Raw genomic sequence first — 72,089 nt, forward strand, 5'->3', positions numbered from 1 at the left:
AGATATCTTCTTACAGTTCAGCTACATCTTTTTAAAAAATATATAATTTTATTGTTTTGTTGAGAATATACACAGCAAAACGTACACCAATTCAACAATTTGTACATGTACCATTTAGTGACATTAATGATATTTTTCAAGCTGTGTAACCATTCTCACCCTCCTTTTCAGAGTTGTTCTCCCCCCATTTACATAAATTCACTGCCCCCTAAGGCTCCTATCTAATCTTTTGGGTTGTTGTTGTCACTTTGATCCCATACAGATAGCTCTTAAAAGAACATAATGCTCAAGGCAGACTTTTTTACTAGTTAAGCTAAACAATTTTTTGATCCTTAAGAAGGCTTCGGGGGATATTTTTTTGTTTAAGATTTAAAGATTATCTCAGGGCAATAGTTTCAGGGGTTCATCCAACCTTCATGGCTCCAGGAAGTCTGTAGTCCATGAAAATTTGAAATTCTGCCCTGCATTTTCCCTGTTTTGATCAGGATTAATGGCCCAGACTCCAATTTCGTATCTTTGAACTACTTAGAAGCAATTTCTCAACATTTCAAACATGATACCTGAAACCATAGTGCTCATCCTTCACAGATAATTTTCTTCTACAGCTTCTCTGTCTGTCAGCAGCACCACATTTATTCTAGTCACCTAGACACAAAACTTCTGACCTGTCCTTTATTGAGTCTTTTTCTTTGCTCCGTCATTAAGTCCGCTGGACACTTCCTTTGAAATCTCTCTTGGCTCCATCCTTTCAGCTGTCATCCAGATGTTAACACTGCATGTAAATTACTATAAACACTTTTTTGCTGACCTCCCGGAGTGCAGTTGTGTGTGTGTGAGAGAGAGAGAGAGAGGGCGCGAGAGAGTTGTCTAGCTAATCTGTATAATAATAGCCTAACATATACTGAGCACATGCGCCATGTTAGGGACCTGTTCCATACATTTCCAATTAGCAATAATCATGCCTTGGTTATGACACTGTCACTGCACAAGGGTTGTTCTACGCATTTTACATGTATTAACTCATTTAACTCTCAACCAAAGGAGAATGTACTGTTGATATTTCTGTTTTTACTGATGAAGAAACTGAGGCACTGAGAAATTAAGTAACTTGCCCAAACTCACAAAGCTAGCAAATGAAAACACTGGGATTCACACCAAGCAGTCGTGCTGCAGACTCTGTCTCTTCTTCTGCTTCTTGGTTAATCCACCATGCTATACAGCTGGATGACCCTCAGTCTACCTGTGACCTCAAGGATAAACTCATCAGTCATGTTTTCCTGGCTCTCTGTAATCCAGCCACACCCTATACACTCAACTCTATTTTATCACTGCAGTATATATATATATAGAGAGAGAGAGAGAGGGAGAGAGGGAGTCTAGTCTGTCACTGGAAACCCTGGTGGTGTAGTGGTTAAGAGCTATGGCTAGCCAAAAAGTTGGCATTTTGAATCCACCAGGTGCTCCTTGGAAACCGTATGGGGCAGTTCTATTCTGTCCTGTAGGGTTGCTATCTATGAGTCACAATCGCCCCGATGGCGACTGGTTTTTTTTTTGGTTTAGTCTGTCACTTGTTTTATTTTCTCAGTTCTTAAAATTCCGCATCTTTTTTACCAAGCTAAAATGTACTTGCTTTCTCCTGGAATTTGTATCTTGGCAAGGAGTCTTCACTTTGGCTTGGCCCCAGAAATCATATATCTAAGGGCTGCCACTGCAGAACCTGTCCCCTTCCCTGGCTTCCCCTCCTCTAAGTATAGGACATTCAACTTGAGAGAAACAACATGCCCCAAAATATGGATGTGAGCCCTGCTTTGATGAGCTAGTCCTCTTGTTGTTGAGTTGGCTTTGACTCATGGCAACTCCACACACAACAGAATGAAATGTTGCCCAGTCCTGCATCATGTTCACAATGACTGGTATGCTCCAGTCCATTGTTGTGGCCAGTGTGTATTTTGAATGCCTTCCAACCTAGGGGATTTATCTTCCCGTACTATAGTGGACAATATTCTGTTGTGATCCATATCATAGGCTTTTCATTGGCTAATATTTTGAAGTAGATTGTCAGGCCCTTATTTCTTGTCTGTCTTAGTCTCCGCTGAAGCCTGTCCACCATAGGTGATCCTGTTGGTATTTGAAATACCAGCGGGATGGCTTCCAGCATCATAGGAACACATAAGCCACCACGGTTCAAGAAACTGACAGACGGGGGTAGATTTAGTCTCAAAACAAAACAAAACAAAACAAAAAAGTCACCATCTAGTCAACTCCAACTCGTGGTGACCTCATGTGTGCGAGAGTAAAGCTGTGTTCCTCAGGATTTTCAGTGGTTGATCTTTCAGAAGTAGATTGCCAGACCTTTCTTCTGAGGCATCTCTGGGAGGACTCAAACCTTCAATTTTTCAGTTAGCATCCAAAAGTGTAAACTGTTTACACCATCCATACCCTTTAATCTGAACAGCAAATATTAAGAATCAGTCATTGGTAATAATCATTAAAACAGAAGATTGAGCAAAAATGTATGTGTGGTCAAAGGGCCCCCTTTGGAAACTGAGGTACACTTTATTTAAATAATTTACTAAGTTTTTACAGGTTATAGGTAGGAGAACAGAATAGCAACCTGTTTTTCTGACTCCCAAACCACTGTGCCCATGTATATTTCTAGGGATGCCCGGAAGTGCAGTGAGAGACAGACTGGGTGATTCCCTCTGGCTCCCCTCATTCTAATTTAATCCCTTTTTCCACTGGGCTTCTGTGGAAGCTTTCATTTGAATAACGAGATACTCAGCTAAAACAATTTCGAAACCCAGTGGGCTATACCAAGGGTTGGCAAACTACAATCTGTGGGCCAAATTGGGCCCACCACCTGGTTTCAGTTGCTAGCTGAGAATGGTTGTTACATTTTTAGATGGTTGAAAAAAAAATCAAAAGAAGAATATTGATTGTTTTTTAACATGATATGAAATTCAAATTTCAGTGTCTATAAATAAAGCTTTATGGAACATGCTACGCTCATTTGTTTATGTATTTCCTATGGCTGCTTTTAATGGCAGAGTTGAGTAATTGGGACAGCAACCGTATGGCCCAAAAACCTTAAAATATTTCTATCTGGCCCTTTTCAGAAGAAGTTTGCCACTCCTGTGTTATACCAAGTTGCAGAAACGTGTCTTACTGATTGCTTGGTTCTCTGAACTTCTATACTATTTATAATTTATATCACAGACTTTATCTATCTTGTGTATGTTTGTGACCCTTTTAGAGGTTTTTTTGTTTGTTCGTTTTGTGTATTTTAATTTTGCCTTTTCTACAAGACTATAAAGCCCCTTGAGGGTAGGAATGGATTTCATACATCTTTCCCATTTGCAGAAATAGTTCTTAACACATACCAATGGAAAGGGCAGGTATATGGTTTGAGTGCATAACATATACTCCTGGAGATTAGTTGCATCAACTGTGTTATATTAGTTTCCTGCAGAGTCATGGGTAACAAGAGATAATCTTTTAGGGTTCTCCCTTTTTACCCGGATTATGATTATAAGAAAGAGGTAAGTACAAATGCATAGTGCAATAGTCTTATTGTCTGATTCAGCAATATTAGTTTTACATTTATACCTGACTTTGTATGTTATTATTACCGGCTCTAACCTGATCCTGATTGAAAGTTTCTCTTTCTCTTGCCTCCACTTTAGAATGCAAGGGCTTTAAATCTCTTTGGACAAATCATATAACATCACACAGTACACATTGGAAAACTTGACCAAAAAAAAAAAAAAGAGTGTATAGTCTAAGAGCATTTTCAATACTTTCTAATACTGTTAGAACATTCTTCTCTAACTGTGATGGTTAAGATTGTGTGTCAACTTGGCTGGGCCATGATTCTCAGTGTTTATATGTCACCACTCCCATGATGGGATCTGTGAGTAGCCAATCAGTTGAAAGGGAGTTTCCTTAGGCCTACATCCGAATATAAGTGAACTTTCTGACTTTTGCCTGCTTTGGATCCTGCAGCTGTTTTCTGTCATCTGACTTCTGATTCTTGGGACTTGAGCTAGTAGCTTACCTGTCGATCTTGGGATTCAATGATCTTCACAGCCTGTGAGCAAGAGCCCTGCTCTTCGATCTGCCCATTTTGGGTTCACCAGCCCCTGCAGCTACATGAGTCAGGAGAAATCTCTGTCCTGATCATGGACTTGGGGTGTTCCAGCCTCTACAATCAGTTGAGCCATTTGCGTGATATGACTCTCTCTCTATGTATATATTTATATGCTTTGCTGGTTTTGCTTCTCTAGAGAACCCAGGCTAAGATACTAACCTAGGATGGGAATTGGAAGTAGAGAATGTCAGAAGAAAAATATCCAAGCAACCATCCTGTCATTGCCAACAGTTGTCAAAATCTCATTCTTATGGAACAATGATTTGAGGCTGTTCATAATCACCCACTGAATGCATTTAGGATCAACAATGTATTTTTCAAAAGGCCTGCTGTGTGGTATGATAAAATATCTTAAACTAGAAAGACCCCACCTAATATCATAATTAATAGTCCTAGAGTTAGAAAGTTAAGGAACCTGTGTGGCACATGTGGTCTGCGATTGGCTGCTAACCTAAAGGTTGGTGGTTTGAACCCACTCAACGGGCTCAATAGAAGAAAGGTCTGGCGAACTGCTTCCGTAGATTGCAGCAAAAAAAAAAAAAAAGCCCTATGGAGCAGTTCTACTCTGGTACATATGAGTCACTGTGAGCCTGGGGTTGACTTGATGGCAGCTAACAACAACAATGGTAGAATTGGAAAAACCACTGAAACACCCCCATTAAAGACAATCAGTCACACATACTAGGTGTTATGTGGTTCAACATTCAAACCACCCTTATGAGCTTCTTTGTGGTGATGGAAGAATTCTGTATTCCAACTGTGTGGCAGTTACACAAATCTAAGTGTCTTCTGTAGGGAGCAAACGTCGTATCTGACTTTGTCATGGAAAATTTGGAAATTATATAATTTTGTGAAGAATAATTACTGAAGAGTTTAAGGTGGGGAGAAATAGAGTTATTTTTTAAACTAAAAAGTGAAAAAATTGGCCTAACCTAAAGAACATATGGAAGAACACATTTCTGAGCTGCGTAGTGCTTAAAAAAAATCTTTTTCCAATTTCATCTTTTTTTTTCAACCACTGTTATGCCAATTCCAGTTCCAGATATGTAAATTTCCCCACTGAGGTATCAGAAAGTGAGGTTGTTCAACCAAAATCAAACCAAAGATTTCCGGTTGTTGCCAAGTTTTGATTTCCCCTGGTTCTGGATCTCTCTTCCAAGCCACTCCCAGCTGCTAATTGCTTGAGATGGTGGCAGTGAAGGTGGACCTGGAAGTAGATGTGTGTGTGTATGTGAGTGTGTGTATGTGAGTGTGTGTGCATGTATGTAAGTGTGTGTGTATGTGTGTAGAGAGTGTGATTTGTTTTGAAGAAAACATGAAAAGAACTAAAAAATTTTGAGAGCATCAAAATAGTATGGGATCATTTACCTAGAGGACCCTTGTTATGGATTGAATTGTGTTCCCTAAAGGATATGCTGAAGCCCTAATTCCTATCCCTATGAACCTGACCTTGTCTGGAAATAGGGTTGTTAGTTAACCTGAGGTCATGCTGAAGCAGGGTGGGTCCTAATCAAATCTGAGGTCCTTATAAAAGAAGAGACACAGACACAGAGGGAAAATGGCCATGTGACAACAGAGCTATGCTGTAGCTGCAAGCTGAGGGACACCTGGGATTATCAGAAGTGGAGAAAGACAAGAGGAATTTTCTTTGAGAGACTGAATTCAGAGAGAGGATGGCCCTGCTGACTTCCGGAATTCAGATTAGTAGTCTCCAGAACTGTGAGTCAATTCTGTTCTTATGAGCCACTTTGTTACAGCAGCCCTAGGAAATTAATACTACGCTAAACCTAATTTAAGGAGGGTGTGTGCTGAAATGGAAAAAAGCAGGGTCTTTGGAGATAGCAGGCCAGGCCTGCCACGTGCCAGCTGTTTGACCATGAGGAAATTAGGTACCTTCTCTGGTTACCTAATGTGCACAAGGATAACTTTTTCTACCACAAGCATGTGATTTTTTTTTTTTTTAGTTCTTTTTATTTTGAAACAAGTTTAGACTCACAAGAACTTGCAAAAAATAGTACAAAAATATTGAAAATAGTCCAACAATACTGCAAAAAGAGTTATAAAAAAAAGTGCATGTCTTGGGTGAATAGTTCCACAGAATTTTATCACATGCACAGATTTGTGTAACCACCATTTAATTGGCATGCAGAACTGTCTATTACCACAAAAAAATTCTTGAGGGTGGTTTGAATGTTAAATAACTGTAACACCTAGTATACTCAATGGACTTTTTTTAAGGCGGGTACTTTTGGGGTTTTTTTCAACTCTAAGCCTTTCGAGTTAGGTGAAATCTTTCTAGTTAGAAGACATTTTATCATAACACCTAGAAGGTCTTTTAAAAAATCAGATCTTTTTGGAAATGACAAAAGGATTTTTAAAAAAATTACTGAGCCTACTCTCTGTAATGAGAGTAATATTCAATAGACTGTACTAGGATAAGTGCTAAAGGTTAATGATGGGCTCTGACTAACTGAGAAATTAGTGCTAGTCCAGCTACATCTTCCTCTGTGTGTCCTCCGTGTGTTCTGAGTGGTCAGATCTGGGAGGGCGGGCACCCTTCTTCACTTCAAGGCTAGTACTTTCTACGATAGATAGTTCTTAGCTTTGTTAACCCAAGCTAGGCTACATGCATTGGAAGTTCTGCCTCTCATGCTTTTGTTTGTTCGTTCACAGATATTTTGGTGGTGGTGTCAGCTTTCGTGGAGCTGCCTCTGGCTCAGGGTGACCCCTTGTATGACCGAACAAAATGCTGCCTGGTTCAGTGCCATCTCGTGATTAGTGTTATGCTCGAGTCCATTTTTGGGGCCGCTGTGTATTTTGAATGCCTTCCAACCTAAGGACTCGTCTTCCAGAAATATATCAGGCAATATTCTGTTGTGATTCATAGGGTTTTCATTGGCTCATCGGCAGAAGTAGATCCAGGCTTTTCTCCCTGCTCTTAATCTGGAAGCTCCACTGAAACGTGTCCCCTTGAGTGGACTTGCTGGTATTGGAATTCCCAGTGGTGTAACTTCCCGCATCACAGCAACATGCAAGCCACCACTGTACGAGAAACTGACAGACCCAGGTATTTACTGGGTGCCTGGTAGGTGACGAGAACGGAGCCAGGTGCTACTGATACAGATCCAGAGGGGTAGCCCTTCCCTCCTGGAGGCTGAAGTCTAGTGGGAGTGAGAGACAGGCAGATAAGCAATTAAAATACAGAAAGGTAAATGTTAGGGAAGCACAGAGTGGTCAGGAGACCACACAATGGGTCTCTAACCTGAAACTGCAGGGCTCTACCCTGTCCCATAGGGTTGTTATGAGTCAGAATCGACTTGATGGCAGTGGGTTTGGTTTTGGTCTGCACTTTAGGAGTCCTGGTGTTGCAGTGGTTAAGCACTCGGCTGCTAACTGAAAGGCTGGCAGTTCGAACCCACAAGTCACTCTGTGGGAGAAAGATGTGGCAGCCTGCTTCAGTAAAGATTATAGTCATTATACTCTGTCCTACAGGGTTGCTATGAGGCAGAAGTGACTTGACGGCAAAGTCTGCACTTCATGAGGCAGGATTGGTTCACTGATGGAATTCTTACCTTCTATGCAGGAGACCCAGGTTCAATGCCAGCCTGTACCTCATGTGAAACCACCACCTGTCTGTCAGTGGAGGCTTGTCTGTTGCTCTGATGCTAAACAGGTTTCAGCAGAGCTTCCAGAGTAAGATGAACTAGGAAGAAAGGCCTGGCAATCTGCTTCCAAAAACCAGTGAAAACCTTATGGATCACAAGGGTCCGATCCTGAGCCAATCACGCGGTTGGCACAGGGTTTGTGCATTAAGGTCTCTAGGAGTTGGGGATGACTCGACAGCAGCTAACAACAAGAACATGGTCTGTACTGTCTCTGCAGGCTGCTCTCCAAGTCCCTTGTGCTGTGCACTGAGATGAAGCAGAGCCTTGATTTGATAGAATCGTGACCACCTCTGGTACAACACCATTCACCGCCCGTGGTAGGCAGAGGGCAAAACAAGGCTCTGCTCCTTAATTCCACCATTACTGATCTGCGTGGCTCTGCTAGGGCACAGTAGGGGCTCCCGTTCTAGATTCTTCGGTTCTGTGTTATGTAACTTTCACCCTTGCTTTCCTTCGTCTTTGGTTTGAATTCTTTTTACTTAAAGGAAGCTTTCAAAGTTGACATTATATTTATAATAACTGTATTTATTTCTGCTTTTTTTTTAAAAAAAGAAATTTTATGTTCTTGTTTCTGCTTCTTTAAAACAAATTCAGCTTCAAACTCAGAAAGACAAAGTACCACGAACCAGTTTGCTTTTTCATTTAATGAAGCAAAGGTGGAAGAAGTGAGACAGGTTCAAAATATTCCAGTGGGATTTTCAGAAGAGAACACAGGAAAATGTAGAGTGCTTCAAAAAGAGTAGGTATTTCTAGAGGAGCAAGAGAAATGACAGCTTCGAAGAGTTCTCAGGACACAGACTTTATAAAGTCTAAAGGATACGGGCTCTGACACCAGTCAGCTACAATAATGACTGATTTTATTACAGCCTTTGAAAAGAAACCTACCCTCCCTGTGATTACACAGCAGCTGTAAAGATTTAACTTGGCCTCTCTCTGGCACGGGAGATTTTTCTTCTTGCTGATATGTCTTCTTATGGCTGTAGCTTTGACCTTCTTTATGGCCCTCTTCCAAAGAATCCTCTTAGCTCTGTCCTGAAGTTCTGATTTTGTAGTATTTTTCAAACAACTACGTCAGTTCAAGGTTACTAGTGGGGTTAAATGCCTGTGTGGCACTTAAAGACTTCAAAGAGCGTGCTTACCTACTTCTAGCGGCCATTTTGTTAGCATTTGTTCAGTATAATAACTCTCTCTGTGTGTGCCTACCAGCAAGAAGCGTACATCTAGCATCTTGTCCAAAAGTTCATCAAGGGCCTAATCTTGGCAGTTCTCTGAATTTATCAGTGCAGATGTTGTCAGGTTGTTCTAGAGAGCTCTGTGCGCTAGGTTTATCAAAAATTGCTTGGGTCAAATGCTCAGGGCATGTAATTTGCCTCATTGTCCTACTAACAAAGATATGCCCCAGAAGGGCCGCCAGGAATTCCCTTAATATTAGTTACCCTTTCTGGACCTTCTCCTTGTTGTCCTCCAGAAACACCACGGAGGAAACAAACAAGCTACTAAAATTCTGACATAAGATAGAGGTATTTAACCCATAGGTGGTATAAACAGTAAACACACTCGACTGCTAACTGAAAGGTTGCGGGTTCAGGTTCATCCAGAGACATCTCAGAAGAAAGGCCTGGCAATCCGCTTCTGAAAAATCACCCATTGAAACCTTATGGGCACAGTTCTACTCTGACATACATGGGGTCTCTATGAGTGGGAGCTGATGGGAAGACAACTTTTTTTTTTTTTAATTTAACCCATGGATAGGTACATAAAGCAAAAGCTTGAGCATTTCTTTATTTATTATGATTCAAGGCATACTAAATGGCAAACATCCAATCTATCACACTAATAGAATATAAGAATTAAAGTAAGATGACAATCTGTATGGCGCCAACTATGCCATCAATCCATTGAATTTGGCCAGAACTTCAGGTTAACTCTGATTAAATAAAATGCGTATATATGTGTGTGTGTATGTATATATGCCTGTGTATATATGTATATTTGTGCATGTGTGTATATATATATCAAATAGATAACATGGTTTCTTTGGAAAGAATAGTATGTATTTCAGAGGGGTCTCACCTTAGAAATGACTCATAATGTCTGTTTGGATGATCTGTTCACTAACAAATGATGCCTGTGGATCAAAAAATAAATGTAAGAGTTGCCAATTAATTTGATTGGCCAGAAAGTTGATGTGGCTCCCTCAGGCTCATAGTCCACCCCAGAGCCTGAGCTGGTGATCTGGGGCAGTTTCTGCACTGGGTGTCCACACCAATTCGTCAGAGAAACGCCAACTCAGTATTATCCGGAACAACCTATACGGGATGCCAGGAAATTAGACCGACTACTCAATGATTTTTTCCGGATTGATTTAACCTCGGTTATAGCCTTCATTGCTAAATGTTTTATTTTTATCTACTTTCGAGGGGAAAAAAAAAAAAAAAACTACCAAACAAATCCAAAGCACTTTATTGTTTGATGAATTTCATGTATTATAGTGGAATAATTTCCAGTGGGAAGAAATGTATGAAATTATAAGTAGATAAATGGAAATAAAATAATTCTTCTTCTTCTATGGTTGGTGTTGTCCCAAAGTTGAATTTCTTTCAATTACTTCAGTATTTGATAAAGGAAAATTGCTTAGCTGGCTGAAAATAACTCCAGCTAAAGTCTTGTAGAGCAACAAGTTTCCAAGCTTAAGACAAGACGAGGAGTAGGTTGTTTGTACCAGTTCCCATTCTTGTCACCATTGTCACTGTGAGAATGGATTCATGTTGTGCCATTTGCTGTTTCTTTGCCTTTTTTGTCCCCAGAACAAGACGTGAGAATCTCAATGGCCAGGGTTATCTATGAGAGACAGTAAACTATTCTGTTTTAACCTTTTATATAGACTCGTTTTGATTTACTAGCTATTCTACCTCTTTCTTCTAAGTTACCAATGCTGTCAAAAGAAAAGAGAAATGGCTGTCCAATCAAATGGGAGAACATTAAAAAGGTCAGGGCAGTAGACTCTGCTGCTGGCTTTCACAGCATGGATGGAAAAATTTTTTAAAGGAAAATCTTATTCTCGTGACAAAGATTGCAATAAGAATAGAAAATGTCAGATCAAGAACCTATTCATGTGACAAAGATGGTGATGGGAATGAAAACAGTGAACACTTCACCCTTTCTCTCTGCAGTCAAAGGAAAGGAACTTCACGTGGTGCTGCTTGGGAGCCCAACTTGAGAATCCTGAAACTGGGGGGAAAATCAAAAGGAATAGTGAGGCATAATGTAAGAAGAATCAACATTTAAGTGACCACCCAAGGTATGGACGTGTTTCAATTACAGAATGTGGGTGGCTTTCACTCAAGGTCTGGTAAAACTGGTCTAGAGATTAACCACACGTGGTTAAACAGGATTCATATCTCAATACTTAAATTCCTTTTGAAATCTCCAACTGTGAACCTTTCTTTATTATGTAAATAATAAAACTTACTTGTAAGTCCATGTAAACTGGTAAGTAGCTCATTAAAAAAAAAAAAAAAAAAACACTAGAGAAACCAGGTGGTTTTGGAGCCCTGGTTTAACACCAGTGATTAAGAACTTAGCTGCTAACCAAAAGGTCAGGAGTTTGAATTCACCAGCCATTCCTGGGAAACCCTATGGGGCAATTCTACTCTGTCCTATAGGGTCACTATGAGTCAGAATCAACTCAATGGCAACAGGTTTTTTTTTTTTTTTGAGGTAGTTTTTGTTTTTCTGGCTACACGTGACACACCAAAAACCTGCTGCTGCTAAGTCGATTCCGACACATAGCGAACCAATAGGACAGAGTAGAACTGCCCCATAAAGTTTCCAGGAAGCTCCTGGTGGGTTCGCAACTGCTGACCTTTTAGCTAGCAGCTGTAGCTCTTAACCACTACACCACCAGGGTTTCTACAAGTGACACATCACCCAAATATTACCAGATTCTCCACACAAATTTAAGGTGAGACTTTCAGTGCTTTCAAATAAGCACCTGTTATATCAAACTGAATTGAGATTTTTTTACACTGATAAGAAATAGTATTGGGAAGCAGTAGCACATTTTGAGATTAAAGTGAATTTGAATGACTTATTTCAGTATATACAACAGGTAAGATGTTATAACTGTGATGCTTGTAAGATTACAAAATCAAGTGATATATCAAGATTGATATGCATTTACTGAGAAACACTTGTTTTTGTTGTTAGGTGCTATCGACTTGGTCCCTACTCATAGTGACCCTATGTGCAACAGAACAAAATACTGCGGGTCCTACGCCCATTTTTGCAGCCACTGTGTCAATCCATCTTGTTGAGGGTCTTCCTCATTTTCGCTGACCCTCTGCTTTACCAAGAATGATGTTCTTCTCCAGGGACTGGTCCAGCCCGATAACACGTCCAAAGTACATGAGATGAAGTCTCACCATCCTAACTGCTAAGAAGAATTCTGGCTTTACTTCTTCTAAGATAGGTTTGATTGTTTTTCTGGCAGTCCATATTATATTCAGTATTCTTCTCCAGTATCATAATTCAAAGGCATCAAATCTCTGATCTTCCTTATTCATTGTTAAGATTTCCCATGCATATGAGGAGATTGAAAATACCGTGGCTTGGGTCAGGTGTACCTTAGTACTTAAAGTGACAGCTTTGTTTTTTAACAGTTTAAAGAGGTCTTTTGCAGCAGATTTTCCCAATGCATTATGTCATTTGATTTCTTGACTGCTATTTCCATGGGCATTGATTGTGGATCCATGTGAAATGAAATCCTTGACAACTTCAATCATTTCTCCGTTTATCATGATGTTACTTATTGGTCCAGTTGTGAGGATTTTTGTCTTCTTTAGGTTGAGGTGTAATCCATACTGAAGTCTGTGGTCTCTGATCCTCATCAGTAAGTGCATCAAGTCCTCTTCACTTTCGGCAAGCAAGGCTGTGTCATCTGCATATTGTAGGTTGTTAATGAGTCTTCCTCCAATCCTGATGCCATTTTCTTATTCATGTACTCCAGTTTCTTGGATTATTTGCTCAGCATATATATTGAATAAGTGTGGTGATAGGATATAACCCAGGTGCACACCTGTCCTGATTTTAAACCACCCAGCATCCCCTTTTTCTGTTCCAGTGACTGCCTCTTGACCTACATATAGGTTCCTCTTGAGCACAATTAAGTGTTCTGGAATTTCCATTCGTTGCAATGTTATCCATAATCTGTTATGAACCATGCAGTTTAAAGCCTTTGCATAGTCAACAAAACACAGGTAAACATCTATTGTCCTGGTATTCTCTGCTCTCAGCCAAGATCCATCTGACATCAGCAGTGATATCCCTAGTTTCATGCCCTCTTCTGAATCTGGCTTGAATTTCCGGCAGTTCCCTGCCAATGCACTGCTGCAACCATTTTTAAATGATCTTCAGCAAAATTTTACTTGCATGTGATATTAATGATATCGTTCAATAAGTTCTGCATTCTGTTGAATTGCCTTTCTTTGGAATAGGCACAAATATGGATTTCTTCCTGTCGCTTGTCCAGGTAGCTGCCTTCCAAATTTCTTGGCACAGATGAGTGAACACCTCCAGACTGCATCTGTTTGTTGAAACATCTCAATTGGTATTCCGTAAATTTCTGGAGCCTTGTTTTTTGCCAGAGCTTTCAGTTCAGCTTGGGGTTTTTCCTTGTATACCATCAGTTCTTGATCACATGCTGCCTCCTGAAATGATTGAACATTGACCAGTTCTTTTTGGTATAGTGACTCTGTGTATTCCTTCTATCTTCTTTTGATGCTTCCTACATTGTTCAATATTTTGCCCATAGAATCCTTCACCATTGAGATACACTACCAAGTAATAAAAGCAAATCATATCATCTTGCTCTCTAACTTGATAATTCATATGATTAAATATTTAGTATGTATGTAATTGCAAACAGAGCTATTGCCCCTGAACCCTATGCTCCACCCTCATTAACTGACTCTTTGCCCAAGCCCTGTAAAAAAAAAAAAAAATTAAGGAATCATATATATTTATACTTTTATTTATGGTTTATTGGCTTTATACATATTGGGGAGGAGTAATCAATAGCAAACTGTGATGTTCAGACTTTGGAAGACTAGGATTTGTTTAATTTTTTTTTTTTTATGATTCCAAATGCGTATTTTGAATGGAGAGCAGCAGATTTACCATCCATAACCTGAAACAACTTAATTTACATATCCCAGGGAATTTGAGGTTTGTTTTTCATTTGCGGGAAGATCCTCAAAGCTCAAGGTTGAGTGTTAGCTGTAAGCATAAACCTTAGTTCCAAAATGGTTGCCTGTGTGCTGTATTGGTATTTACATTGAATGATGTTATATAGCAAAAACAGCAAACCCTGGAAGTTCTGGAACACACGTAGTTGGAAAAAGAAACATTCAAGTTCAGTTCAAGCATCTGCATGCATTATAACGTCAAGTTTGTCATCACAGCATAACTAAAGAGGAAAATGTTCTTTGGCTGGAGTTCAGACTGTTAGCTCCTTGTGGGAAGGGACTATGTCTTGTTTGCCCCCAGCACAGTGTCTGCAATCTAGTGGGTAGTCAGTTAATATCTCATGAAGGGATGAATACATGCCTGGGTTAATGAGATAATCCTGGTTTTTAGGCTAGGAAGGCCCTAGCATCTCACACACGCAAATATGGTGGGGAATGTCCAGTTACAATTTTTCAAGGAGAGCTGCCGTGATACTAATAGTCAATGAAGCCATTTTAGTAATGCTCATTTCAGAGTCGGTATAACATAACTCCCAACAGGGAAATAGCAGAAGTTGCTGTTATTTGGAAAATAGGAATTCCTGGCAGGTTTCTGCATATGGTTTTGATTTTAGGAATTTTGGAAGACCTTTGTCCACAAATTGCTATCCCCCTCCCTCAGGCTGACCCCAAAATTCCACAGGAAAGCCTGAGAACTAAGGCTCTGAGCATGTTAAAATTCAAGTGTATCTGGAGGGCTAACCCCCAATATCCTAAACATCATTATGTGCTCAGTTGGGGACATAACGTTTGGGGAGGAAAACCAAGCCAAACCAGCTGCCATTGAGCCGACTCTGACTTATGGTGACCCCACGTGTGTCAGAGTAGAATTGTCCTGCATGGGTTTTCAAAGGCCGATTTTTTGGAGTACGTTGCCAGGTCTTTCCTCTAGGTGCCTCTGAGTAGACTTGAACCACCAACCTTTTGGTTAGCAGCCAAGTGCTTAACTGTTTGCATCACCCAGGGGCTTTTGGGGCAGCAGAGAATGAAAAAGGAATTTTATTAGAATTATTAGAGCTGATGCAGATAACTTTCTATTATGAACTTTTATCTGGGATTCGATGCCAATACTTTCTAAAATAGAATTTTATTTTCTGCTTCTTGGCTTGCGATCTCTTTCTGCCTGGACTGATCTCCTTCCCTGAAACATCTCAAGCACTAAGGAGTCAGCTACTAACACAGAGGTGTTCAAAAACAGGAAAATCTAATGTGGGTTTTCATTTATCATTTTAATTCTTTTTGCTCTACGAGGGAGAAACATTTTTTTCTCTTAGCCTTTATGACGGTTGAAAAAATCATTTATATTTTTAATTTATGTTCTGAAAGCATGTCAGTTTTTGTCTTTGTCACTTAGAAACCATTATTCACAAACGTAGTTGAGTGCATTAACTGCCTCACTGGAGATGACTGTTGGGCGGCCCTTGGTTTGATGTAAAAGCAGAAGTGCACAAAACATTTTGGGGGAAAGCAAAATGTTTTTAAAACTACACCAGAGGGTTTTTGGTATGATCTGGATTTCGTTGGGTAACTGGAAGCCAAATTATATTCCAAATCCTAAAAGTCAGTGCAGCTGATCTATTTCTTTAGCAGAATGCCATTAGTTTTCATCTACTGCCTAATTTAATGTAAATATTCAAATTGACCCCTATTTTTCCAATCTTATGGATTGTCCTTGAAATATAATGTCAAAGGATCTCTTTTATTGGATAGCTTTTTATTACAGTAATTCTTGCTTTTAAAGTATCCAATTTTATTATAAAGTGTAAAGTCACTTTCTATAGATTTAACCGTACATTAGTGAACCTTGATCAAAAGATAAAAGAGTGGAAGAGTAAGACCACATTAGGTGTAATGATGGGGGAAAAAGTGATTGATAGAAGAAGGGAAGGGTGATCTTCCTTTCATGACCGTGTTGTTGTTGTTGCTAGGTGCCGTCCAGTCAGTTCTGACTCATAGCGACACCGTGCACAGCAGAACAAAACACTGCCGGGTCCTGCACCATCCTCACAATCATTGCTATGCTTGAGCCCATTGTTGCAGCCACTGTGTCAATACATCTTGTTGAGGGTCTCCCTTTTTTCACTGAGCATCTGCTTTACCAAGCATGATGTTCTTCTCCAGGGACTGGTCCCTCCTGATAACATGTCCAAATACGTAAGAGGAAGTTTTGGCATCCTTGCTTCTGAGGAGCATTCTGGCTGTACTTCCAAGACAGATTTCTTCTTTTTTTCTGGCAGTCCGTGGTATATTCAATATTCTTCACCAACATCATAATTCAAAGACATCAGTTCTTCTCTGGTCTTCCTTATTCATTGTTCATCTTTCACGTGCAGGTGATTGAAAGCACCATGGCTTGGGTTAGGTGCACCTTAGTCCTTAAAGTGACATCTTTGCTTTTTAGCACTTTAGAGAGGTCTTTTGCACCAGATTTGCCCAGTGCAATGCATCATTTGATTTCTTGGCCGCTGCTTCCGTGGGCATTGATTGTGAATCCAGTCCATTGCAACTTCAATATTTTCTCTGTTTATCATGATGTGGCTTATTGGTCTAATTTTGATGATTTTGATCTTCTTTTTGTTGAGGTGTAATCCATATTGAAGGCTGTGATCTTTGATCTTCATCAGTAAGATGCTTCAAGTCCTCTTCGTTTTCAGCAAGCAAGGTTGTGTCATCTGCATAAGGCAGATCATTAATGAGTTTTCCTCTAATCCTGATGCCACCTTCTTCTTCATATAGTCCAGCTTCTCGGATTATTTGCTTAGCATACAGATTGAATAGGTATGGTGAAATGATACAATCCTGACGCATACCTTTCCTGACTTTAAACCACGCAGTATCTCCTTGTTCTGTTTGAATGACTGCCTACATACAAGTTCTTCATGAATACAATTACGTGTTCTGGAATTCCCATTATTCACAATGTTATAAATAATTTGTTATAATTCATGCAGTCGAATGCCTTTGCATAGTCAATAAAACACAGGTAAACGGTATTCTCTGCTTTCAGCCAACATCCATCTGACATCAGCAGTGATACCCCTAGTTTCATGCCCTCTTTTGAATTTGGCTTGAATTTCTGAAGTTTCCTCTCAATATACTGCTGCAACTGCTTTGAATGATCTTCACTATTGCAACTCGAGGATTGGATTTTTTCTTCAATTCTTTCAGCTTGAGAAATGCTGAGCGTGTTCTTCCCTTTTGGTTTTCTCTCTTCAGGTCTTTGCACATATTTTACGTTGTCTTCTTGAGCCACCCTTTGAAATCTTCTGTTCAGCTCTTTTACTTCATCATTTCTTCCTTTTGATTTAGCTACTCTACATTCAAGAGCGAGTTTTAGAGTCTCTTCTGACATCCATTTTGGCCTTTTCTTTCTTTCCTGCTTTTTAATGACCTCTTGCTTTCTTCATGTATCATGTCCTTGATGTCATTCTACAACTTGTCTGGTCTTCGGTCATTAGTTTTCAATGCCTCAAATCTATTCTTGAGAAGGTCTCTAAATTCAGATGGGGATATACTCAAGGTCCAATTTTGGTTCTTATGGACGTGTTTTAATTTTTTTTCAGTTTTATCTTGAGATTGCATATGAGCAATTGGTCTGTTCCACATTGGGCCCCTGGCCTTGTTCTGACTGATGATATTGAGCTTTTCAGTTGTCTCTTTCTACAGATGTAGTCTATTTGATTCCTGTGTATTCCATCGAGTAAGGTCTATGTGTATAGTCACCGTTTATGTTGTTGAGAAAAAGGTATTTGCAATGAAGAAGTCATTGGTCTTGCAGTATTCTATCATGTGATTTACTGTGTCGTTTCTATTACCAAGGACAAATTTTCCAACTACCAATCCTTCTTCTTTGTTTCCAACTTTTGCATTCCAATCACCAGTAGTTATCAATGCAGTTTGATTGCATGTTTGATCAATTTCAAACTGTAGCAGTTGGTAAAAACCTTCAATGTCTTCATCTTTTGCTTAGTGTTCGATGCATAAATTTGGAAAATAGTCATATTAACTGGTCTTCCTTATAGGCACATGGATTTTATCCTACCACTGACAGTGTTGTACTTCAGGATAGATCTTGAAATGTTCTTTTAGACAGTGAATGTGATGCCAGTCCTCTTTAATTTGTCACGGTTTTGAGAATTTTGGAACTGGATATAAGTTAATTGACTTGCATTATCTTTGGAAGGAGGGAGAATATTAATTTTAAGCCCTCCAGAACAAAGTGGAAAAGATATTTTCTACCTACCATCTGCTGCCTTCAATTCAGCAAAAGAATTCCCCTTGTCATTCTTTTGGCTGCAAGGTGGCTGGGAGGTAATGCACTCTTAGAATCAGAGAGTCTTTGATTTGCTAGGGAATATAGACATCAGGTAAATGGTCCAGGAGTAGAAATCCATGTTGCAAAACCATGGCAGTTGGCCATGCAGCCTGTGCTTATACATGGTCAGTGATATGACATTATTTACTTCTCTAGAAAATCCAGTTTATTTTTCAATAGTTCTGATTGTAAGAATTTTTTTTTTCTTTTAATACACACAGGAAATCAAATTTATTGATGGGAACAGGTCAGGCGGGGGCAGTGCTGCCAAAGCCCTCATGAGTGCAGGGCCTGCCACTTGTCTAAAGGGCCAAGACTGGGGATGTATTTGACTCCACAACCATCCAGGATGAGGCACTTCTCAGACATCGTGTCTTCAGACTCATTAGTGTTAAACCTGATGAAGCCCAGCTTCTTGGAGATGTGAATCTTTTGGTGGTCAGGAAACTTGAATTTGTCTTCCCCTGAATAGGCTCTCAATCACATGTCCTGGTATTGAGTTTGTTGCAAATGGACATGAGGACTTGGCCGTTGTGGATACTGGAAACTGCACCCTGGGGCTTTCCAAAGGCACCACGCATACCAGCCTGGAGCCTGTCAGCTCAGTGCAGGACAACATCTTGTTAATGTGGGTGACATGGGAGGGATGAAGGCCAACTTTTCACCACTAGTTTGTTGACACACGTTCTGGCTACCTCTAGGGCTTCTGACAAGAGCTACTCGTATTCATCTGACACCATGTGGCCACTAAGTGGGAACTTATCTACTTTTGTCTTTTTCTGACCCACGTCAGAGATGTAGATCTTGGCATCAAGGACACCTCGGCAGAAGCGGGACTTTGGGTATGGTTTGTAAGAACTTGTAACACCATGCAGGGTGGCCCTTGTCAACACGCTGACGGGAAAGAGTAGAATATTCTTTTTTATCAAACTTAGATCCGCTTCCCTGTAATTTTCAACTCTTAGGCCTGGTTCTTCTTTTTGAGTGCCATGGAATAATTTGAATTTCACATGGAGACTGTTTATGTATATGGTCTGCAAGGTTTCCAGATCAAATCTTCCAAACTTCTTCCACTGCTCCTTACATGTTCTTGTTTAAGAAACTTTTTTTTTTTGGCACTTCTTTAGAGTCACTCTAGATGGTCAATGTCTTTCCTAAGGTACTCTAGTCAAAACTAAACATCCGTGTCCAAATGTCATCTGGATATTGAAGAGCGTAATGGATCTTTTAGGTCCTTTCATCTGGAAACTATGTTTCTTATGATGTAGCCCAGAAAACCTTGTCATTTTTAGCACTTGTTATTTAACCTCATGATAATCTAAAACCCCAAATGTTTTCCATTCATAACTCTTGAAACATCAACCTTTCTTCCTTCTATATTAGTGCTTGTAATTGAAATGAAAATAATTATATCAAAGATATTGTTAATATAATGTAGGATGATAAAATCATAGTATTTTGGAATTGCGTTTACCTTTAGAGGTCATCTAGTATGGTCTTGAAATTTTGTAGAGGAGAAATTTGAAAGTCCAGGGAAATAAGTGCCTTGGTTAAACAGTCCATGGCAGTGTACATTGGGGCAGGGTCCTCAGACTTTTTGTCATTGTTGTCAGGTACTGTCGAGTTGCTTCTGACTCATAGCCACCTCCTGTACAACAGAGTGAAACACTGCCCAGTCCTGTGCTGTCCTCACAATCATTGCTATGCTTGAGCCCATTGTTGCAACCACTGTGTCAGTCCATCTCTTTGAGGGTCTTCCTCTTTTGCTGACCCTCTACTTTACCAAGCACGATATCCTTCTTCAGGAACTGGTCCTTCCTGATAACATTTCCAAAATACATAAGATGAAGTCTCATAATCCATGCTTCCAAGGAGCGTTCTGGCTGTACTGCTTCCAGGACATGTTTGTTTGTTCTTTTGGCAGTCCATGCTTCTTCAGACTTTAGATTTGATGATATTAGATTTGATAACATTATTATTAATGTTTTTAATAATAATGTTAATTAAATATTATTTAATAAAATATTTTTTAAAAATCGTACTTTCAATAACTCCCTTATTAAGGCAGAAAATGGACAGACTATTGAATGGTCATAAAGCAAATTGGTTGGGCCCACTGGCTAATTTTAATAATCACTGTCCTGAAATTAATTTAGATAAGCTATATCCAGCTAGAGCTTGCATGGCAAAAAACAAGTTGACATTTCTTTTGCGTAAAAATGTAAAAATGATTTTATTGTCTTTTAAGTGCTTTACACCTGATCGCTTTAGGGTCTCAACAGGATTATGTTACTATGTCTTTTTTTTTTTTTTTTTTTTTGCCTCTTTTACTTCATTCAAGCAGCAAGGGGACAGAGTAGCAGAAAAAGATGCAGTAGAACTAGGAACAGGAAACCACAGCAAAGAGACTGTTTCTTTATCTTGCTCCCTGGCAGTTATTCCTCTTTTAGCCGTGAGAGAGGGAGAGAAGCGCGTTTCTGTCAGATAAGCGGCAAGAGACACTTTGATGATGAGTTAATGTGAAGGTTGAGTACAAACTCCTGCACACTTTGAATTCATTTTAAAGGAAAATAAAGAAAACTTCAGGATTAGTGAGAAAGCTATAGGATTGTGCCACAAGTTAGTTGTCATTAGCGGGAGACAGAAAAGTACAGCACCATTGCTTGCAAGCCAGTCCGCATAGCCAAATTGCCTGTGGAACTGGAGCTGCTTAGATGCTAGTTCTGTGAGCAAGGAGAAGTTCCATTTCCTTAAAAATGCTTTCCAAGTTACTCTGATGTAAGGTCAAGGTTAAAAACCACTGATAATGATGTTAAGGGATTGGACTGTGCAATTCTTTGTTTATTTCAATCTAAGCTGATCTCTTATTAGTTATAAGTTTTTGAACAAATTAATTATTCCCTCTAAACTCAATTTCTTCATATGTAAAATGGCAGTGTTAATGAGAATAATATTGTTGTTATGGATCAACTTCATAAAGTTGATTAGGAGGATTAAATAAAATATTAGTTATAAAGTGATTATTGTAGCAACAGGCACACAGTAAGCATTCCATGTATATTGTCTATCTTGAGTATTTCTTTAAAAGTTTGTCTTAAGTGTCATCTTATAAATATGATAATGTTCAGATATTATGCTGAAGTTAAAGATAAATACACAGATGTTAGATGCCATCGAGTCACTTCTGACTCATAGAGACCCCACGTACCACCCAACAAAACACTGCCCATCCTGTGCCATCCTCACAATCATTGTTATGCTTGAGCCCCCTGTGTCCATCCATCTTGTTGAGGGTCTTCCTATTCTTCACTGACGCTTTACTTTGCCAAGCATGATGCCCTTCTGCAGGGACTAGCTCCTCCTCATAACATGTCCAAATTGTGTGAGACGAAGTCTTGCCATCCTGGCTTCTAGGGAACATTCTGGTTGTACTTTTTCCAAGATAGATATGTTCATTCTTTTGGCAGTCATTCTTTGGCAACACCATAATTCAAAGGCGTTGATTCTTCTTGGGTCTTCATTATTCATTGCCCATCTTTCGCATGCATATGAGGCATTTGAAAATACTGTGGCTTGGGTCAGGTGCACCTTAGTCTTTAAAGTGACGTCTTTGCTTTTTAACACTTTAAAGAGGCCTTTTGCAGCAGATTTGCCCAATGCAATATGTCATTCAATTTCTTGACTGCTGCTTCCGTGGGTGTTGATTTTGGATCCAAGTAAAATGAAATCCGTTACACCTTCAGTATTTTCTCTGTTTATCATGATATTGCTTGTTGGTCCAATTGTGAGGATTTTTGTTTTCTTTATGTTTAGGTGCAATCCATACTGAAGGCTGTAGTTTCTGATTTTCATCAGTAAGTGCTTCAAGTTTTCTTCATTTTCAGCAAGAAAGGTTGTGTCATCTTCATATCTCAGGCTGTTAATGAGTCTTCCTCCAATCTTGATGCCACATTCTTCTTCGTTTAGTCTGACATCTTAGATTATTTACTCAGCATACAGATTGAATAAGTATGCTGAAAGGATACAACCCTGACACACATCTGTCCTGACTTTAAAGCACCCAGTATCCCCTTGTTCTGTTCGAAGGACTGCCTCTTGGTCTATATACAGGTTTCTCATGAGTACCATTAAATGTTCTGAAATTCCCATTCTTTGCAATGTTATCCATAATTTGCTGTGATTCACACAGTCAGATTCCTTTGCATAGTCAACAGAACACAGATAAACATCTTTCTGGTATTCTTTGCTTTCAACCAAGATCCATCTGACTTCAGCAGCGATAGCTCTCATTCCATGCCCTCTTCTGAATCCTACTTGAATTTCTGGCAGTGTCTGTCAATGTACTGCTGCAACTGCTTCTGAATGATCTTCAGCAAAATTTTATTTGCGTGTGATATTAATTATATTGTCTGATAATTTCTACATCTGTTGGCTCGCCTTTCTTGGGAATGGGCACAAATATGAATCTCTTCTAGTCAATTGGCCAGGTAGCTGTCTTCCAAATTTCTTGGCATATATGAGGGAGCACTTCCAGCTCTGCATCCATTTGTTGAAACACCTCAATTGGTAGTCAAACATATCTATGTTTGATTTAAAAATACAGGTATTGAAATGTGCACAACAAAATGTGAGAACTGGCTGAAGGGCTGGTTTTTATGGGCTGGCACACAAGATGTAATGCATCAAAGGAGGAGAAAGGGCTGATGTATACTCCTTATTGTTAAAGAACAGTCTAAGATACTACGTAAAGTACTGGATTAAAGGATTAAGCATTCCTGGAGGTTAGCATATTAAATGCCTGTTATGTCCCATTGTTTCATTTACTCTTCAGAAGCAGTTTATGGAGTCATTTCTAATATTCCATTTTCAAACACAGGAATTGAGACTTACAAGGTTAACAAACTTATGAGATATGTTGTTAGTAACAGATGGAACTTCTCAGGCAAACACACGTATGCTAGTTGCCATCTAGACCACAAAATGATGACTTAAGAACATGTGCCACCTAGTGGTGGTGTTGTCGTTGTTAGGTGCCTTCTAGTCCGTTCCGACTTATAGCGACCCTATGTACAAGAGAACGAAACACTGTCTGGTCCTGTGCCATCCTCACAATTGTTGTTATGCTTGAGCCCATTGTTACAACCACTGTGTCAATCTACCTTATTGAGGGTCTTCCTCTTTTTTGATGACTGTCTACTTCACGGTCTCCTTCTCCAGGGACTGGTCCCTCCATATAACATGTCCAAAGTACGTGAGATGTAGTCTTGCCATCCTTGCTTCTAAGGAGCATTCTGGCTGTATTTCTTCCAAGACAGATTTGTTCATTCTTTTGGCAGTCCATGGTATATTCAGTATTCTTCACCAACACCACAATTCAAAGGCGTCAGTTCTTCCTTGGTCTTCCTTATTTGTTGTCTGGCTTTCTCATTCATATGAGGCGATTGAAAACACCATGATTTGGGGTCAGGCACACCTTAGTCTTCAAGGAGACATCTTTTCTTTTTAACGCTTTAAAGAGGTCTTTTGCAGCAGATTTGCTCAGTGCAATGTATCATTTGATTTCTTGACTGCTGCTTCCATGGGCATTGATTGTGGATCCATGTAAAATGAAATCCTTGACAACTTCTATCTTTTCTCTGTTTATCATGGTTGTTGCTTATTGGTCCAGTTGTGAAGATTTTCTTTTCTTTATGTTGAGGTGTAATCCACACTGAAGGCTGTAGTCTACCGAAATTGTAGGCTTTGTTTATTTGTGGGGTGAATAAATATTATATTTAAAGTTTTAGCTGAAATGTAAGATTCTGAAGGAAATGAAGGGAGTTCGATTCAATATTTGTCATTACACTCACCAACAAATTCGTCTAGGATAGCATATTATAGAAGACATAACATGGTCTTGTAGAAAGAAAATTTGGGTTGAAATTTTATCAAATTGTTATCTTGGGCAATTTTTAACCTCTGTGAGTGAGCTTTATTTCCTCTGAAATAAAGTGGTATACTTTTCAGATTTTTTATTTTTTTGTGGATTAGAGATAATACACATCTAAAACATTTAGCATAACTCCTGGCACATACTAGATGCCCAGTAAATGATAATATAGTTGCTTCACACGCTCATTTAATTTATCTAAAAAAAGCTATACAGAGAGGGAGAGAGAGTGACAAAGAGACAGAGACATCTACCCCAGGGGAAGGAATGCCTATGCCAAAAGCAGAGAGACAGAAAGAAACTTATTAACTGTTTGATTAGAGTTCCTGGGTGTTTATTCCTAGACATTAAAGTGGAAGTTAAGAGATTTTTTAGGAGTAATTTTGACTTAATTTTCTCCCTATACATGGAGTAAAAAAAACTAAAAGTGGACCGTGCTCCACTGTATGGATATGATAGAGGTAGTAATGTAATAGTATACCAAACCAAAAACCAAACCCATCACCATCGAGGTGATTCTGACTCACAGAGACCCTACAGGACAGAGTAAAACTGCCCCATAGCGTTTCCAAGGAGTGGCTGGTGGGTTTGAACTACCAATCTTTTGGTTAGCAGCCAAGCTCTTAACTACTGTGCCATCAGGGCTCCATGTAATAATATAATAACACTTTATATATAAAATGACATAGTAAATAATTATATATTCTATGTTAACCCTATGTGCCATCGAATTGGTTCTGACTCATAGCCACCCTATGCACAACAGAACAAAATAATGCCTGGTCCTGTACCATCCTCACAATTGTTTTTATGCTTAAGCCCATTGTTGCAGCCACTGTGTCAATGCATCTCATTGAAGGTCTTCTTCTTTTTCCATGACCCTCTGCTTTACCAAACATGATCTCCTTCTCCAGGGACTGATCCCTCCTGATAACATGTCCAAAGTATGTGAGACATAGTCTTGCCATCCTTGCTTCTAAGGAGCATTCTGGCTGTCCTTCTTCCAAGACAGATTTTTTTTGTTCTTTTGGCAGTCCATGGTGTAGTCGATATTCTTTGCCAGCACCACAATTCAAAGGTATCAACTCTTCTTTGGTCTTCTTTATTCATCATCCAGCTTTCACATGGATAGGAGGTGATTGAAAACACCATAGCTTGGGTCAGGCACACCTTAATCTTAAGGTGACATCTTTGCTTTTCAACACTTTAAAGAGGCCTTTTGCAGCAGCTTTGCCTAATGAAATGCATCATTTGGTTCCTCGACTGCTGCTTCCATCGGTGGTGATTGTGGAGCCAAGTAAAATGAAATCCTTGACAACTTCAACCTTTTCTCCATTTATCATGATGCTGCTTATGGGTCCAGTTGTGAGGATTTTTGTTTTCTTTATGTTGAGGTATAATCCATGCTGAAGGCTGTGGTCTTTGATCTTCATCAGTAAGTGCTTAATTTCCTCTTCATTTTCAGTATCCAGGTTGTATCATCTGTATATCGCAGGTTGTTAATGAGTCTTCCTCCAATCCTGATGCCTTGTTCTTCTTCATAGACTCCAGCTTCACAGATTATTTGCTCAGCATACAGATTGAATAGGTATGGTGAAAGAATACCACACTGATGCACAACTTTCCTGACTTTAAACCATGAGGTACCCCCTTGTTCTGCTCAAATGACTGACTCATGATCTATGTACAGGTTCCTCGTGAGCACAAATAAGTGTTCCGGAATTCCCATTCTCTGCAATGTTATCCGTAATTTGTTATGATCCACACAGTCGGATGCCTTTGCATAGCCAATAAAACACAGGTAAACATTTCTCTGGTATTCTCTGCTTTCAGCCAGGATCCGTCTGACATCAGCAATGATATCCCTGGTTCTGCTTCCTCTTGTGAATTCAGCTTGAATTTGTGGCAGCTCCCTGTCGATACATTGCTGCAGTTGGTTTTGAATGATCTTCAGCAAAATTTTACCTGCATGTGATATTAATCATCTTGTTCTATAATTTCTACATTCGGTGGAATCACCTTTCTTGGGAATAGGTGTTAATATAGATCTCGTCCAGTTGGTTGGCCAGGTAGCTGTCTTCCAAATTTCTTGCCATAGACGAGTGAATACTTCCAGGGCTGCATCAGTTTGTTGAAATGTCTCAGTTGGTATTCCATCAATTCCTGGAGCCTTGTTTTTCACCAATGCCTTCAGTGCAGCTTGGACTTCATTTTTCAGGCCCATTGGTTCCTGCTCGTATCGTACCTCCTGAAATGTTTGAATGTCGACAAATTCTTTTTGGTAATTCCATACTCTCTGTATTTTTAAATTATTGCTAAAAATTAAATTAGGTAAGGTCTACGGTACAAATGCCTGGTCAATAATTGGTGCTGTAAAGTGTGAGTTCTCCTCTTTGTCGTTGTTGGCAGAATCCCTCCAAATTTCATCCAAGTGTCACTCACCTTTCAGAATCTTCAAGTGGGCCACTGAATTATTAGTTAGAAAAATAAGGGTTTTTTCCCCCACCACAAAATCTTGAGAACTTTCTTTGAAATGAATTGATTATTTGCTTTAACTGAGCATCGAAACTAATTATTTTCTTCATGATTATGGACTTAATTTGGAAGACATAGGGTTTTGTAATTTATGTTGAAATATAGGAAAGTTTACATTTCTTAAATTTTTTCAAATATAAAATTCATGCTATTCTTTGTTTTTGTGTACCTTTGTCATGTAAGTTTGTCTTTGACTTCCTAAATTTTGTAATCTAGGTATGTTCTTGAAATATGTTAATCAGACACTTTACAATAAAAATGCATCCACATACATATAACAGATCCATTTAAAAGTTCAGTTCAATGGTACGCTAACAAGCTCCTAGCTCTCCTGGGAAATTCTAGCATGCCCAAGGCATCTCAATCCAGGAGGATGAATTGTCAATCCTGAGTTGTCAACTGTGAAATTTTCCATCCTCAGCTCTTCTAGAGGAGATCAAAGGCAACAGACAGCATAGCTTTTATTGAACTTGACAGTCACTTATCTCATGTGGCTTATTGCAAGTATTCCTTTCAACTCTTATCCAGGCATTCCTTAAAATCAATCAAACAAACAGTGCAAGAAGCAACCCAAACTCTTCCTTGGTCACATGATATTGAGTTGATAAACAAACTTGCTGCCCAGTTGATTAGGACTCATGGTGATTTCTTGTGTGTCGAAGTTGAACTGTGTTTCTTAGGGTTTTCGGTGGCTGGTTTTTTGGAAGTAGATTGCCAGGCCTTTCTTCTGAGGTGCCTCTGGGTAGACTCAAACCTCCAACCTTTCAGTTAGCAAGCAAATGTTTTGCACCACACAGAGAATCCTTAAGTTGATAGTGTCATTGAAATCATCATTTTTATCTCATTGTCCCTATCATCAACATTTAATAAAGGAGAACTCCTACTTGAGTTGCATTGCAATATGGTAGCTATGCAGACTCAGTTTCAGCATTCATCTACCTAAGGAGGCTACATTCAGACATACCTACCATGGCCACGGCATGGAGATGCTAAAATTATCAGTGAATCCACAGAGTTGCTGGTATCACAGGAGATGAACCCATCAGGAGGCATTATCCAGGTTCATGGCTGACTGGCAACATGCTGAAATGCCTTCTCCATATGCACCTATTGAAATTAGTCTCTTCTCTTATTCTAAAGCTCAAATGACACTCCTTCTAAGAATTCTGCATGAGATCCTTCAGGTAAAACTAATTGTTCCCTGTCCCAAATTCTTTAGCACTTATCAGAGTCAGTGTGGTATTTATTTAGCTCCGTGTATCTACTGGATCCACCATAGGAACTAGTGTGCTGCACAGGGTAATCATGGGGAAAGAAGCTCTTTCCAGTCCAAGTCTTTTATTGCCTTCTGTAGTCTTCAAGGATTTGTCACTGTCCTTCTCTCCTTGAGTTGTCCACCACACACTGTACCTGCTATGTTCTACCTGGGAAAGGGATCAAAAGCTCCCATCTCTTCTTCCTTGCTGGCTCCCAAACAAGCACACCAGCACCTTGATTGTAAGGGTTATCTGCTAATCATTTAAGAGAAGCAGACAGGAGATAGTAAGAAGAAAGTATTCAGAAGGATGGTATAGGTGCCCCATGCCAGGGAATCCTAGCCATAACTCCATGCTGGTTAACAGATTCTGACTAGCTTTTCTTTTTGTTTATTTTTATGTCTTTTTCTTTTTTCCTTCTTTTTGCTCATACACAGATTCCTGCTGTTCTCTATTTCTAAGCATGTGTTACTCATCACATTTCCCTTTCTCTTGCCATTGCCTTCTTTCATTAGGCCTTTTGTAGGTTTTTTTTTTCCCATGGAGGAAACCACAATTGAGAACTAACAGTCATTTACATATCTATTTGTCTCAAAGGATTAATTATCATGTCTGAAACTCAATGTTGTCCCCATATCCATATTCTTTTCCTGATCTAACCTCATTTATTTAGTCATTTGTTTGTCTGTTCATCTGTTCACTGAACAAATATTTATTAAGAGCTTCCAAGATATTTCAAAAGATAAATAAGACATGGTTCTTCTCGTTCAATAACTTGTACTGGGGTAAAATTCTACATTCAAAACACTGCAAGGCTTTGTTAGACGTTCCAAAAGCAAGGTGTGTTTGGTGTAATTTGTGCAAGTAGACAGAGGATAGTCTTTTCAACAAATGCTGCTGAAACAATTGGATACCCACATATACAAACGCAAAAAGAAGTTTGAGCCATACCTTGCCTCATGTATAAAGATGAATTCAAAATGCATCATAGGCCCAGAACTATAAAGTGTATAGAAGAAAAGATAGGAAAAAATCTTTATGAGTTTGGTAGGCAAAAATTTCTTAAACACCAAAAGCATAAACCTTAAAAGAAACAATGGATAAATTGGACCTCATCAAAATTAAAAATGAAACTTAAAAAAAAAAAAAAGACAAAACATAGACTGGGAGATAATACTTTAAAATTATATATTTAATAAACGACCTGTATCCAGAATTCATAAAGAACTCCTAAAACTCAATAATAAGAAAATGAGTAACTGAAAAAAAAAAAAAAGGGAAAAAGATTTGGATAGTTCACCAAAGGAAGATATATGTATGCAAATAAACACATGAAAATAGGCTCAACCTCACTAACTGGAAAATGCAAGTCAAAACAAAAAAATGCAAGGCTACTTCCCACTCGCTACGATTACTGTGATCAAAAAGATAAAACAAGGGTTGACAAGTATAGAAAAATGAGAACTCTCACACGCTGTTGGTAGAAATACAAAGTTATGCAGCTACTTTGGAAAACAATTTTGTAGTTCTTTAGAAGCTAAATATATAAATACCATATGATCTAAACATTCCACTCTTATGTGTTTACCTAAGAGAAATAAAAGCAAATGTAAGCACAAAGACTTGCACTCAAATGTTTTTAGTAGCTTTCTTTTAATAGCCCCAAAGTGGAAACAACCCAAATGTCTATCAATAGCGGAATGATAAACAAATTTCCGTATACCCATAGGATGGAATATTCCTCAGCAAGAAAAAGGAATGGACGATTGACAACATGAATGAATCTCAAAAAGATTATGAAGAGTGAGAGAAGCCAGATGAAAGGAGTATATACTGTATCAGTATCATTCCCTTAATATAAAGTTCTAGTACATGCAAACTGATGTAGAGTCACAGAAAGCAGAGAGTGGTTGCCTGAGGTTGGGCGAGAACTAGAAGGGATGGGTTACAAAACTGCAGGAGGGGTGATAGGCATGGTCATTATCTTGATCGTGGTTTCCAGGGTGTAAACACATGTTGGAACTTATCAAATTGTGCACTTTCACTATGTGCAGTTTATTTTAGCTCAATAAGACTGTTTTTAAAAATGAGATGTATGTATTGACAACAGTCATCATGTGAAGAAGAGAGTGAAAACGCTGGGTTAAAGCTTGAGCAAGGAGAGAGAGTTAGCCAGATGGATTGGATTGGGAAGAGATGGGGGAAGCGAGTTTGGCTATTATAAGAAAAAGGAAGAGTATGGCCTATTATGGGACTGTACATAGGTTGGTGAGCACAAGTGAACAATATAAAGAGACTGGGGAGGTAGGCAGGGGCCAGAGGAGGAGGGCCTTGGATGCCAGGCTAACTTGTTTGGGCTTTAATTAAGCAGGCAAGAAGATAAGAAAACACTGAAAGGTTTCAAGCAAGGGTGTGAAATATCTGCAATTTAGGGATATAATTCTAGCTGTTGTGTGAACAGTTTTAAGAGGGGTGTGTGTGTGTGCCTGTGTGTATGTGTGTGTGTGCCTGTGTGTATGTGTGTGTGAGAGACAGAGAAGGAGGGAAGGGGAGGGGAGGAGAGTGGAGGAGAGGGCAGGGGAGGGATAGAATAGATACTGGAGGCAGGGAGATCAGTGCAAAGACAATTGCAGTTGTCTAAGAGATAGTGAGTCCTGCAAATCAAGTACAGGACAGATTTTGGCTGGACAGGACAGAGCTATCCTCCTGGCTTTGGAGGATAAAGAAGACAGTAACCAAGATAGATAATGAAGGTGAGCAGGTTTGGGACATCCCACAATTTGAGGTGCATTTGAGGCTTCTAGGTAGACATATCCAGTGGAGGGTTGAATACAAAAATATAAAAATCAGGGGAGGCCAGTGCAATACAGATGGTGAGATAAATCATGAAAAATGCACATCACACAGGAAAAAACAGCACCCCAAACTGGGGCCACTATTTGTGTGAGAGATGAAATTCCCCGTCTCAGGGAAACAGGATTTATGGTTTGGAAATTCATAGTGAAAAGAGAGATCATAATTACCCTCTTTATGTCCCCCTCCATTCCTGGAGTGACATTTTCGGTGGTTAGTTCTGGAAGGTATAGCTTGGGTTGGGTGAGAGCTGGATGGGGCCCTATGAAATGGATCAAGGAGAGGGACACGGTAAAGACCAGGGACAAAGAGATGCTTAAAGTCTTACACCTTGGTATCTAGTCTTACACCTGGAGGGGAAGCAGAGAAGGGCTGGTCAAAGATGGCAGGTGTCTCCATGAAGATTGCTAGACCCTAACAGTAGACATGAGGTGAGCGCAGTATCCACTACCCCACCAAAGGACTCCTAACTAGTTGCCCTCCAGGCAACTCCAACTCATGACAACTCCATGCATGTCAGAATAGAATTGTGCTCCACTGGGTTTTCAGAGGCTGAATTTTAGAAGTAAATCTCAGGCTTTTCTTCCAAGAAGCCTCTGGGTGGACTTGGTAAGCAGCTGAGCATGTTTCACCCCCTGGAGACTCCCAGTAAATACTTTTTGAATTAATGAAGGAACTCACAGTAAGCACTCAGTACTATTGATGGTGATAAGGATAAATTTGGAGTGAGAGGAGAGTATTTCCTGGCACAGAACCATCCTTCAGCTCCCATGGCAGACCTGTAGGAGTTTTCCTCATGCTATGTCCCAGGATGGTTAGGGTGTCTTCTTATACTCTAAATCTCTCCTTTGTAGCACAACCCAGGGACTTAATTGTCCTTTGACTCCTCTTACAGTGGCCTCAAGCCTTTGGATTTTGTGCATACTCCCCAGCCTGGCTCTGGTGAAGGGTACAGTCTCCCCAGCTCACTGTTTCCTTCCTGATGCTGAAGACAGATACACGAACCATTGATGTTTGTAGGTTGTTGCTGCTAATCACCATGGAGAATTTAGAGAGGATAACAAATACACAAAACGTGAGAACAACACCATGGTTACCAAACCCTACAAAACCTTTTTGTGCTGATCTTGTTCTAACCTTGTACTAGCTGGTATCTGGACACTGTTCACGTCTTCTCATCTATTTTTGTTCCCGAGAATGAGGCTTACCAAACCTCCTCTTTCTGAGTGCTCTTTGCTAGTCTCTAAAAAAAAGGGACAAATCTAGTCTCTTAAAAAAAAGGACAAAAAAGAATGAACAAGTATGTCTTAGAAGAAGTACAGCCAGAATGCTCCTTAGAAGCAAGGGTGGCGAGACTACATCTCACATGCTTTGGACATGTTATCAGGAGGGATCAGTTCCTGGAGGAGGACATGATGCTTGGTGAAGTAGAGGGTCAGTGAAAAAAAGGAAGACCGTCAACGAGATGGATTGACACAGTGGCTGCAACAATGGGCTCAGGCATAGCAGTGATTGTGAGGATGGCACAGTAACAGTAAGTGTCTCGTTCTGTTGTACATAGGGTCGATATGAGTCGGAAATAGCACCTGACAACAACAACAAAAGTTCACTTTCAAAAATATTCAAAGAGATTAAAGTAACACATGCCCCACCCTCACCTGGCCTCAAGCAGACCAATTGTGTATACCCCTAAGGTCCTGGATGACACCCAGCCCAGGATATTTCTTCAGATTCCTAAGTAAAATGATTACCCATTTCTACTTCTTTTGTTTTTATTCTTAACTGCTCATCTTTTTTTTTTTTTAATTATAAAGACAATGTATATTATTGAAATTAAGAAAACTGGAAAAAGCACAAAGAAGAAAACAAAACAAAACAAAAAAACACACAAAGACAAATAGTTTGGTACATTTATGTATGTATGTATGCAGCCTGCACTCAGAATAAGACCCTATGCATAACTTTATATTGTTTGTTCCACTTAACATTGTAAGTATTCTGCTATTCTACTAAATGATTTGGAACATATAACTATAGTGGCTGCCAGCTAGTCCACTCTATGGATTAACTACATTTCCTACTCTTGGTTCCAATTATTTGGTTCCAATCATTTAAGTTGGTTCCAATTAGTCGATCTTATAAAGAATTCAATGAAAATCTTTGTACATCTTTCTCCTGATTTCTGATTATGAACTTTAGTTAAGTACCCAGAAGTGGAGTTTCTAAGTCAACTAGTCAAGTGACATTTAAAAAAAAAAATGTTACAAAATCATCATTCGGAAAATTTATATCAGTTTAATTCTTGTCATACTCACCCTTGCCTACTTCGAATCCTGGCTTCCAGTTCTGAATTTTAACAAACACTCTAGACCAGGACATATGCAAGACAATTCGTTGGGTTAAGGCAAGAAAACATTAGAACTTCTCTTTCCACATCTTAAAGGCCTCATTATTTTTAGCATTTTAAGAAACTTTTTATTTTGAATATTTAGGACTTGTGAAAAAGTTGCAAGAGGAGTATAAAGAATTCTTGCAAACTCTTTACTCCAGTTCTCAAAATGTTAGCACACTAAAAAATAGTTATCCAAACCAGGAAACTGACGTTGATACAACAATATGGACTCAGAAGCCCTATTCAAATTTTGTAAATTGTCTCAATAGTGTCCTTTTTCTGGTCCAGGACCCAGTCCAAGATCCCACATTGCACTTATTTGTCATGTCTCCTGATTCCTCTCTAAAATAAGACAGAGCGTGACTCTGTCTTTCATGACCCTGACATTTTTGAATGTCATACGGGCTGGATATTTTATAGAATGTCCCTTAAGTTTGTGTGATGTTTCCTCATGATTAAATTCAGGGTCTGCATTTTTTTTTTTAAATGGAAGAGCAGTACTATTTTCTCCTTCCCAAGGCATCTTGTCAGGCGGCACATGATGTTGGTATACATCATTAGTGGCAATGTTAACTCTGGTCATTTTTTAAGGTGGTATCTGCCAGGTTCATCCACTATAAACTTATAATTTTATACTTTGTAATTAGTAAGTATCTTATGAGGAGATGCTTTGGAATCTCAACATTTTAAAATTTTGATTGTGTACATGGCTTATTATGTATATGCATTAGTGCAATAGTGTATGTATACAGGGATAGTTTGGGGGTATTGTGGATTTGTTTCCATACCGCCACAATAAAGCAAATATTGCAATAAAGTAATTCGCATGATTTTTTTTGTTTCCTCATGCATATAGAAGTTATGTTTACACTATACTGTAGTCTAGTAAGTGTACAGTAGCATTATGTCTAAGAAAACAGTATACATACCTTAATTAAAACATACTTTATTGCTAAAAAATGCTAACCATCATCTAAGCCTTTAGCGAGTCATAATCTTCTTGCTGGTGGAGGGTCTTGCCTTGATGCTGATGGCTGCTGACTGATTGATTGCTGAAGGCTGGGGTGGCTGTGGCAATTTCTTAAAAGAAGACAACAATGAAGTTTGCCTCATCGATTGACTCTTCCTTTCACAAAAGATTTCTCTATAGCATTCCATGCTTTTTGATAGCATTTTACCCACAGTAGAATGTCTATCAAAATTGAAATCAATCCTCTCAAACCCTGACACTGCTTTATCAACTAAGTTTATGTAATTTCTAAATTCTTTGTTGTCATTTCAACAATCTTTGCAGCATCTTCACCAGGAGTAGATTGCATCTTAAGAAATCACTTTCTTTGCTCATCCATGAGAAACAACTCCTCATCCCTTAAAATTTTATCATGAGATTGCAGCAATTCAGTCACATCTTCAGACTCCACTTCTAATTCTAGTTCTCTTGTTATTTCTGCCACATCTGCAGTTACTTCCTCTACTGAAGTCTTGAACCCCTCAAAGTCATCCCTGATGGTTGAAATCAACTTTTTCCAAACTCCTATTAATGTCGATATTTTGATCTTCTTCCATGAATCATGAATGTTCTTAATGGCATCTAGAATGGTGAATCCTTTCCAGAAAATCTTCAATTTAATTTGTCCAGATTTACCAGAGGAATCACCACCTATGGTAGCTATAGCCTTACAAAATGTATTTCTTCAATAATAAGACTTGAAAGTCAGAATTACTCCTTGATCCATGGGCTGCAGAATGGATGTTGTGTTAGTAGGCATGAAAACAACATTAATCTCCTTGTATATCTCCATCAAGTTCTTGGGTGACCAGGTGCATTGTCAATGAGTGGTAATACTTTGAAAGGAAATATTCTTTTTTCTGTGCAGTGGGTCTCAACAGCGGGCTTAAAGTGTTCAGTAAACCATGCTATAGACATTGAGGGTCAGTGAAAAAGAGGAAAATCCTCAGCGAGCTGGATTGACACAGTGGCTACAACAATGGGCTCAAGCATAGCAATGATTGTGAGGATGGCACAGGACTAGGCAGTGTTTTGTTCTGTTGTACATAGAGTTACTATGAGTTGGAACCAGCTCAATGGCACCTAAAAACAACAACAAATGTAAACAGATATGCTGTCATCCAAGTTTTGTTGTTCCATTTAAAGAGCACAGGCAGAGTAGATTTAGCACAATTCTTAAGGGCCCTAGGATTTTTGGAATAGTAAATGAACATTGGCTTCAACTTAAAGCGCATTAGTACCTAACAAGGGAGTCAGCCTGTCCTTTGAAGATTTGAAGCCAGGCATTGACTTCTCTCTAGCTACGAAAGTCCTAGATGGCGTCTTCTTTCAATATAAGGCTGTTTCTCTACATTGAAAATCTGTTGCTCAGTGTAGTCACCTTCATCAGTTGTCGTAGCTAGATCTTCTGGACGAGTTGTTGCAGCTTCTTCATCAGCATTGCTCCTTCACTTTGCACTTTCGTGTTATGGAGACTGCTTCTTTCCTTATACCTCATGAACCAACTTCTACGAGCTTCAGACTTTTCTTCTGCAGCTTCCTCACTTCTCTCAGCCTTCATAAATTGACTAGAGTTGGGTCCTTGCTCTGGATTAGGCTTTGGTTTACGGGAATGTTGTGGCTGGTTTGCTCTTCTATCCAGACCACAAAAACTTCCTTCTTCTTATCATTTGTGTGTTCCCTGGAGTAGCACTTAATTTCCTTCAAGAACTTTTCTTTTGCGTTCACAACTTGACTAACTGTTTGGCACAAGAGGCCTAGCTTTCAGTCTGTCTCAGCTTTCGACATGCCTTCCTCACTAAGCTTAATCATTCCTGGCTTTCGATTTAAAGTGAGAGACGTCTGACCTTTCCTTTCACTTGAACACTTAGAGGCCATTGTAGGGTTATTAATTTCAATATTGTCATGTCTCAGGGAATAGGGAGGCCCGAGGAGAGGGAGAGAGATGGGGGACTGGCCGGTTGGTGGAACAGTCAGAACATATACAACAGAGTCATAGATTAAGTTTGCTGTCTTATATAGGTGCAGTTCGTGGCTCCCCAAAACAATTACAATAGTAACATCAAAGACCACTGACCACAGATCACTATAACAAATATAATAATAATAATTTAAAAAGGTTGAAATATTGTGAGAACTACAAAATTGTGACAGAAAGACACAAAGTGAGCACACGCTGCTGGAAAGGGGCACCGATAGACTTGCTTGACGCAAGGTTGCCACAAACCTTCAATTTGTAAAAAACAGAGTATCTGTGAAGTGCAATAAAATGAAGTATGCCTGTATAAATAAATAACTTACTGATACACATATTGAGGGTGGATGCTCATTTTCTATTGGTAGGCTTCTCTGACCAGAAACATTTTAGAAACCCTGGTTCCAGACCAATTCATGTTCTTTCCTTACTCTTAAAGCATGACTTGCCCGTTGCTTCTTTCATGAAATAGTCTGTGATTGAGCCTGCCCTGTTGTCATTGTCTACATTTTATACTGTCTTTTTTTTTCCAGTTGTCCATATTTTAACAGTCTGCTTTGTTTCTCTGCCTGTTTTTAAGCACTCCTCATTTTTGCCCATGCTTCAGTGCCCTGCACACCTCTCTAGATTCAACGGTAGTCGGAGACAGGGACTATGTACGTTGCATTCTTTTTTTTTCAATTGTGCTTTAGGTGAAAATTTACAAGTCAAGTTAATTTCTCACTTAAAAGTTTATACACACATTGTTTTTTGACATTGGTTACAGTCCCCACAATGTGACAGCACACTCCTCCTTTCCACCCCCAGTTCCCTGTGTCCATTCGTTTGTTCCTGTCCCTTCCTGCCTTCTCACCCTGCTGACATTGTATTCTTTACTATGCTAAATCCTTTAAGGTTAGTGTCTGTGCCTCATTTCTGTACCTTCCATAATGGTGACATAATACCTTGTACATAAAAGGCCCACCGATGATTTTTGTCTTTCTTTATTGACCAAGTGAGTGTAAACATCTGGTACAATGTTTGCATACCGAGGAAATGCGATTCCTTTGTTCAGTGACTGCCAGACACTATTTCCAACTTCTTTCTAGCCAACTTCCAGTTAGTGCTGGGCATATAATTTAGTTTTAGTTAATGAGAGATAAAGGGAAGTCTTATGAGCAGTTCTGGGAAAAGATTTTGCTTTTCTGATACAGGCGCTGAAATTTTGCCTTCTTCCTGATCCTTGCCTGGAGTGTAGAGGTGATGGCTGGGCTGCGACAGCCATTGTATGGACTGTGAACACTAGAACAAGAGAAAGGCAATGTCATGGATTGAATTATGTCCCCCCAAAAATGTGTGTATCAACTGGGCTGAGCCATGATTCCCAGTAATGTGTGATTTTCCCATATGTTGTAAATCCTGCCTCCATGATGTTAATGAAGGAGGATGGGCATCAGTTGTGTTAGTGAGGCAGGACTCAACCTATAGGATTGGATTATGTCTTGAGGCAATTTCTTGAGATATAAAAGGTAGAAGCAAGCAGAGAGACAGGGAGACCTCATACCACCAAGAAAGCAGCACCAGGAACAGAGACCATCCTTTGGACACGGGGTCCTTGTACCTGAGAAGCTCCTTGACCAGGGGAAGATTGAGGACAAAGGCCTTCCTCCAGAGCCGACACAGAGAGAAAGCCTTCCCCTGGAGCTGACGCCCTGAGTTTGGACTTGTAACCCACTAGACTGTGAGAAAATAAATTTCTCTTTGTTAAAGCCATCCACTTGTGGTATTTCCGTTATGGCAGCACTAGATGACTAAGACAGGCAGTAACATTGGTCCTAACATTTTAAAGCTGAAGAAGCAAATCCAAGAACTATTATCTGCTTTTGAACATCTTGCTATATAAGAAAATAAATCCATATTGGTGAAAGATGTTGTAGCTGGATTTCCTCCTAGTTGTTTATCTGAAACATTTCTGACATACTCCAATAGACTGCAGAAGCAAGGATTACTGTTTGATTAATTCAAGACCGCTTCATTGAGAAGGGGGATTTCATGATTATTTTGATAACACAGAAATGACTAAGAGTACTTGAATTAGAATAAATAGAAACTTCTGTAGATGTGGTAGTGTTTCGGATGAGATCCAGAGGCGGGCAGAGATGGGATAGCAAACTGAAGGGGGCTCATTTCTGGGATATGTCGATAGAGTGGGTATAAATAGCAGGATGAGGACAGTGACACACACCACCGTGAGGGCACTGAGAGCCATCAGTGTGGCAAAGTTCATAATGGGACAGGGTGACATGGGAATTATGGTAAAGCTATTGCAGCTGGCAGAACAGAAACAGGGCTGTGCCAAGGAAGAAAGTCAACAAGTACACAGGCCACCTGAGATCATATAAAATGCAGGCCTTCATGGCAGAGTAGAGTGCTTAGGGCATGTGGAGCCAGAGGCTGGAGTTTGGACTGTGGTTCCGCTGCCACTGGCTCAGCAACGTGGCCGATTCATGCTCTTCCTGAAGCTAGCTTTCTCGTCTCTGAAGTAATAATAACCAGTTTCCCTGTGGTTAGTTGCACTGGAGTTGATTCCAGCTTTGGCAACTCCACGTGTGTCAGAGCAGAACCGTACTCCATCAGATTTTCAATGGCTGATCTTTCAGAAGTAGATCGCCAGGCCTTGCTTCCGAGGTGCTTCTGGGTAGACTTGAACCTCCAACCTCTCCAACCTAGCAGCTGAGTGCATTAACCGTTTTCACTACCCAGGGACTTGGAATAACAATGAAAAAGGTTTTGTTACCTTTTGTGAGGTATATACCTCAAGAGAGATATGAAGCAGTTACTTAAATGGGGAACGTTGGAAAGGACTAAACAAATGACGTTTGTTAATACCAAACTGTAGTGTAATCTGAAGGTGATTTATGCTACATGTTCCATGTAAAGGCAGAAGAGAATCCTTTGAGATGAATTTTCCATTTGACTGAGGCTCAACCAGAAGAAGGAATGGATTCTAACATGAGGAAGTATCTATCTCAAGTCCCAGGGTCACTCGTGCGCTTGGGTTTTCAATATTGCTGAAGAAAAACTTCTAAATTCTTCACAATTTCAAAGACAATGACAGGAAAGTTCAGTGCGAATGATTTCACCACTTTTAAACCTCTAATAGTTCTCAAGCCAAAAGTAGTTGATGAACGCTACATATTTGTTTTTTTTCACCTGTTTTAATCAAAGAACCTTCTGTAAGATTCTATTTTCTGTTCCAGCACACTCACTAGAAAGGGTTACTAGTCAAAGCCAAACCGATTCAGCCAACAGCTCTAAAAATACTCTTGGTTTCTGCCAGTCAATTTTCTTCTATTTTCACAATTAGTGGTTCTGCCTGGAAACTGCCAACATGCAAATCTCATCCAAGGGCTGATGGAAATTTGAGAATGTGCTAAGCCATGGAAGGTCTAAGAGCAACATTATTCATTCACTATTTGAAATATTTAAACAAATGTAAATCAAAAAGAAAAAAAAAGAGAGATGAAATCTCATTATAAGAAATGAATGGCTGCTTTCCACTCTTTCTACAATATAGTCTTAATACCCATTTACATACCATTTGTAATATTAATATTATTGCAGTGAAATAAATCACACCCTTCAGTTTTACATTTTTAATTACATCTTACTGCATTTGTTCTTTTGTTTATCGTTAGCTAATAAAATATTTATTACCTCTTACATATATAATGTGTGTCTGTATTTTAATCAGATTTTACACATAATCTTTTCTCCCCCTTTTAGTATCTTTTTTATGACCCTACACGCCACAGGATGTTGTTTTGTGGAAAACCTCATTATTTTTTAATGCATGACTATTTATTAATGTATTGTGTGTATAACACACTATGCATTTCTTTGAATTGATGAATACATTTACATCCACTTGAGAATAAAAATTCCCTTAAGGGCCAATCTCACATTTCTCTGGCTGTGTTGCCAGAAGCCCATACTGATTATTATTTTTTTGTTTGGTTTTGTTTTGTTGTGGAGTGGAGAGCAAAAAGGAGGAAGAGAAAAAGCGAGAAAAGAGATACCTGGAACAGTTATTATTATTTTTTTTACTGTATTTTCATTTTCTGAGAAACCTCTCTCCTGAGGTAAAAAATGAATGCTTCATTGTCAGATGGAACTTCCAGGGCATGCAAATTAATTTACCCTTTGCAAAATCTTGTATTTGCTATGCAGTTTATGTTGAGCCCTTGGCTTGCTGTTTTTCAGGTTCTTTTTCGTTGTATTTGCCGAAGTACTTCCTCTATTGCCCCACAATGTTGCACTTAGAGGATTAGATACTAATTGATTGATGAGTGAAGAACACAGTTAACTACAATAGCAGGTACTATTGAGTATAATTTTACAGCTACGAAGAAACAAAATACTTTCTCTCATTTAAAATCTTGCTACAAACCGTGAGCCTAGCTCCTGGCAAGTTGGAGAGTCTGTGTCATCTGGCAGAGTGAGCTAGAGGGAAACATTCCTTCTCTCTTAGGTATGAGCCACTGGACCTAGCTGGCCAGTTAGCTTATCTCCTCTTGGCCTGACATGAGAGCTTTTCTGGAGCTTGCTGGGATCTGGCCATTTCTGTTGCTAGGCATTCACCCCTGTGACCTTCGTACCCCTTCAGGGAGACTTTTCTGGGTTCTTCTGGAATAGCACAGAACAGTGTTGAGCATAAGTAGCTGAGAAGACCAGGGTCCAGAGATTTCTTCTTTCCTGTAGTGACCATGAGCTGGTTTAAGTGGACAATGCATGTAAGGGAAGGTTCTCCCTGGCGGGTAGTCTTTTTCTCTTCCATTCTCTAGAGAAAGCCTAGAGAAGAAACATGGCCCCGAGACGGAAATGTCCCCTGTTACTTTCTCCCTTCTCCTCCTTGTACAATGTTGTCTGGCACCCTCAATTAACTGTGTCCTTGCGGTAATACTGGGAGTATTTCTGTGACGGTTCCCTCTGTTTCACTTGCTTCTCTGTTTCTAAGAAGTATGTTTACTTTTCATAAGGAATAAATGGAGAACTGAACGGGAAAGTTATTGTGATCTTCGATTTCAATAAATAAATGTGTCCATTGTGATTGTATACATAGTAAGTAGAAACACAAAATGTTTCCCTGGAAAGAATATACTAGAGGAGGTGAAGAAGAAACATCAGGGTGCAACTATCAGGTGTCACTGTTTTCTAAATCAACTGGGCTTTCATGTGTACTGTCCCTGGTGGGCTGTATGCAGGACCTCTTCCTATTTTGCACTCTTGTTACCTTCATACACCAGTCGGAGAGCCCAGGAACATTCAGGTATCTGCGGCTTCCCAGGCACTGCACAGGCAAGGATGCACTCAGAAGTCTCAGTACGGAAGACAGTTGTCACCTCAGTGATCTCCCAGGACCTGAGCTACTGGAAGCTAGCTTTAAAAAAATGATTAGAAAACATATTTAAGGATAAGTAGCAGGAATCTTCTGAAAGAATGTAGCCATGTCTAAAGATTTTGAAAGGTGTGAATCAAATGATACTGTTCATTGCCTGTTCAGAAACACTTAAATTCTCACAGCCTCAGTTTCCTCATCACTAAAATGGGACTAGTCATAATAAAGGCTTCAGAAATGTTACTTAGCCCTAAATCTTCTGAGAATTCACATCGTTATTCAGTGTTTTCTTCTCTCTTTTCCTTGTCCTTTCCATTTGTCCTCCTCACTTGCCTTATCCATATGCTCTAGTATCCTACATAAATGGCCCATTTGGGTCAGCTTCTTACATCTCTTCTTTTCTTTCATGAAATTTCAAGTTTTTGGAAGAAGAGCCTAAGCTGTGGTTCTCACCTGCACTTCACCTGTGGTAACCTCAGTGGCCTAGAACACCTAGAGCTAGTGCTGGGAGCAAAATGTTGTTTGTTGCTGTTGAGTCAAGTCCAACTCATGGTGATCTTATGTATAACAGAGCACACCATTGCCTGGTCCTGTGCTATCCTCACAATTATTGCAACTATTGCCTCAGTCCATCTTATGGAGGGTTTCCCTCATTTTCACTGACTCTCTACTTTACCAAACATGATGTCCTTTTCTAGTGATTGTTTTTTCCTGATGACATGTCCAAAGAAAGCAAGAGAAATTCTTGCCACCCTCGATTCTACGGAGCATCCTAGCCAGGATACTTCCTCCAAAACTGATTTGTTTGTTCTTCTGGCAGTTCATGGTATGTTCAATATTCAGAGCCAACACCACAGTTCAAATGCTTCAAGTCTTCTTTGATCTTCCTTGTCATTGTCCAGGTTTCCCATGCTATAAGGCGATTGAAAAGCCCATGGCTGGGTTGGGAACACCTTAGTGGTCCAAGTGACATCTCTGCTTTTGAACACTTGAAGGAGATGTTTTGCCTTGGATTTTCCCAGTGCAGAATGAACCCAAAACCAAACCAAACCCAGTGCTGCCGTCAAGTCGATTCCGACTCATAGCGACCTTATAGGACAGAGTAGAACTGCCTGATAGAATTTCCAAGGAGCACCTGGTGGATTCGAACTGCCGACCTCTTGGTTAGCAGCCGTAGCAATTAACCACTATGCCAGCAGGGTTTCCCAATGCAAAATAGGCCCTCAGTAATTTCCTTCCTGTATCTTTTTTCTCTCCTGTACCCTGAAAATTAATTTTTACTTCCTAAATTGGTGGCATCCTAGTATTTTGCACACTTAACTCTGGAGCGTTTGGCACGTTGGTGGGCCTGGTTTCCTAATACACTTCTACTGTGGGAGCCTTAACTTATGTTCATTCTTACTTCTTCCTTTGCACACAGTTAAATGACTCCTTATCAGAGAAGCCTTAGCTCAGAACAGAAACCCCGTGGGACACACCATTCTTTTCTGATAAGGCTTTGTAAATAATTTGTAAGTATTTATCTTTTTGTTTAATTGTTTAATGCTTTGTTTCTAGGGGCCCTATTTTTGTTGTTGTTCACCACCAGAAGCTAACCTTTTCACCACCCATTCAACCATTTTGTCCTCATGGGCTTAAATTGCAGAGTATCATTCTGACACATAATAAGTGCCTAATGACTGAATGAATGAATGACATATATATATACATTGTTGTTACCGGTATGATTTTGAGAATTACTATTGTGAATCTTATCCTCTTTTGCTGGGACTATTGAAAGATTGCTCAATGGTTTTTAGTCTCTCACAGAAAGCCTGTTATTCATATTGGCTGTTTCAACATCATCTGAAAGTTGTTGCTAGCTGCCATTGAGTCAACTCTGATTCATGTTGACCTTATGTACAACAGAACAAAACGTTGCCCATTCTGCATATTTCTCACAGTCGTCAACATGTTTGAGTCCATCGTTGCAGCTATTGTACCAGTCATTTGGACAGAGGTTCTCCCAGGACCTCGTTGGCCCTCTAATTCACCAAACACGATGTCCTTGCCTAGCAATTGATCCCTCCTCATGATGTGTCCAAAGCAGACGAGTCAGTGCTCTGCTGCGATCCTAAGGTTTTCATTGGCTAATTTTCAGACGTGGATCACCAGGCCTTTCTTCTTAGTCTATCTTAGGCTGAAAGCTCTGCTGGAACCTGTCCCCCATGGGTGACCCTGCTGGTATTTGAAATGCCAGGGCATAGCATCCAGCATCATAGAAATATGCAAGCCACCACAGCACGGCAAACTGACAGACGAGTGGTGGCAATAAAATTAGACCATGCGATTTTCCTGCTCGATAACTTATGAAGCCTCGTTCCACTGCTTTCACACTAAAGTACTCAGTCCTGAACATAATTTCTTGATTTCTCACCAACAGACTCCTCCCACCTTCTCAGGGGCTTCGCCACAGGTCACCACCACTCAGTGGCTCTTCGCCTGCTGGGTTCAAGCTCCAGAGGAGCCTTGGCGTGTGGTTCCACCTTGTGTGCATCTGTTCCTGGTGTTTCCCGTACCCCAGGCTTGTGCTGTCCTTCTCCCACCCCCTTTCCACTCACCCTTTGAAACACTGCTGCTGGATTTCACTTCCTCCGTGAGCCTTTTCCCTCAGCCCCTCTGCTCTGATAAGACTTTCTTTAGACTTTTGTTATTTAACGTTTGTCTCAAATGTCTTCTCTCATGGTCAGTGCTGCAAAACTCAGTGTCCGCTACCAGAGAGGAATCACCACCAAGGCATAGGCTGGCCCCCATTAGTCCTTGACACAAGTATTATGGACATTCAAGTCAGTTGAATTATTACAGAACCTAGGAACGCCTGCTTCAAACTTTTGACTGCACTGCCTTCCAGTACATACGTTGCAGTGCCCCTAATAGTGGCATTTGACCTGCTTCTTATTGCCTCTGGGTAAAATGAACAGATAATAGCGGAGCCAACTGCGACATCTGACATCATGTAGAATTCATACTGTATTGAATTCATTAAATGAATTTTTGTGTTTAGAAATTGCCTATAGTCTGACCAGTACTTGCATAATTCTTTAAATAGGAGAAAAACATATTTGTGATCTTTAAGGTTGTGCGTCAACTTGGCCGGGCCATGATTCTCAGTGATTTGGCTGTTATGATGTAGTTTGGTAGTCATAAAATGATGCAATCACTTCTATAGTGAAATCTGGTAAAATGTCATCACCTCCATGATGAGATCTGCTGTGAGTAGCCAGTCAGTTGAATGGGAATTTCCTTGGGGGTGTGGCCTGCATCCAATATAGGTGAGCTTTCTGGCAAGGCTTGCTGGTTTTTGCTTGCTCTGGATCCTACAGTTGGCTTCTGTTCATCTGACCTCCAGTTCTTGGGACTTGAGCTGGCAGCTTACCTACTGATCTTGGGGTTTGTCAGCCTCCACTGTCTGGATCTTGGTTTTGCCAGCCCCTGCAGCTATCTGACTTGGGAGAAGCCTTCAGGCTGACGTACCGATTTGGGACTTTCCAGACTTTACAACCACTTGAGCCATTTCCTTGATATATATCTTTCTCTCTCTCTGCATATATGTATACACAGACACTTCACTGATTTTGCTTCTCTAGAGAATGCAGCCTAAGACATTGTTTTTAATGGTGAAAAAAATAATGGCCTGGTACTGATATAAGGGACCCAATTCTACAACTGCCCAAGCAATTGGTTTAAAGCCCCCTAGGCTTTTAATACCTGTGACCAATTCTGCTCTTCTTTGTTCCCAACTGAACCACCAAGAATGTCTTAGAGCTGAATTACAAACAATTTATACATGCAGAGGTCTTCGCCATTACAGAGAGAGCTTTTGAAGCAGGTAAGCCTTTTAAGCCTTATTTGATGATGTTGTATTTTTTCCCACTTTTAAAATGTGTGAGAGCATGGCTGTATTTAAGCAAAACCATCAAAAGCTGACTAAAAGTCAATAATTTGGTCAACTTGGTTTTTATTTTCATAATAATAAATAGTGGTTATAGCAATCTCTTCTCTGACGTATATGCTGAAACGTGATACCAAAATAACTCTTACCACTCTACTTTTAGGTATTCAGCATTGACTGTTTGGCTACATCAGTTTAACTGGTAGACACCAAAGGTTGGCACGCAGACACACAGGTGTACTCTGTTATCTTCTTCCTCCTGCGTGGATGTGTTTTAGAAGGATCTAGCTACTACTGTTAAGTAGAAGCTCCAGAATTTCTGATTCCCTTTTGCCCTCTTTACCAACTCAATCATTTGCCCAAATGTGAGGAGTAAGAAAATCAAGTTCAAAACTGTGTCATTGGTAATAAAGAAATATCAAAAGTAATAAAGGAAGAAGTAAAGTCTATTTTTTCCTAGCGATTTTAATCTTAAGTCATGATGAATGAACTATAGATTCATCTAGATGTAATCTTTAAAAATATGTCTTGAATTATATGTGCAAATAGCAGCCAACTTAAGACACATTATTTCAAGGAAAAAAAATTAAAAATCCAAAATATATACCAATGGAAGTGAAATAATTCATTATTTTTACTATTCCAGCCTAAGTGCCCTTTCAATGAGTTCTCCTTACCTGTCTGGCAAATAATTAAATGTATCTGCCCTGGGTGGGAAGAGGTAACAGCTGTTACTCTGCTTACATCCTGCATTGACAAATTCCATGGACAGAAGAACAGTATCATTTCCCTCACTTGTATATTGTATGTTCTGCAGAATAAAAATTACAGATAGCCAATAAATGAATAATTTTTTTTTTAAAGGATCAACATAAAGCTGGTTCCTAATATCCCAAATGTCCAGCTTCTCCAAAGTGTTGTATCACTCTATCATCTCTAACATCAACTACTGCCCCTCCCCTCAGTACTCTTCCTTCCATCTTTGGGTTCTGTAATTTGCTGCAGTGACTCACAGAACTGACAAATTGTATCAAGGAAATGGCCCACGTGGTTGTGGAGACTGGCAACGTGAGTCAGGCATAGGCTTTTTCTGAGTCATGTGGCCACTAGGCTGATGAACGGAAATTGGCAGGTCAGGCCACAGACTATTGGTTCACAAGGCTGCAGAAGCTGGCAAATCAGATCAGACGATAGGCTGCCAGCCTATGGGGCTGTGGAATCTGGCGAACCCCAGAATCAGCAGGTCAGATAACAGGCCACTCGCTCGAGTCCCTAGAACCAGAGGTCTGACACTGATAAGCCAGACACAGGATCCAGATGCACAGAGAAAGAGAGATAGAGAGAGAGAGAGGGCCTTGCCAGAGCAACTACATATATAAATTGGATGCAGGCCACACCCCAGGGAAGGGCATGACTTGAGTAAAGGTGGGACTTGAGTCATGCCCTCCTGCAAGGCTGTGACTCAAGGTACACCCACACCAACCCTGCCTCATTAACATATGCTAGAATTTACAGCACATAAAATGGAGGATAATTATATCACAAAGTGGAGGACAGCCACACAATGCTGGGAATCATGGCCTGACCAAGGCTACACATAACCCCAGACATCACAGGTTCTACACACTCAGTCATTGTGTGTAAGTCAAAAGACTGTGGCTAGAAGGGCCGTGTTAAGTAGTTCATTGCACCGCTGTCAAGGAGGGAAGGCTTTTCTCCTTTGGGTTCAGGTGGGTGGTGTGTCATTTGAGGGAAGAAACACAAAATCAAGTTCATTGTATTTTTAAGTTTTGAAACTTCTGGGTAAGTTATATGTATAAGTGGAGCCCTGTTCAGCAGCTCGAATCCACCAGCTGCTCCTTGGAAACCCTATGGGGCAGTTCTACTGTGTTCTGTAAGGTTGCTAGCAGTCAGAAACCACTTGACAGCAAAACATTTTTTTTTTTTTTTTAAATATATAAGCATATACAGAACCAATTGAAAGGGCACTTAGGCTGGAATAGTAAAAATAATTCATTATATCAAGTGATATCAAGTTGTTCTTTCTAACTAAAAGATCAATAAACAAAAGATCGATAAAGGAAGCTAAAGCATAAATTCTTGGTGCTGATTCACTTTGCGATATTAAGTTTATGCTATTAATTTTGTTTTGTGACTGTTTAAATATCCTTAAGGTGATTTTTGTATTTGTAACTTTAGGTTATTTCTGTGGTTGAGTCTAAGGAATAAATAAAAAAAAGCGAAAGCTTCAAAGAAATCACTAAAATGTGTGTACACACACATATTTTTATCCATATACTTATATATCTGTATATAACGTAGATATAAATATAAATGTCTATCTGTCTATCCATCCATTTACCTGTTTTCTATCAACACACACACACACACATACACACACACCTTGGACAGCCAATCAAAGAATAATCATCTATCAAATAATTCTTGATTAACTTTCTGATCTCATCTCTTCCCATTCTCACCCATTCTCCTTCATTCACACAGGCCTCTTTGACTATTGCTCAGTCATGCCAAATGTTCTTCTGCCACAGGGCCTTTGCACTTGTTTGGAGCATCTTTCCCCTAATATCCACATGCCTTACTTCCTTCAAATCTCTCCTCAAATGTCACTTAACAACCATATAAAAGGGTAAGCCCCATCCCCTCCTCTTCAGCACTTCCTGTTCCCCTCACCTTGTTTCTTATTCCTCTATAGCGTTTTTCTTCATCTGACAGCTAGATGTTTATTTTATAATTCTGTTTTACTGTTTATTTACCTCTCCTGGAATATAAGTGTGGAAAGGCAGAGACTTTGTGTCTTTTGTTCCTGTTGTACCCCCGTAGGATAAAATAGTAGCACACAGTAAGTGCTCAATAATATTTGTTGATTCAATGAATCAAACCATTATCATTACATTATAAATAAATTACTTAGAAGAAACAGAACTTAAAAGTGATCACGTGTATAAAATTCCATTTTACAGTAAAGCCAGAGGAGCCTTGGTGGTGCAGCGGTTAAGAACTTGGCTACTAGCCAAAAGGTCAGCAGTTCGAATCCACCAGCCCCTCCTTAGAAACCCTATGGGGCAGTTCGACTCTGTCCTGTAGGGTAGCTGTGAGTTGGAATTCACTTGATGGCAACCGGTGTTTGGTTTTATCCTTTAAGAAGCTCCAAGCTCCTATGATTTCCCCTTTAATGTTCAGTTCCAGCAAACATGATCCCACTCCCCCGTCTTACACATGTTTGAAACAACTGCCTTTTCTGATAGAGAAAGAGACAATTCATATTATCATGGAAGGATACGTAGTGATGATGAACGTGAGGTCACATACTTCTCTGAAGGCAGGCGCATGCCTCCTCACTTACCTGGTTTTGCCATGTCCCGCCCAATTCCTGGTGTGCGTCGAGTGCTGAGTAAGTTCTTTTTAAACCGCACAAATGGGTGAAGGAAATGTTCATTTTGCTTTCATGCTGTTACAGTTTAGAATCTAATCAAGTAAAAACTACAGAGGAATTATGATTATGTATTGCTTGAAGAAAATTGCCTTCAGAAATTTTATTGTTTAAATACAAGGATTCTTGATTTTTTATAATTTTCTCAAATCGTCACCTCCAAAGGCATTTTGGGGAGTAATTTTTCATTAATTTTGACGTGAATTCAAGAAAGCCATATTATAAATTCATATCCTTTTTGGTATAAGAATTATATTTAATAAGAACTTATTAGCTTGATCCTCGTAAAAATATAAAACCAACAGATATTATCATTGTTAGATGTGCCCCTATGGAAGTATGTAAAGTCATAAGGTACGTAAAGTAAAATAAAGTCATACACATTTCCAGTAAGGAAGTGAGTTACCTGGATGCTTTAGTTTTTCAACCTAATTCATTGATTTGAGCAGTTAAGTATATTACTAAATTTAGATTTATGTTTTCATTAAACTCTAGGTTAAAGGAAACTATCCAGTTGTTGCAAGATACCTATGTTTTCCCCAACTCACATGCCGTTGCCAAGTATTCGTAAATCTCATAATACAAAAAAAAATTTGCATTTCATATTTCATCTTTCTAAGGCTTGCCAGACTAAATATTTTAAAGATATCTCAGAAGCACTTCCTGTGATACTTGGCAACATATTGGATGATCAGGAAGGGAAAGAGGAGTCAGAAACGAATAGAGTTAAGTTGCTTGGAAGCATGAAGTAGCACTAATAGAGATCACAAAGCCAGAAGAAAGAGCTTACCTTGCATAAAATATGGCCAGTTTTTTCAGAAGTAGACCACCAGGTGCTTCTTCCTAGTCTGCCTTAGTCTGGAAGCTCGGCTGAAACCTGTCCACCATGGGTGACCCTGTTAGTATTTGAAATACTGGTGACATAGCTTCCAGCAGCACAGCAATAAGTGAGCCACTCCGTACAGTATGACAAACTGGCTGACGAGTGGTGCGGGTGTAGGATGGTAACTTTGAAGATGAGTATGAAGACAGAAAAAGGGCCAAATCCAGAAGTTTGTAGTATCTGAAACACTACCCCCATCCATTTTTTTAAAACTTGGTGTTATATTGGGCCATATTATAGAATTCAGTTAGAAAATAATAGCCTCATACAGAGATATACAGGAATCTTAAAAAAAAAACAACAGTTCTCAACCTCAAGAATATTGCATGGCATAAGGTAATGCATAAAAAAGTCCATCAATTACCAAATAGGTAAATAATTAGGGAAATACGCATCAATGTAAGCCATTACTTGTTTTGGAAATGTTTCTTACGTTCTGACTCTCAACTATGTGTACACCTCCAAACCCATTGCTGTCAAGTTGATTCCGACTCATAGTGACCCTATGGGACAGAGTAGAAACTGCCCCATAGGGTTTCCAAGGAGCACCTGGTAGATTCGAACTGCTGACCATTTTGGTTAGCAGCTGTAGCACTTAACAACTAAGCCACCAGCATTTCCACAAGTAGACCACTAGAGGCCTGGTTTGAGATGGGAGATTAAATTTGGAATTTGTTTCAATAAACAGGTGAAGGTTTAATAATTTTGTTGAATTTTAGTGCTGATTTAATGGGAAGAGTTTTGAGGATCTGTTGTTAAGACAAATATAAAAAATGAGTCTGAGCTGTAACTTTCTAGTCAAATAATAGACATATTTATGCTCTTCATAATGATTTCCTTTCTAATTAGTTCTAAACCATATTCTACCTGTAAAAGAAATTCAAATATCATAAAATAAAAAATAATTATACCTCGATGATATCAGAGTGGCATATCCTAAAGTTTATGAGTAGAGTAGGGTAATATATTACCATTGTTCTGATGCTTCTAGATTCGTAAGGCTTCGTGTCTGTCTGCACTGGATTACTTGAAGACCTCCTCTAACTTCTTCTAGGACTTTGTGTCCATGGAGCCCACTCTCACATCGCCTAAAGGCAATCAGTGATTGGTTAGGAGATTAGCAAGTGACTCCATTAGACCCAAGGAGAAGTAAGGAGACTTTGGCCAGATTTTCTGGGCAAGATACCCTTGTTCTTTCTCTTGGGTTTGAATGTGAAAAAAGGTACAGAGTGAAGGTGCTCTGTGAACTTGAGCCTTTGAGGGGAGAGTTTGCTGAGACTAAAGCCATGAGGGATAAGGGATACATGAAGGGGAATAGGGACCTGGCTGCAAAATTTAACCCTTGCATGAAGTTGTCCCTGAGGCCAGCTCTGTCTTTGATTTTTTCAGTTATGGTGGCTAGTTCTTTCTTGATCCTAATATCAATTTGGAATGAGTTTCTTGTCACTGTAAATGTCCCAACTGATAGAATCATTCTCATATTGGTGACTTGTTTTCTTTTAAAAAAATTCTTAAATATAAAACCAAGTAGAAAGTCACATCTTAAACTTTAGTGTCTGGTCCAGGCTATGACTATGTCTTACCAACTTCTAGTAAGTCCTCTGGGTCAATCTGGCCCTACCACAGCTCTAAACTAGATTATGTCCTTTCCATGCTCAAACAGAGCTTTATTCTCGTCTGTGTCTTCAGTGGGACACCCTGGTGGAGTAGTGATTAAGTGCTACGCCTACTAACCAAGAGATCGGCAGTTCAAATCCACCAGGGGCTCCTTGGAAACTCTACAGGGCAGTTCTACTCTGTCCTGTAGGGTCACTATGAGTCAGAATCGATTCAACAGGAGTGGGTTTGGATTTTTTTGTGTGTTCAGTGGTTAAGCGTTCGGCTCTTAACCAAAAGGCCGGCAGTTCGAATCCACCAGCTGCTCCTTAGAAACCCATAGGGGTGGTTCTACTCTATCTTATAGGGTCACTAAGAGTTGGAATAGACTCAGCAGCAACAGGTTGGCGCCTTCAGTTTGAACTTTTACCTGGGACTGCATATGGTGGCAACTGAAACACCATTGCCAGGTGTATTCTGGGTTTTAGCTACATCAGTCTAAGCGATGCTGCATGGCCCAGTGACTGGACATTTTTGTAACATATGATGGGATGTCTGTTGACCAAACGTATGCATGGCTGAATCATTATAATTTCTCAGAGATAACACAGACTGTGCTTCTCTCTCTCTCTCTTTTTTTTTTCTTTCCTTTTTTCAAGAATGAAGACTAAATGTAGACTGGGTGTAAAACCCTACATTCTTTGTACTAATTTTAAGGCAAAAGCAGGTACATCTTTGTGCAGCCCAATATTGTACAAGCTGTTTGTGAGTGTGGCCCCAAACCCTGAGACAAAGTTCCAGTTTGTGTCCAAGAAGATATGCTGTACTTTATATTGTTGGACAGCACTTGATTGTAGACTAAGTGTTGACATGCTTAAAATCTATCATATCAAGTAAATATTCATGGCCTTGATTTATACATGGGGCTACTGAATGCCAGAGAAGTTGTGACTGGAGGACAGAAACTTTAACATCAAGGCCAAAGCTCCTACCATTGTTCACTACTATACGCCTTTGGTCACCAGATTACCCAGAACAGAAAACTAGAGCCTTTGGTCTCCAGACCCAAAGACCCACTTTGCCTTCTTCAGATGGGATTAAGTGTCAGGGAGAACGATCAAATACCCTGCCTAAGCTGTCCCATACACCTTTTCCCTTCCTTTGACTTTGTCCCTCTGCTAGAACATGCATGCACACACGCACCCCCACACATGCAACACACACACAAGCACACAACCTCTCAGGCCATCCTTCTCTTTGCACTAGTCGTATTTGCTGTGTCTTTCTAACTGGGACTTGCCAAGAGACTAGTTTCCAACCAGTGCAAAGATTATTATCAGTTTTCGGCCATGATCAAGCATAAATCCTCCTGGAAAACCCTTTGTTTCTTCCTTTTCATATGAAGAAAGTAGAAGACAGTAGTTGGCTGCTTAAACATATCAGAGTCTGTTATTAGTTAATAAAATATGTGCATGTTTACTGTTATTTGTGGAAATGCATCATGCCACCCCAAATATTTTGTAGGAATTCCAGACTGTCAAGAAAGAAAAATTCCAAAGGATATTTTTAATGTGATTTTTAAGTTTTGTGTAATTAGCTCGTTTCTGGACTTAAACTAGAACAACACAGCATCAGATCTTTTGCCAAAGCTAGTCTCCCATGCGTGCCCTGCGGCCAGTCTCCTTTGCCTGTGGTGGCCAGGTGATAGTTAAGAGAGGCCTTCAAAAGCCATTTCTGCTTGCTTGTGCTGCCACAATGCGATTTCCTCTGAGCACTGGATCCGAGATTTGGAAATTGGTCATAAATGAATCTTGATCACTTTGAGGAAGGAAAATCTTCCCTGACACTATCTCAGCCTTGCCTCCTGTTCATCTCCTAGAACAACTCCAAAACATGACCACATTTTCCAGGGCGTGTATAATATTGCATTGCACAGAGAAATATCTAACAAAATTCTCACTTCTCATTTCTCAATCTCTAGAATTCCATTCTTGGTAAATATTAAAGATATTTAAACCTTGATTTTATCTTTTGAAACATTTTTCCAAAATATGTCCTCTACGAAGTAGTGACTATTAGAAGAAAAACTCCTTGGGTAGTTTTGTACAAAGGCTTGAATTTCTAGGGGGAGAAGAGAAGTATGCTGGTGGTTAAAGTAGGGCGAGTTTCTATTTGTAGCTCAAACTTTATCTTCTCACAAAGTGATCAGACTGGTACTTTATTTTTTTGGAGTATAGCACCACAACACTTATACCAACAATTTATAACAAGTTGTAAGGCTGTGAAGAAACCTGTGAATGTCTTTATGCCCCTGCGTATGTATTGTATTGTTACATGACTCTGCTGGAAAACTCAAAGTTGTTTGTTGTTTCTTCAGAGATACTTTCTCTGTAATACCTATGTCTTACCAAGCATGCTTTTGAGGAAATATTAGCTCCATAAAAGCATATCACCAAAAGGTTGTAACAAACACACGCTTGATTATTTGAAGAATTCTTTCAAAATGTCTATGGTGAAAACTTAGAAAAGAGAAAAACAAGCAAACAATGATTTTACTCTTGGTTGTCATTCAACAGCATCCACCTAGAGAGGATGCTATACTTCTGAAGATTAAAATAAAAAAAAAAACTCGTTGCCATTGGGTCGATTCCAACTCACAGTGACCCTATAGGACAGAGTAGAACTGCCCCACAAGGTTTCCAAGGAGTGGCTGGTGGATTTTGAACTTATGGTAGATTTAGTCCACTTCCTTGTATTCAACCATCATCTAATGATTACCAGTTACTGTCAAGTTAATTCCGACTCATGGTGAGCCTATGTGTCAGAGCACAACTATGCTCCATAGGGTTTTGAATGGCTGATTTTTGGGGAAGTAGATCATCAGACCTTTCTTTCTTGGTGTCTCGGGTAGACTCAAACCTCCATCCTTTCAGTTAGCAGCTGAGCACATTAAATGTTTGCACTACTCAGGAACCCCGTCTAATGATTCACAAATTTATATTTTCTGACTATATTTTTCTCAAACTACAGTTCTGAATCCAACTTGAAATCTTTGTCTTGGTATTCTACAAGCCCCTCCCACTCAGAGTATCTCAGAATTACCTCATCATTTCTCCCCAGACCTGATCTTCCCCTTGTAAACCCTAGCAATTGGCAAGTACCACCACTCATCCAGCTAGGTTACCACCTCCTGTAAAAACTACCTCCTAAATATCTTTCAGAATTCTCTTCTTCACCCTAGCCTTCCTGTCACTATAATTTAGAGCACTGTCTACTTATTCTTGAGTTATTCTAACCATCTTTAACTAGTCCTATCTCCAGCTTTGATTTTTTTCTAATTCATTGTCACCTTGCACCCAAAGTAATACTTCCAAAATTCAAATTCCAATATGTCTCTCCTGGCTTATAATCTTTTAGTGTTATGAGGCCCTGTGTTGTGCACAGCATTCAAGGCCTCTTATGAAAGAATCTCTCCTGATTCTACTTTCCCCAAGTCACCTATTTCCCTTCACCTGTGTGTATCCTGGCTCTCCTAGGAAGCTATTTGTCCTTCTCTGAGTACACCCTAGCTGTTTGTATTGCCACGGCTTTGACCTTGCTCATCATGTCTGAAACAACTTTTCCCATTTTGTCTGACTTGTGACACCTTTTGGACTCTTAGGAGCCCTGTTGGCCAGTGGCTAACAGCTCGACTGCTAATCAAAAGGCTGGCAGTTTGAATTGATCAGCCGCTCCTTGGAAACCCAATGGGGCAATTCTGCTTTCTCCTATAGGGTCACTAAGAGTCGGAATCAACTCAATGGCAATTGTGTTGTTTTTGTTATTGGAGTCTTACAGTCTCAATTCAAATGTTGTATTTACTGTCCTAACCTTTTTATAGAGTTAGATACCTCTTCCTCTGTGCTCCTGTAAGTCCTTAAATGTATCACTATGTATTTAAACACATCACTACTCTGTTCAAGTGACTGCCTCCTACAGTGAGCATGATTTATTAATGTTTTTATCCCCTGTCTCTGTCAAAGTGCCTGAAAAATAGTAGAGATCAACAAGGTAAATATTTATTTAATGAATAAATGAATGAGTGAGTGAATGAATCATGGGGAGCTTTGCTTTGGGCAACTCGATTATCAGAAAATGGAATTGAAAGGTAGGAGAGGTAGATATATAAGGCAGGTATTTGCAATAGATTAAAAAAGGTTTTTTATTGTTGTTGTTAATTGACCAAAAAATTATAGTTTTGGGTAAAGACAAATAACATTCAATATTTTAGACAAACCCATCATCAACTTGGCACCACACTTCCACACCTTCCCACCTGATCACCCCTGATCATCCTTTCCTCTACCCTGATCACCCTTACTTGGGATATTTGACTTCTGTTTTTTCTGGACATCGCTCTTCATTTATCCCACCAGCAAGCTGCTGCTTTTCTTCTAGTCTTATGCTGTTTTTTACCTTCTCATGACTCTTGCCACTTTGCTCGATCTGATACTCAACCACAATACTGATCTAGATTGAAGAGGAAAGATCTATCCTTCGTGGATATCATGCTGTAATTGAGATCTAGGGGAACTGAGATTCAATTTGGATTTTCTATGCTATTGCATTTTTTATGTATAAGGAGATTTGTGTTCCTTTAAGCATACTATAATGTTTGTTGCTGTTTTTAATTCACAAGGCTAAATTTTCAGAGGCTCTTTTATCCAGGGCCTTGCCTAAAATTCTGGTAATTGATTCCAGATGAAGAGTGGGCCTGGGAATATCTCCACGGCCTGAATTGTGAGACTTCATGTAACTGTGAATAAATAAAATGGAATTAAATGCAAGAATCATTCAGTTATGCCCTTAAATTAAGAAAATTTATTAAAACAATAAAGCATAGAAAATACTCAGTTTCCATTTGTAATTTTAAAATGAATAAGGCACAATTTAGAGAAATATTTTTAAAATGTAAGTAGGTATTATCTCAATCTCTGTTATGAAAATCAATGGTCAAACAATACTGTTTATTCTAAACATTTATTTACTTAATCGCATTTCTATCTTTAAAACTAAGTAAAGAAGTTTCTCCTGCAATGTTCATGAATGACAATAAAACTTATCATTTATCGAGTGTTACTATGTGTTTTATCTATATCATTTAATTTAAACCTCACAGAGAGTTATAAGGTAGGCATTGTTCTCTCTACTTTGCTCATGGGAACATGAACCCTCAAAGAAGTAGAGGTGACATGCCCAGCAAAAGCAGGTCTCCAGTGAAGTGAGTAGTTGAGTCCCCGTTCCAGATCTGTGTGACTGGGAAGCTGTGCTCATAGCCACAGGCCTAGCCTTCCTCCCATCCACACAAAGTTCTGTTGTTCTGGAGTTCTGCTACATCTCAGCCTTAAAATCCTCTGTAGGTCAGCTCATGTATTCATTCACTAGATGCAAAGGCTGCAGGAAGAGATAAAGCCTGTTTTGTCTTAATGTTCAGTTTCCAGGCTCATCATTCTGCTCACCTTGTGACAAGCAGAGAGGACATTAAATTGTACCTGAGGTTTTCCTTTAAGCAGTCTACCTGAGACTTTGTGGGGCAGAAGAATTGCCCGGAGAGCCAGTGAAAATACAGGTTCCTAGGCTTCATCCCATGAGATGAGGGATATAAACCCTTCTCTGCTCTGCTTTAGGGGAGTCCTTATGTGGAGCAAACAGTTGAGCGCTTGACTACTAATCAAAAGATTGGTCACTGGAATTCACTCATAGAAGCCTTGGAAAAAAGGCCTGAAGACCTATGTGGGACACCTAGCTTGGTTTTGCCTTTTGACTCTGGTTTCTGAAAGTGGCACAAGAAATTAAGGTGCTCTTTGTTTTTCTAAAATATCCAGGCAACACTTAAATATGTCCAAATGAGTTTGGAGTCTTCAACTCATCACCTTGGCAACAGGCATCAGGCAGGAAGTGGCCCTTGATGAGACCTTGGAACAAAACCACCTCCTACCACTCTTCATACAATCCAGCTTCTCGGATTATTTGCCCAGCATACAGATTGAATAGGTATGGTGAAAGGAAACAACCCTGGCGCACACCTTTCCTGACTTTAAACCGTGACTGGTTCTTGGTCTGTGCACAGGTACCTCACGAACACAATTAAGCGTTCTGGAATTCCCATTCTTCACAATGCTATCCATAATTTCTTATGATACACACAGTCGAATGTCTTAGCATAGTCAATAAAACACAGGTAAACATCTTTCTGGTATTCTCTGCTTTCAGCCAGGATCCGTCTGACATCAGCAATGATATCCCTTGTTCCACTTCCTCTTCTGAATCCAGCTTGAATTTCCGGCAGTTCCCTGTGGATGTACTGCTGCAGCTGCTTTTGAATGATTTTCAGCAAAATTTTGCTTGCCTGTGATATTAATGATATTGCGTGATAATTTCCACATTTGGGGGGATCACCTTTCTTGGGAATAGGCATAAATGTAGATCTCTTCTGGTTGGTTGGCCAGGTAGCTGTCTTCCAAATTTCTTAGCACAGACGAATGAGTACTTCCAGCACTGCATCTATTTGTCGAAACATTTCAATGGGTATTCCGCCAATTCCTGGAGAGTTGTTTTTTGCCAATGCCTTCAGCGCAGCTTGGACTTCCTCCTTCAGTATCCATTGGTTCCTGCTCATATGCTACCTCCTGAAATGGCTAAACGTCAACCAATTCTTTTTGGTATTGTGACTCTGTGTAGTCCTTCCATCTCCCATCTTCTTTTGACTTTGTTTGAGTCTCACGTTATGGGGATGCTTAAAAACAGACCCATATTTGTTCTGGTGTACTGTCTGCTTGTAGTAAGTAATAAAAGCTACTTCCCATGTGCTAAGGCTCTGGGAGCCTTTAGTGTGTTCAGGCTCTGATAGGAAGGACATGATATTCATCCAGGAGTCACTATTAGTTATTGGTCCCCTATTTCTAATGGCCTTTTTCTGGTTATTCGGAAATCTGGGACAACCTGTGAGTGTCTTAAAGAAGAAAGACCTGATGGTCTACTTCCGAAAGGTCACAGCCATTGGAAACCCAACGGAGTGCAGCTCTACTCTAGAACGCATGAGTTTGTCATGTGTTATAACGGACCCCCCCAGCAATGGGGAGCCCCACTTTAACTACCACCATAAAGGACAAGTCTGGGATGGCCCCAAACCAAAAAAACCAAACCCATTGCCGTCGAGTCAATTACGACTTATAGCAACCCTAAAGGACAGAGGAGAACTGCCCCATAGGATTTCCAAGTAGTGGCTGGTGGGTTTGAACTGCCAACCTTTTGGTTAGCAGCTGAGCTCTTAACCATTGAGCCACCAGGGATCTGTATCAGGCACCTCTGGTCATTCTGATGTAGGTGGTATCTGAACAGAGTTTCAGAAACATTGCTTAGACTCTAGGACAGCACTGTCCAAAAAAAATGTAATGTGGGTCATGAATGTAAGCCATACATGTCATTTTAAATGGTGGATATACCACGGACTGCCAGAAGAACGAACAAATCTGTCTTGGAAGAAGTACAACCAGAATGCTCCTTAGAAGCAAGGATGGTGAGACTGCATCTTACATACTTTGGACATGTTGTCAGGAGGGATCAGTCCCTAGAGAAGGACATCATGCTTGGCAAAGTACAGGGTCAGCAGAAAAGAGGAGAACCTCAACGAGGTGGACTGACACAGTGGCTACAACAATTAGCTTAAGCATAACAACGATTGTAAAGATGGCGCAGGACCGGGCAGTGTTTCGCTCTGTTGTGCCTGGGGTCGTTATAAGTCGGAATCTACTCAAGGGCACCTAACAACAACAGTGGACACATTTAAAAAGTTGAAATGAAACAGGTAAAAATTAATGTTAACAATTTTTTTTAATTATCCACTTTGAGTCAGAATCAACTCGAAGGCAACGGATTTGGTTTGTTTATTTTTTAATGCATTAAAAAAGGAGCCCTGGTGGTGCAGTGGTTAAAGCGATTGGCCACTAACCGAAAGGTCGGCAGTTGGAACCTACCAGTTGCTCCATGGGAGAAAGATGTGGCAGTCTGCTTCTGGAAAAGATTTACAGCCTTGGAAACCCTATGAGGCAGTTCTACTCTGTCCTATAGGGTTGCTATGAGTCAGAATAGAGTCAACAGCAATGGGTTTGGTTTGGTTATGTATTCAAAATATTAGTTAATGTTGGAATGATATAAAAATGATAAATGAGATATTTTGCAGTTTTTTCATACTGAGTCTTTGAAGTTCTGAGCGCATTTGACATTTACAGCATGTTTTAGTTATCTAGTGCTGCTATAACAATACCACAAGTGGATGGCTTTAACAAAGAGAAATTTTTTCTCTCACAGTCTAGTAGGTTACAAATCCAAATTCAGGGCTCCGGCTCCAGGGGAAGCCTTTCTCTCTCTGGTGGCTCTGGAGTAAGGTCCTTGTCATCAGTCTTCCCTTGGTCTGGGAGAATCTCAGTGCAGGAACCTCAGACTCAAAGGATGCACTTTGCTCCTGGCATTGCTTTCTTGGTGGTTTGAGGTCCCCAACCCGCTGCTTGCTTCCCTTTCCTTTTTATCTCTCGAGAGATAAAAGGTGGTGCAGACCACGTGCCTTTACATTGAATCAGGAATGTGACCTGGGTAACAGTGTTACAGTTCCACCCTAATCCTCCTTAACATAAAATTACAATCACAAAATGGAGGACAACCACACAATACTGGGAATCATGGCCCAGCCAAATTAATACACACATTTTTGGGGGGACATAATTCAGCCCATGACACAGCACATCTCAATTCGGATCAGCTACATTTCTAGTACTCCAAAGCCACGTGGGACTAGTGGCTCCCATATAGGACAGGTCACTCCAGAACTAGAGAGAGGGACACAGTCAGGGCTTGGTTTCCCAGCGCAAATCATAACTGAGGGTCAGATGAGTAGCTGAGTAGATCTTTATATCAATTGCTCCCTTAGACGTGTTATGCAAACTGGGACTGGGAATTAAAATGTGTTGATTAGAATCTAGACATGCCCACTCGGAGGGGATTGAGAGAGATGAAGGAACAAGGAGCCTCTTGGGTTAGGTGAGGGTGAGTCTCTTAGTCCCTGAGGGCAGGACTTGGGGTCTCTCATACCTCTTGTGGTGTACTTCTGAAGGGGGGAGGAGGGGCTTGGAGGTGCTTATGTAGGGCTGTGCTACATACAGTTTAGTTATCTGTAAAATAAAGATAACAGAAAAGATCATCTCTAAATCCCTCTCATCACTAAATCTAGATGATTCTGAGTCTATGAGGGCCATGCTGTGTAATCTGGTTTATATCCATATCTATTCCTAATCCTTAAAGGGCCAAACCTCTTTCCTTGAATGGCAGTTTTAAACTTCACTTAAGCAGAAAGTACCGCAGCTTGGATAGAAAAATACACGGTTGGTGTCTTAGTTATCTAGTGCCGCTATAACAGAAATATCGTAAGTGGATGGCTTTAATAAACAGAAGTTTATTCTCTCAGCATCTAGTAGCTAGAAGGCCAAATTCCGGGCACCAGCTCCAGGGGAAGGCTTTCTCTCTCAGCTGGCTCTGGAGGAAGGTTCTTGCCATTAATCTTTCCCTGATCTAGGAGCTTCTCAGCACGGGGACCCTGGGTCCAAAGGATAGGCTCTGCTCCTGGCACTACTTTCTTGGTGGTATGAGGTCCCCCTGACTCTCTGCTTGTTTCTTTCTTTTATATCTCAGAAGAGATTGACTAACATAATCTTGTAGATTGAGTCCTGCCTCATTAATATTACAACCACTAATCCTGCCTCTTTAACATCACAGAAGCAGGATTTACAACACAGAGGAAAATAATATGAAATGACAAAATGGTGGACAATCACACAATACTGGGAACCATGGCTTAGCCAAATCAACACACATTCTGGGGGGACGCAATTCTGTCCATAACAGTTGGTTATTCACAAATTGTCCAGTGGCATGACTTTCGAATTGCATGAAATGGCTTTAATGTGTTGTCTGTTTGAGGTATATATGGAGTGTTTAAAAAACAAAATATAGACTTTATTGGCATAGCATTTTGCAACTTGTAATTTATTGAAATTTGAATTCAGAATTAGATTATAGTTCAGTTTGCTAAAGGTTACTGGTATTTGTAGTCACATGTATCAACACATCCTAATGGTTCAACTACCTACTATCTTACGCATACACACAAATGGTTCCTGGGTGGCACAATCGGTTTGCACTTGACTACTAACCTAAAGGTTGGTGGTTCAAGCCCCTCAATGGCCTATGGAAGAAAGGCTTCTGAAAAGATTATAGCCAAGAAAACTATGGAACAGTTCTATTATGTAACACACGGGGTCGCCCTGAGTTGGATTCGACTTGATGGCAATAGGTTACACATATACACGGATACAGATACACAGATACGTAATCCGTCTGTAGTTAGTGAGCTTGTATTTAAAAACACTACACCAGGAACATGGGCCAAAGTGGGGTCAAGTAAAGATATCAGATATGGTTCTCACATACTATTAGGAGATATGAAACACAAGTAATACAAAGGCATATTTGCCAAGGGCCTGGTAAATGGTATAAGAAGTGCATGAATAGTTCAGATGAGGAAGAGGTTATTATGGGCTAGGTTAGTAGAGGCAGGATCCTCGAAACCAGTAAACTTCGAATTGGGCTTTGCTGCTGAGTTTAAGGTCCATTGTATGATCCAGTATGGTCAATTTCAGTGGTGGATGGGCTGCTAACGTCCCAGTAGCTGCATCCCAGTATAGCTTCTCTTTAGCATGTGGTGAATTTCAGCTGGCAGGGGAGTTTCCCTCTTCTAGCTCTGGTAGGCATGAACCATTGACTGAAGGCTTATAATAACCCATGGAGATTTCTCCACACCCAAAAGGGGCAGAGTGGGTAAGCTCCTTTACGCAAAGGAAGGATGTGGGCTAGCATGTTCTGCACCAGCAGAGATAGTGGAAGGAAGAAGAGGGGAAAGTATAGATTAGAAACCCAAGTTCCACTTTTTTGTTGACACAACTGCAAATTTGTATATGGTAATACTAATCTTCACGAGCAGTCAGCTCTAGCCTTCTCAATTTTAATTGGTCCCTTGGACAATAAAAATACAAACTTTACTAATTTTTTCACAATGATAATGCTAATTAAGATGCTTTGCATTTTATTTTGGAGCTTTACACAAGCAATGGATCAGAGAAGTGTAACTATAAATGTCTATAGACACTGCTTCGAAATACTGTTCTTAAAATGATATTCTACCATTGAAATCAGAGCAGAAAGCTGAAATCTTGGCTGTATTACATCATGCTCACTCCCAGAGCATGTCCTAAATAATCTTCAAAGAGTCCCAAGTTATGGCAAACAAGGTTCTAAGGCTTTTAGACAGCTAGAGTGAGAATCACTGCTGCAAGTCATTCAGAACTAGTTGTAAATGATTAAGGTGTAAGTTCAAGTGAGGGTGAGAAATTGAGAGATAGATATAGAAAGAGATAAAGAGATTGAGAGGTGGACATAGAGATAGGGAGAGAGACAGACAGACACACACAAGGTTCGTGTATGCGCTCACATTGGGTGCAATCGGCAGACAAAGCCTTGTTTAGCACCATTTGGAATTTACATTTAATCTGTCCAAACACCAAGTTTACATTCCCTAACGCCATGACTGTATTAAAGAACAAACTCTTCAAAACTTTCAAAAAGTGGAGGTCTCCATTAGACTCATAACTCTGTAGCAGTCAAACTTGGTCATGTATCAAAGCACCTTAAGGCACTTGTTAAAAATAAGGACCCCCGAGTCTTATACCAAGAGATTAAAAAAAAAAAATACCCTTCAGTAAATTTAGAGTCATTCTGATGCAGCTAGCTGGGGGCCTACCTTTGGCAATCGCTCTTTTAGCCCTTTACTTTTTCCTCTTCTCATACTCAAAGTGCAAGATATGGCCAATCCAAGCTGCAAATAATTTTATATTATTCTTAACACATTTCTACAGAAGCTGATTGAATATGTAAAAATCATCAGTTGTGAAACAGCTGTGTGTAAAAAACCTGTTTGAATAACATGTAGAATATTTGTCTCAGCAACCCAAACTTGTAATTTTCAAGGTGTCAACCAGAATTCTGTGCTATGTGGTAAACCATCTTAAATCTGAAAGTTGATTTTTTTTGTCCCTCTTTGACTACAAGAAAGTAGAGCTCATGCTTCCTGATGTGTATTTATTCTGGTGTGCAAAGTTCAGAGATGTGAACTCTATCGTAGTATACACAGATACGTAAAGATAAAACATTGTAAAGATGTAACCAGATACTAAGGCATGGTCTTTGGGAGGAAATATCTAAATATCGAGACAAATTATATACAGCACATTAGGGAACAGGTTGTGGACTGGAGGGCATAGTAAATTCAGTTTACAAAACAGGCTTTTGGAAGTAGTATTCCTGAGGGTGGCAGGAATTAGAGTAGCCACAGTCTTAGCCCTATCAGAGGCTGCTTTGTTTGTTTTTCCCACTATAGCCAATTGAATACAAAGGAATAAAAACTTTAACTTAAGGGAATCCAAAATTTTTGTCTTAGTCATATCCATATTTCTGTCCATACCCACACCTATATCTGTATCAGTACACTTTGGCTTACAGAAACAAAAATCAAACTCAAAATGCTTTTGACAATAAGAACATATATCACATAGCAAGAACTCCAAAACTAGGCTGGTACATGATTGGTTAATTAAGTGGTTTAAAGATATGACCAAAGACCCCCGTTCCTTCCATATTTTCACCCTGCATGCTCACATTGGCTCTGTCCTTGGCTAAGCCCCCTTAGGGGTCACACGCAGATAGGATGATGTCCAGTGGAAGAAGAGACGCTCTTTCTTCTGTATAACTCTTTATTAAGCAAAGAAAACATTCCCCCAATCTCCCTGTCAAATTTCCCCTCTGGTTGGCCAGAGTTGCATCTGTTCACACCCAAACCATTTACTGGCAAGGTGAACAGGGCCATGATAACTGAAGTAGACCAATCAGGAGTTAACTGTTAGAATCAAGGTTAGGGTCATCCTGCCCCCAGGAACAAAATGTGGGCTGTAGCAACTATATTAAATTAATAATGTCCCTTCTCCCCCATAAAAATATATAATATTAAAATCTATAGGAAATTTATATATATTAAACATTAGATATATAAAGGCAGTGTAGTAGGGGGAATAGTGTTCCCCAAAGATATCAGGTCATCGTCCCTGGAACCTGTGCATGTCATCTTGTATAGCAAAATCTTTGCAGAGGTGATTGAATTAAGGATTTTGAGATGGGGAGATCATCCTGGATTACCTGGGCGGTCCCTCAGTGCGATTGCAAATGTTCTTCCAAAGAAGAGGCAGAGGGAGAGTTGACACAGAGGGAAGAGGAGAAAGCAAAGTGAATAGGAGCCAGAGACTGAGTTGATGCAGCCACAAGCCAAGGAGTGTCGGCAGCCACAAGAAGCTGGAAGAGGCAAGGAATAGATTCTTCCCTTTAGGGAAGTGTGGCCCTGCCAACACCTTGATTTCTGTCCAGTGAAACTAATTTTGGACTTCTGGCCTCCAGAACTCTAAGAGAATAAATATGTGTTGTTTTAAGTTGGGAAGATGGTGATAATTAGTTATGGCACCTATAAAAAAAAAATTAGTTATGGCACCCATAGGAAACTAATAAGACCATATGTTGGCAGAAAGGGCTGACAGGCTAAACTAAGCCTAGAGCCAAAGGAATGGAATCGAAATCCATGAAGGAGAAAAACCAGGAAGTGAATGGAGTTACTGTCCATGGGATGTGGAAGAAGGGGATGCTCTCCTGGATGGCTTCTTGGCGTCTGTCTCAAGAGCCTGTTATTTCTAAGTACAGAGATGACAGGAGGAGAAACTGGTTGGGAGAATTCCATCCTGGGTTGAGTTTTAGGTTTACACTTTTTGATCTTCCCATGGGGACTCACGTTGAGGTGTCTGGTTCCACGACCAAAATGCTAAAAGGGAAAACTGTAGCTGTGGATTAGTTACTTATGTCATGATCTCCCTGCATCCACATTCTTTCTTTATAATGTTTTATGAATTTATTAAAGTCCATCAGTGTGTAGCCCCGGTCATGGTGCTGGACCCTTTGCCTTGGGATAGGTGAGAGGCCAGTTGGCCGTATACCCTGCTTTGCCCACCATGCCAGCTTATGCCTCTTGTCAGGTTTGTTTATCCTTAGACTCTCAGAAGGGAAACGTAGCAGACCGCACATCATGTGGTCATCTAAACAGATGGTCTCTTTTTCATCTTACACATCTCTGTCTAAGAGCAAAGCAAAATGGTGTGCTAAACTGGCTTTCTTCTTTAAGATGTTTTATTTAGCCTTTCGCTGGGGGAGGGGAGACAAAATTCATGCTTGACTATTGGATATTGGCCCCAGAACCCTTCTTTAGTCAGAAGGAGTAAGAGTAAGAAACCGTAGCTTCATCGGGGAAGGTTTGGGCAATTAAGTGCAGAGTAAGGCTATGGAGGGGAAAAAAAAACTGTTGTTTTCAGAGGCTTGGTGAAATAAGTATGGGGATTAAAGACTGGGCTTTTTTTTTTTTTTTTTACTGCGGCCACCTGAGATGTTTTTCATTTCCCAGACATTTGCTATTATCTCGTCAATGTTTGCATCTCCATTCGTGGTTACTCAGTGTTCACTTTCAAGTGAGCCAGCAGGCGTTCCACCGGATGGCCTGCTGGCCTGTGCGTTTTCTGTTCCCCGCCACGCAGTAACACACCTGAACGAGCCCCGCAGTGTTCAGAAAAGCCGAGGCTGGTGCATGAAGCATGGGCTTGGAAGATGTCACCACGTCATTACACTGTCAATTAAATGTGACGCTGTGGAATAGTGGGTCCCTGCAAAGGTGCCTTTGTTCTGTAACACGATGTCCACAGTAGAGAAGCTGACAACCATTGTGTCGCTGGGGCCTACTGGTGCAATATGGGCTAGGACACTGTGGGACATGGAGTCCCGGCTCCCCTCCTAGGATGGCAAGTGTGTGCTTCATGCTCCATGAACGAACACTGAATGGAAAGCTGTTGTACCATCTTAGTCACATGTGCCAAGCGGTCTAAAATTTATTGAGTGCCAGACACTACCAGTCACCTCACAAAGATAATCCATTTAATCGTGGTAACAAGCCTGTAAGATAAACTCCAACACCTGGCGACCTCATGTGTATCAGAGTAGAACTGTACTACCTAGGGCTTTCTGTGCCTGTTTTTTGGGAAGTAGATTGCCGGGCCTTTCTTTGAGGTGCTTGTGGGTGGACTTGAACTTTTCAACCTTTTGGTTAGCAGGGGAGAAGGTTAACCATTTGTATCACCCATAGGTGAGGAAATAGAAGTTGGGAGGGCTAAGTTAGCTACCTCAGGTTACCAAGGAGGTGAAAGGCAGAGACAAGGCTTGAACTCAGACCTTTTTTCCCTCAGTCTGTTCTTGTTTTAGTAAAGTGTAAACACGAATACGCCAACTAAATAATGGACCCCCCCCCAAATTTATATCTGTATATGTTCAAGGACTTTTTAAATAAAGTAGATTAGCATTCTCACAGCTTGTATCTACTTTCTGTGGCTGATATTTGTACTACCACGGAAATAAAATTCTACCCAGATTTGGAACACAAGTGTTCAGTAACGTCACGCTGCCACTTGTTTTAAATATTATCTAATGGCTAAAAATTCTCCTAGAGTTTAGCTGTTACCTCTTGCCTGTCCAAATGCTTTTTCAGTCTCTTTAATCCTCTCAGAGTGGATGAAGAAATTAATCATTACATTTTAATGGTAATTTGTATTTAAAGTTAAATTGGGGCTTGAAGCCAGTATAGGACTAGCATGCCGTCCAACAGCCAGGATTCTTTATTGCTCTATTACAAGCCTTATTTCATGTCCTGCTGTTGAAGTCTACCCTCTTTTCAGAGCTCAGAGCAAGTCATGCAAAGTGCTTTGTCATCCATGATATATGCTAAAACCACAGGTGGGGAGGTGTGAAGAACTTTTATTCTCACCATCTTTGTGATGTTAATGATTCTCTCGCCCAAAACTACTTCATTTTATGTAAAATTAAAAATTCATAACCTGTGAAATCCATCAAGACTTTGCGGCCCGTTGACTACCCATGAAGTAAGTATAGTCGATTTTGTTTGTACTGTTCTAGATAAACAGAAAAAAAAAAAAAGAAAGAAAACTTGAAAAATTCTTTGACCCTGCTTTTTTGCCATCTGAACGGTCATGGTTGAGTGGAAAATCAATGAAGTGCTGTGAGGATTGCACCTCCGTGTTGCCGACAAGCCACACAAAAATCCAACTTTTCACATGAGATGAAGATTGCCTTTGCTTCATTTACTCTCTTAAGACACATTAAAATCAAAGCTATCACCCCATTTGGCCATCTGTCAATTCTCACTACACAGCAAGTGGGTGGACTTTGTTCCTGGATCACCAGAATAGGAGGAGGTTTTGTTGTTGTAATAAATGGATTTCGGCTTAAGAGACAGAAATAAATCAATGCAATGTATGAAGTTGGGGTGAAAGTGTTAGATGCAGTTTTCTAATCTGCAGAGAATTAAGTATGGATGAGTTGCAATACATAAAGCCTAGTTTAGCAGTATACAAAAATAAATGATAAAGATGAAATAAATTAACGTATAGTCTTTTATTTGGATTTTTTTTTTTTTGCCTTCATTAAATGCATACAACAGTCCTTTGCTCATTGAATTGTAAATTTCCTGTTTGAATTTAATATGGTAAATAATGTCTCTCAGTTTTCCTCCTAGAGTTTAATTTCCAAAGTTTTGTTTAGAGTGAACCAAAAACTTGAAAATCTTGTTTCTGGAGGTTCTCAAACAATTGTTCTCCCATTTGTTAACAATGTACTGTCTTGTAACAGTGGTTTGGATTTGCAGGTTGAACGTGCTGAATCCAGTCTGCTGACCCTGAACTTGGTTACCCGGGGTGCTTGCTCTGTAGGGGCAGATTAATGGAACTTGTGTGGCCATCACTGTCAGAGCTGTTCCAGGGAGCGGGGCACCCTAGGCCCCGCCGACGGGCACACAGAGGCTCTTGTTCTTCTCACAACCGAACTCTGACGTTTACTGCCTTGGTTTACCATCTGCAGTTGATGAGGCTCTCTCGCTCATGCTGGTGGTTTTACCAGGTGTGATGAACAGCAAGAGGCAAGCAACTGTCAAGAACCAGCCAGTCATAGATTCTTCTAAACATGGTTTTATGCAGAAATTTGTGATTTAATTCATTGGAAAAATAAGCAAAATTAAGAAACCATGATAATGTGTTCTTTTTGAAAAAAAAAAAACAAATAATACCAAAATCCATCTGAAATGATTTCCACTCAATAAGGCCACATTTTACTTCAAGGCTCAATTTGTTTTGGTGACAATCTCATTGATTCTAATAGTATCGCCGTATTCCTACAAAAAGTAATGTAATAATAACAACAATAAAATAGTGTTCCCAGAAATGTGTTCTGTGGAACACTAGATTCACTAATAGGTGTTCGGGTTTAGGCAATACTTTGTATCAGAAATCTCTCTTGGGGAGTCACAATGCTCTTTGAAATTAAAAAAAAAAAAAGCAGGTAGAAAATCCTACAATAAAGAAATGTAGTTAACTTTTTCAACTCTGCTTTTCCCAAACCTATTTCAAGGCAGAATCTCTTTTTTGCCTTAATGTTTACTTTTATGTTACAAAACCAATTTTTTAAGAACTCACTTTGGAAAATGCAACCCATGATGACTGAAGTAACCTTTCAGAGGTCATTCTGGTCTCAGCATCACTTTCAAGAATGCCTTCACCTCTACCTCTTACTTGTAAATGTTGGTTTAGTGAATACTTCCCCTGCCTTTTTTTCTGTCTTTCCCTCACCATTTTCCGGAAGAAAGCTGTATAATCTTGATAAATTGCTTTTCATTTATTTCTAATAGTTTGCAACAAGAAGAAGTTGGCAGTAACTTCTGTGTCTGTCCATAGAGGAGGGACAGATAAAATGTAGCATGTGCGGGGGACGGAATGTGCTTTTGGATTCAGAAATGAGAGCTAACTTGATACGTGGTAGCACATAAATTCTCAAAGATGCAATATTCAGTCGGATAAAGTGTGGGAAAGACCAAGATTTATAGCACACGCTGTTTAAATGAAAAGCAAAAATTTTCAATAATATGCATATGTTATTATATAATTAATGCTGCAAATACTATGTATGTATTGGATAAATAGACCTAAATAAGCAAAAATACCAACAGATCTAAATAAACATATGGAAGGTAAATTGAAAAGACATGTATTAAATATGCCAGAGTTGAGTGCCTAGGGTGGGAAGCAAATGAGGTGGTAGGTAAAGGAGATGATGGGAAAATAGAAAATAAATAAATGAAATAAAACAAAATAAAGTAAGGTCCTTCTTTGGACCAATGATGATAATCATCTCCCTTGACTCAATTCTGGGCACTTGAGGTAAGTAAGGAAGGAAGAAAGGAAAGAGGGAGGGAGGAAGGGAGGGAAGGAAAAAAGGAAGGAAAGAAGGTAGAAAGAAAGATGAAGGCTCACAGGTGACTCTGACTACATGGCCTGTGTTTCACATGAGGAGTTGCCCTGGGTGAAAAGCATTCGGAACCTCCTGGCAGTAAAAGCCTTGATCCCTAGTACATGATCACCATTCTTTGCAGTTCTTCTTACTTAAACTGCTGGAATCTAAATAAAGCTGCTATTCCCAACTGTTTGTGAAAAGTCTAATTTTATTCCCAATTAAGCAGACACTTTTGCATCAGCCAGCTGTACCTGGTGTCTTAGAGTGTTTTCCTTCAGTTTTCTCCCAGTTGATTATTTGGGTTCATTGTTGTTATGGATTGAATTGTGTTCCCTCAAAATATATATTGGAGTCCTAACCTCTGTACCTGTGAAAGTAACCTTGTTTGGAAAAAGGGTTATTCTTTTGTTATGTTAACGAGGGCCATACCAGACTAGGGTGGGTCCTAAACCTAATCCCTTCTGAGTAGTGTCTCATAAAAAAGAGTAGAGACACAGGGAGACAAACACCGGGGACAACGCCACGTGAGGATCAGTCTACAAGTCAGGAAGGGCCAAGAAGCACGCAGGGCTATAGTCACAGAAAGACACTCCACTACAGCCAACGCAGAGGGAACATAGCCCTGCCGACATGCTGAATTTGTGCTTCTAGGCTTCACAACTGTGAGAAAATTAAATTCTGTCTTTTAAAGCCACCCATTTATGGTATTTTGTTATTGCAGCAGTAGGAAACCAAGACAATTGTGAAATGCTACAACAAAATGTAGGTGCTTCTTTTACTTATATAAACTTTGTTCAGAATTTAATTTGAATTAACAGACTCCCATATTGTCCATCTAGCAAGAAGAAATGAAAGAACTCTCCTAAGGTTTTTGCATCTAGCCCTACCTTGGCTTTCTTAACTTACCAAAGGGCCAGGAATGGTCAAGCACAACGGAAAATCAAAGGTCATTGCGCTAGTAGATTAGTGTCCCTGTACCTAATTAACTAAAGACCTCCCAACTTATGCCCCCCTTATGTGACCCCTGCTGATGCAAAATCAGTCAACTGTGGATACTTCCTTACATGAAGCTAGTGGTACTCAACATGCACAGAGGAGACTCTTGGCCTTGTCTGACTACCCAATTCTGTTTCCTTTTATTAAATCCATGCTTCTTATGAGATGTGATTTGAAAGGAAGGCATTCATCTGGATGCATTGCTTCTAAATATCTACCACGATATCCAACGTGTTACAATTTTTCTCTTATTTCTTCAGGTCCTGCTTGCTTTCTCTCGTCTAAGAGTGCCCAGAACCAAAGCTGGCTGCCTAGCTGCAGGTGATTAAGGTTTGCATTCTCCAGGTGCATCCCAGCCCAAGAACCATTAGAGTTGGGCCTGGAAGTCTACAGGGCTCCTTTCTTGATGGAGGGCACATTCTGGAAGCAGTCAGACGCCCTGAAGCCCATTGTCCACGTGAGTAGGGACCCCATGTGTGGTCAGTCTGCTTGAACGTCCAGATCCTTAGTTCCGAACTTGTTTTCTGAATAGGATTGAAATGTGGTGTTGAGTTCCAACTCTGTTGGTTGGGGCCCAGTTTCTCCTGCCTAATTCCTCAGTGATTTGAACCATACTTCTGTATCTTTTTGATCACTTGGCCAGGCTTCACTGGTTTGTGCTCATACACTTGGTTGAGTCTTAAAACGACCACCTACAATTTCTTTGGCAATATCACGTCCACTCACTAGTATATTGGCACCAGCCTTCCTTGGGCTGGAGTTCACTCTACTTTCTTGGACTTGGTGAGCGTTTTGTGACATCTGCTCCCAGCCACTCTGAAATGGGCAGCAAGACTCTTTCTCTTGTCGTTGAAAAAGTCAGGCGTGTTTATAATAAAAATGACTTCCTTCCATTTTTCTGGATTGAGGGTCT

The 72,089-nt window shown here is 39.9% G+C and overlaps 1 pseudogene; it reads right to left on the minus strand.

Annotated features, from left to right (window-relative positions):
- Window positions 1–18,382: 18,382 nt before the first annotated feature.
- Window positions 18,383–26,436, minus strand: LOC100671168 (large ribosomal subunit protein uL16-like; annotated as a pseudogene).
- Window positions 26,437–72,089: the final 45,653 nt, after the last annotated feature.

This window comes from Loxodonta africana, chromosome 14 (assembly GCF_030014295.1).
Source record: "Loxodonta africana isolate mLoxAfr1 chromosome 14, mLoxAfr1.hap2, whole genome shotgun sequence".
In the NCBI taxonomy this organism is placed as follows: Eukaryota; Metazoa; Chordata; class Mammalia; order Proboscidea; family Elephantidae; genus Loxodonta; species Loxodonta africana.